Below are 58,387 nucleotides of genomic sequence, written 5' to 3' on the forward strand. Positions count from 1 at the left end.
CCATATTTTTAACTCGATTTATTTTATTATTTTATTGTTCCTATAGCCTAAGCTCCCTCAGGACCATCAGCAATAATAATACATTGATTTACATTTTTACGTATTATAGTAAAACTAAGTGCAAATTAATTATTAATTAATGAAACGTTCACATACAGCTTTTTAGTGATAGACAGAAAGATCTTATAATTATAAAATATAATTGAATTTAATATCAATTTAAATCAATAATTCAGAGTGATAATTAAAATAATTACAAATAAATCTAAGACGCATAGGTATTCAAAAATTCCAATTGAAATTGAAAGTGAAAATCGAATTTAAATATAATTTAATTTAATTCAAATTTAAGTATCACATTGAAAGAAATGATTGAAGCAAGCATTTTTAAATTCAACCAAATTATCCACAGCCACAGTCTCAGCTGGCAGAGCATTCCAAATTCGTATGCCATGAACTAAAAATGAATTGTCATACATGACACAATTCGCCTGTGGTAGGCGGAGATAGTCCTCTCTGATATCACCTCTACGTAATGCCACCGGTAAAAAATTTAATTTTGAATTTTCCTTATACTGAAAGTTTAGTCCTGGATTACGATGTTACTATTGTAATTTTTCATAGGATTTTTTTTTCGTGTACTTTTGAACACACACTGATCGAACCGAAAATCTTAGAGAAATTTGAAAAATTCACTTTTTCCGAATTTTTTCGACAACGATAACTCACGAACCAATCAACCAATTTTCACGTTCTTGGTGGCGATCGACGTGATTTTTTGGGCTCTAATAATTATTCTATTTCGTCAAAAATGATACAAAGAGAAATCTCGAAGTTCTGTGGAAAAAACACTTTTTTCGAAATTTTTCGTTTTCGATAACTCTCGAACGAATCAACCGATTTTGATGGGACTGGTGGCAATAGACGTAATTTTTGAAGCTTAAGGGCTGATTAGTTTTTAGAATTGATCGGTGAAGCCGTTTAGAAGTTATTCCAAAAAAACGATTTTTTGAAAATTCTATTTTTGAGATTTCTCAAAATCTAGCGAACCGAATCGATTCAAATTTTCACGAAATTTAATGGCAATGACACTCTTTAGATCGCCACCTATTTCGATCTGATCGGCCGAGCTTATCAAAAGTTATGAGGTTTACACACACACTCACAAACACACACACACACACACACACACACACACACACAAGCTTGGCCCAGTTTCCCAGTCTTGGCCAACCCCTGGGTAATCATTGAGTCGACCAAGGCTAGATTGCCCAGTCCTGGCTCAAGTCTGGGCCGCTATTGAATGGCCGTGGCTGGGGGACCTAGTTCTGGCCTAGGCTCGGGTAATCATTGGGCCGGCCAAGGCTTGGTTGCCCAGTCTTGGCCCACGCTTGGGTCACTAATGAATGGCCAAGGCTAGGTTAGCCAGTCTTGGCCCAAGGTTGAGTGATTATTGACACGTCCGAGGCTGGGTTAAACAGCCTGGCCCAGGCATGGACCAATACAGGTACGCCGAAGCTAGGTTTCCCAGTATTGGTCCAAGCCTGGCCCCTTTGTCAACTCTGGGGGTTTCTTGCATGGGAGGGCTCACAATGTGAAAAACGGTGCTTTGAACTTGAAAAGCTTTAATATTAACCAAAATAGATATTTATGTCATAAGGCCGTGAAGTGGCGGTTTTCTGACAGCGACGATATTTCGATATGAGCTTAAGGTTTGTGGCGGGAAGGTTCGAAACGGGCGTAATTTTAACGTCCGAGGCGTAGCCGAGTTACCAAAAAATTTCCACTGAGTAAGGTTCCCCTTTTCCCTCTTTATCCTTTCTTTCCCCAGTTCCCGAATTTGTCTTTAACCCTTTCCCGGCTGAGAGTATAGGTGAGTCTAGGTGTGAGTCGTGTGGGGATAGAGGGAATCAAAGTCCGTTGTAAAGCTGTATAAGAGAAAGTTTAATGTGGTAGTGTAAGCAAGTGCCCCCCTTCTACCATTTTTCCGGCCCCCTCTCTAGAAAACAGACTATAGCTCTCTTACTTCAAGAAGAAGACGTATGACTCAAATTAAGAGTAGGGATTCAAGATCGACTGGGAAAGGTTTAATGACAAATTTAGCTATGAACTGAACATACGACTGAATTACGTTAAAAAATAGATAATAGGTTACAACAATTTTTATGAATTTTTTTTCGAAAACTGAATTCAACAACAAAGAAAATGAGAAAAAAGTTTTTTTGATTTCGTCCATTTTTGACTATGCTATAGTTTTTAAAAAGACATTTAACCTATTTCGTACCGAATTAGCCGTTTTTTAATTTTTAAAACCCTCTGTAGGAAAGGATATAAAAATTGCAGCCAAATCGAAAGGGGCCGGGTACAAAATTGGTCGATTTGGCGTGAAATGCCCCATATATGGATAGATAGATAAAAAATGTTATTTGATCCTGGAGTTCTAAGCTCCTTCAGGACCATCAACATTACATAAAGTTAATAATCTACAAGTACACATTAGATACAGTGTTTGCAATACAATTTGAAAGATTGATGTTAATTAATAGTACTAACATATTAACATATTAATCCATAGGATTAATGGTAATTACATTGATTGCAAGAGAAAAAGTTATAGCAAGCTTGTTGAAAATGTTTGAAGTTGTCAATTACTGTTATGTCAGCCGGTAAGAAATTCCAAATGAAGATAAATTTTAGTGCGAAATATATCTTTGAACAAAAAAAAATTATTGATCAACAAAAATTTTATGTAAGGTAAAGGCCCCAATAGATGCTCATGTACCAGTACATGATCACTCCATGTATTTGTATATCTATATTTGTGAATATAGATATACAAATACATAAAGTGATCATGTACTGGTACTTGAGCAGTTACTAGGGCTCTTACCTTATTGAAATAAATTTTCGATAATATTTGTATATTTTATAAAAAAAATCGTTAATTGGGCGTAAAATTTTGTACCCTGATAGCCACCTTAACCATAAGTTTACTCAAAGTTAATCGCCAACTTAAGTATTAATACAGTCGGTCCCTACGATTGCAGCTTCCCAGTTATTTATAATTTTTTGTAAGATAAAAAAGAATTTTGAAGAAAACGCTCTGCTACATATTCGATTCCTTAATTATCTTTTTCGTAGCAGAACATTTTTTTTTCGAAATTCTCATTTGTTTAAAAGAAAAACATAAAACTGCAATAGCTTTATAATCATTAGTGCAACAAGGATAGTACCACTTTTCGCAGCTAATGCGACGCTACCCAGTTAGCACAGGTTGACCATCAACTAGGTTGATGTTCAATAGTTTACGTCAACTTTATGTTAACTTCGCGTCAACCGCTGCATTTGCAACAGTTTCCCAGAACTTGACTTTAACTTACACATCAAGTTAGCGTAAATCTATTGCCGGAATTTTCCGAAAGGTTCGCTCAAAGTTAACGCAAAGTTGCAGAAAGTTAACGTTAACTTCACGTCAACTGTTATAAGTATAACTGTTGCTCTACTGTTAGCGTAAACTTTACGTCAAATTCCGGCCGCAGGTTTACGTGAACTTCGTTTCGCTTGTGCTAATAGGGTAGAAAAAGAGGAGACCGGCTGTTAATAACAATGTACGGCCGCATTCTGACGACAACTTGGCAGTAAGAGTTGGAGAACAAGGATTACCGCTAACTTTCTTTCATAAGTATAACTTTTTACCAATACAGCATTTTGCAGAAATTTGTGAAACATGTATATTCACCAGTAAATCATTTACCGGTAGTTCTCGGTAACTTATCGACAAAATATCTCCAAATGCATGCATGCTTTATTAATAATAAGTTATATCGGCACACATATAAACTAGTATTATAAAGTGTCAGATACTCCCGAGTCGAAATTTAGAGCCCATTTAAAACCTTCTAAAGTCGGATCTATTTCGGACTTGGGGGCTCAAACTAGAGCCTGTTTCCATGTTTAAGTAGGTCCGGTTTTGGTCCCACAAGCGCTACAAATTTCCGTTTTCGGCGCTTTAGGGTTCAAACTCGGACCTGATGAAAATAAAAATTAGATCTGATTTTGAACCCCTGAGTCCTCTTTTATTGTTATTTTTTTATTAATTAATTTTAATTCCCTTAGTTGCCACGACTGGCCCATGCCTGGTTACCAGGACCGTGCCCTAGTCAATTTTCAAGTCTGCCTCATGCTTTTTGATAAGAAATAATAAAAAAATTAATTTTTTAAGCGTCATTTTTTTTAATTTGATTTTAGATGTAGAGCTAATGCAATTTCAGACTGTTTGACTCTTATTTAAACCTAACTTTCGCTAATCATAGAAATAAAGTGAAAATCACATCCGTCCTATCCGAGATTCGAACCCGAGCCGCGCGCCTTCTAGACCGATACCTAACCCCTACACTATACGACCGATGAGCTACTATACATCTCATCATTCTCATAAGCTAAATATATATAATGATGAAGTGTGACGGTTTATTATTTATATAATTTATGTTATTTAATATCGTATTTTGATGAAAATTAACTATTTTTTACACATGGTTATTAATTTAAAAAAATGCAAAAGTCAAGTCCTTATATTACCTTAGACTTTGTACATTATTCTATGGATTTTCAATATTTTATTATAAATTTTAATATTTAAAATTATCAATATTAAAAATTTAACTGTAAATTAATTAATTTTAATTTTTTTAAAGACCATATCAATTTTGACGATATGTAATTGTTTTGGTTGAATAATAAATTTTTAATTTTAGCATTTGCTAACAAATATTCGTTAAACAATAAATTTTTACAACTTTAAAGAAATTCATTGTATTGAATCAAGACGAAAAATTCTTGAATCAAATAAAATTCACTTAAACCAATATAAATTTCTTAGTTTAAGAATTTTTCTCTTCAGATCAAGAAGAAAAATTTTTTCAGTTAATAAATTTAATTTTTTAATTATTGATGGAAATTTTAATTAAATAATTGATAGAAAAATCAATTTTTAATAAATATAATTTTCGTGTCATTTTGAATTCTCCGAGCTCAAAAATCTGATAGAAGTTTGATAAAACACTATTTTTTGAATTTTTAAACTGTAATAACTTTTGAATTAATGAACCGATTTCTACACGGTTGGCGGCATTCGACGCAGTTTCTGAAGAATCACAAAGAATCTTTCAGTTTAAATTGATCGAAATAGGAATTCCGAAGTAATTCCGAAAAAATACTTTTTTTGGTTTTCTTTTGACAACGATAACTAACTAACGAATCAACTGACTTTGAGCGGGCTGGCTGCGATCAACATGGTTTTTTGATGTTAAGGGGGGAAATACGTGTAGAGGCTTGAAAAAATTCAAAATTTTTTTTTTTCATAAATCGCTTGTAAAACTATTGAAAAATATACAGTTAAAATTTCAGGTCAAAATTATTATTCGTTCAAAAGTTACAAGCGATTTAGTAAGTGCGCTCGGTACAGCGCCCGAGAACATAATTACCTGAACGGAGCGGTCGGTTAAGGTCGAGTAGGTAGTCATTCATATACTTCCAAGTTGACAGAAGTTTTAATAAAAAAATTAAGCACTTACTATGGACTAGCAATTAGGAGAAATGTAAATAGCGTTGAAGACATGAAAAATGAGATATTGGCAACTTATTTCCATATGATATCAACAGATGATAATCCACAACATGACAAATGTCCAAAGGGTGTAGATAGCTGGTGTAAGTGGAACGAAGCTAAAGCTCTGGGGACAGAACCTCCAAAACATGCGACACCTTTGCATCCTGACGTTCAAAAAGCGATTTTTCCAATTTATCAGGATTTATCCCGGGTAGATTTATTGGAGAGATGTTTAGGAGGCCATACTCAAAATGCTAATGAAAGTTTTAATTCAACTATTTGGCGTATGGCCCCTAAACATTTGCATAGTGGTTTAAAAACTATTGAAATTGCTGCATACTTGGCTGCTTGCTTATTCAATGAAGGCAGTTCAAGTATTTTATTAGTCATGAACGAGTTAGGTCTCATCGTTGGGAACAATAGCTTCAATCACGCACAACAATCCGACAGTCAGCGCGTAACCCGTCAGAATCGACGCAGCTCCTTGGACAGTAAAGAAGCCCGAAAAGCACGAAAAGAAAAGCTACAAGCTCAAAATGAAGCATATGAAGCTGAAGAAGGCTTACAATATGGTGCTGGAATAGCTGATTAATTGGTAAGTTGTTTCAATTCGTTTAATACAACTTTATATTAACCTTTTGGCACCGTGGCTTTATTTACCAGTAACAATTTATCGAAACAAAAATTTTTCATAAAAAATTTATCATACAAAAATTTCTCACATGCAAAAAATTCTCACTCAAAAATTTCTTGATTAAAAAAATTCTCACAGAGCAAAAAATTATCATTTAAAAGTTTCTCAAATATTTTATTTTCACTTTATCATTAAAAATTCATAATTAAATAAATATTAATTTTAATAATAATTAATAATACCAAATAAATTTTGACAATGAGAAATATTGCCTTTGTGAAAATATCGAACAAGAAATTATTGCTGATAATTTATGTCGCGAGAAATTATTGCATGAGAAAAAAGAGACGGTCACCTTAACTTTTTCATCACTTATTTTTTAAACGCGTTCTTCTCGAAACTAGTTTTTTCGAACTAGTGTACACTCTAGCTTAAAAAGTTTTTAACCAATCATCTTCAAATTTAGTATATTATTTCTTTACATAATTGTGCTGAATATGAACCTCAATCAGAAGCAATTTTTTCATTTTAATTAATTTTTATACTAAACAATAAACAAAAAAGGTAAAAAAACATGACTTACTTTCACAGCCGTCAAAAAAATGAAAATTTTTTTTTTTTTTTCTTTAAAATGAGGTTCATATAGAAGATACATGTCTAAAAAAAGTTATAATTTTGATGCATTGATTTCAGATAAAAATTATGGCCTCCATGATGTACACCAGTTGCGAAGTCGGACGACAACCTACGAGATGTATCAGCTGATATCTTTACTACTTTTTAAGTTTTATTCTTGTAAATGTAAATTTTTACTCTTCAATATATGTATAAAATAACCCAAAAGTTTGAATAAATAATATTAATTTTTTATACCTTTAAATAATTGATTAAAATCTGCTCGAAAACGGCCATCTACACGTATTTCCCCCCTTAAGGATTTCAACACTTTTGTCTTAATAGATCCATTTTGCCCCCTCCCCCTTCTCTTACTTAATGATTAATTAACTTTAGATTTTCCATTGAATGGCCAAGGCTAAGTTATCCAGTCTTGACCCAAGCCTAGCACACCATTAAATATCCAGAGCTAGATGAGCCATGATGAGTCTTGGTTCAAGTCTGATTCACCAAAGGAACGGCCGAGACTCTTACTCCAAAAAATTAAATATCTCGATAGAAGTAAATTTTCATTAACATTTTTATTGATTAATATGTCAAATGGGAAGATCAAATAATATTGAATCATTTTTTTTCATTCAATATGTATAATTGCACGCTAAAATAATATAAAATGGGTATCTCTCAGCTGAAATAAGTGGCGCTGCTTTCCTAAAGTATCTAAAAATCTTGATCAAATACAAAAATTTATTGTAACAAGTATTTATGATAATTTGAATTAAGAAAAAATGACTTCCACCAAAAATAGAATTTTAAGAATAATTTTTACTTTGGCCAATACAACTTCGGCTTTCCTTCAGGCACCCGAAAATTTTCTTGAGCCAAGAATTTTGTTCTCCAGTCAAGAAATTTTTTATTTTTAATTTTTTATTTTTAGTTTTTAATTTTTAATTTTTCATTTTTAATTTTTAATTTTTTATATCATGAATAATTTAATTGTAGTTAATAAAAATTTATGAAGAGGCTAATATTGACGGACTTGAGGGTTCAAAATCGGACCTCTCGGTGAATGTTTGGACCTGTGGGTTCAAAATCGGAGCTATGGGACTACAGGGCTCTCAGTCGGATCTATTTCGGACTAAAGGGTTCTATATAGGCTCTAAATTTCGACTCGGGCTTTTCATGGACCAGAGCTTTTGTCAGACGCTTTAAAGCTCGATAAAAAATTAATGAAGTTTACTTATTTTTACAAGTCTGATTTTTAAATATGTTATTAAAGTAACTATTACACGGAGAAAAAAGTATTGCTGTTTTCACGATACAGTATAGTGATGATCACGATCCTCCTATGACTATACTTTAGATGTGCATATGCTCGATCTAGTGGATCGTGATTATCACGATCCACATGGATTCGGATATCGAGTGTCTATATTGCTATGGTTTATAGATGATTAAGTTGTCTTTAATTAAATGTTAATTATATTTTATTGCAGATTATTATTTTTTTAGTTTTTTGGTATATTATTGTTATTAACATAAATAAAAATTCCTATTGTAGCTTGATTAGTTTAAAATTTTTGTGTAGATTATGACAGTCAAGAATTGGGTTAGGTTTAAAAATTTTTAAATAATGACTTACAGCAGTTGGACTTTATCTTATATAACTTTTTTTTTTATTGTTACAAATATTATTAGCCTAGAAATTTGTATTATCGAAATATTCATTTAAAAGAGGCAAGTATTTTTGTCATAAGAAAAAAATTTTTTAATGGAATTTTTACTCCTTTATTACTGAACGTACTCCATACAATTATATTTTTTTGTATAAAATAGTATGGGATCAAATCATTTAGGCTAAAGAAGACTTTTATGAAAACAAGAATTTTATTTATTTAATACAATATACCCAGTCAGCATCCAAGTCAGAAAGATTTCAGTATGAAGTCTTTTAAAAAACTTCTTATAGAAGTCCTAATGTGACGTCTTAAGGAGCTCTTTTTTACGAGGTCAGAACTAAGAGCTCTTAATGAACTCATAAGTTTGGAGTCAATTTTCTGACATCTAACTGAGTCCCTTTTTAGTAGATTTTATAGAAATCTAACTATTGCAATGGTCCTCATGACAAAACTTTTGAAAAATTTTGCTATATTCCGACTTAACTCGACGAGCTGAGTCAGAAAATACATATGGTTCAAAAGTTTATATATGTATTATTAGGTATGTATATATATACGATATAACGCGGCTTGTCACTACGATAGCGTCGTCAATTTACAATGGATCTTTACCAAACTCAACATACTTATTCTACAGATAGATACTGAAGTCAAGTTCGAAGATGAGCTTAATCGGTCAAGTAATTTAGAAATGCCATGATTTCAAAATTTTCAAAATCATAAAAATTCATATTTCTTCACTTTCTTACTCGAATAACTTTTGAATGGGATAACTTATTGAAATTCTGTAAAATACATCTGAAAGCTCTTTACGAATTATCTAAGGATAATTTTCTTGAACAAAGTTTATTTTTATTTTCATATGAACAAACTATTTTCAATAAAGTTGATAATATTTAATAATGAATTGTATAATTTTTATTTTTTACAATGAATATCTCTGTAATTTTTAATTAAAAGAAAGAAAATTTTTGGAACAAGTCATCGAAAAAGGTAATGTTTCCTCATTAAAAAAATATTGTAATTATTCAGTAAATTATGACAGAATACTTTGTCTGTAAATGTCACATTCTTTCTTAATTACATCTCAGTGAAACAAATATTTTATTAAAAAATTGTTATCAATGAAATATCATAATTGTCAATGAAGTATGTTAAGTTTGAAAAATCATGGCATTTCTAAATTACTTGACCGATTAAGCTCATCTTCGAACTTGACCTCGGTATCTATCTGTAGAATAAGTATGTTGAGTTTGATAAAGATCCATTGTAAATTGGCGACGCTATCGTGGTGACAAGCCGCGGTCGTTTCCGATCGCAGTAATTTTTGGATTTTTACACTTATTATGAAATCTACTTCCATTTCGACTACCGAATGGTCTTTTTTTTTTGGACTTCTTTTTGAGTTGCGTATAATGAGCTTATAGACATTATAAACAAAAACACAAATTTCTTTTTAATATAAAGCTGTCAAAATCTTATTCATTTTTCATTTATTACTTTCCTGATTGAGAAATTAAATTGAAAATGATTAAAAATAATTCGAATTAAATGATTTAAAACAATTTGAATAGATTAATTTATAGATATACACTTGGCATAGGTTAACTCATTTCTCTTAATCCAGGATAATTAAATTTTTCAAAAATTTTAAATTATATCATGAAGTAATAGGCAATAATGTTAAAATCTGGTTCGTAATCAAACTAATTTAGATAAAATAATAAAATTGGATTCTAATCTGAAAAAATTATGTCAACTTTCTACATTTAAGGAGTACTTTGCATGTATCAATTTTAAACATTTTATTCGAATTTAACGATATCTTATAACTATATACTTATTAATTATTGTTGAATTTTTAATATTCATTAATTTATCTATTAGATTTTATATTGTGAAAAGTAAACAAAATTTATATAGACTATTTAAAAAAATATTACAGGTAGACTTTTGAATATTTTTTAGTATATAAATATTCGTAAAAGTTACTTTTTCTCTATCGATACACAGTATCAAATAGAATAAATAATATAAACAATGATCGCAACATTTCATCACTATATAAACTTAGCTTATAACAATAATGAGATGTGTAACGACATGTCGTTTGAACAGCGTAGGGGGTTAGGTATCGATCTAGCACGCGCGCGACTCGGGTTCGAATCTTAGTTACGGCAATTGCGATTTTCACTTTCTCTCTTTAAACCGACAATATTAGGTCTAACTAAAATAATAAACATTCGAAATCAGCATCGGTGCTTCATGAAACTCTGAATTGTTTTTCATAATTTACTTTTATTATTATTATTATTATTATTATTAATATTATTTTTGTTGTGTTCTTATTATTGTTATCATTATAATAGCGTATAGAGATAAAAAATCATTGATTTGTGCGAGTTCAGAAAAAAGAGCTCTTTAAGAGCTCGTTTTGATGAGTTCTTAAAGTCTACAATAAGCGGCGCATTCGACCTCTTCAGAAGGTCTTAAAGACGTCTTTTAGACGTAGACTCTGACGTCCAAATCAGAAATCTGAGCTCATTCGGAATAACTTAATACGTCATTTTGCTATCTGGGTATAATGTACATTGTTTCTTCTTATCAACGCAGTAGAATTATATACAATAACCACGGACACGACATTAACATAGTTAACATAGGAAGATTTATTTCTTTACTATACCCTTCAAAAATCGACACAAGTTTTTCAAGATTCCACTCCAGTAATTTATCAACAACCCAATCATCCATATCGCTGTTGATATTAATTAACTAATTTATGTAATTATCACTATTTCATCACCAAAATTGTAAACAAATCTACTCGTAAGAGTTTCAAACTTGGTTATGCGTGGCGGCGCTGAAGGCGTCGTGGATCGTGATAATCACGATCCGTTTCGCCGTAGTAAGGAAACGTTTCTTTATGATCGCAATACGTTTTGACATATTCACTATACCATGGAAAGTTCATATAAGAATCCGAAGTATAGAGTATATCAGGTTATAATATTCCGGGAAAAAATGATCAGACATGAACAGGCATGAGTCTTCAGGCCTGATCAGACATGAAAAATGACCATGCCTGATCAGGCTTGAATTGGCCTGATCAGGCATGGTCAGGTCTGAAAGCCCATTGTTACTTTTAATTAATTATTTCGCTTAATTTTATGGATATAGTATTTGATACAGACATACGCAACTCTCTAAAATAAATTAAAATAAAAAAAAAAATGATTACATATAATTATACGACTGTAACACCAGCAGTCACCCATCCAACTACTAACCACGCTCAATGCTGTTTAACTTTGGTGATATCCGTGCGCCTTGAAGTTCCCGCCTGCTGTGCTGCTATTTTTTGTGACAATTCTATGAAGTACATAACGTATCGAATAAGTTTATCATAAATATAATATAAAAATTGATTTTATAATATATTTTGATAGTCCTAATTTATTTATTTAACCGAATCTCATTATAACATCAAATTTATTTAAATAATAAAATAAGTAATGATTTTAATATTAGGCAGGAGCAGAGCAGACTAAAACATTCCATAGGAAATGTAACAAATTTTTTATTTCAAAATTATTTAAACGTAATGAGAAATATAATTTTTCACATTTTGTGATGACCAAAAAAATTTTTTTCGTCAAAAAAAAAATTTTTATCACATCTCTGACTATGCAAGTCTGATCAGATCTACCCCGAAAAAAATGATCAGACCTAACCATGCCTGTTCATGTATGATCACGCCTGATCAGACCTGAGCGTATTTAACCCTTCAGATATGAACAGGTCTGATCAGACATGAACAGGCCTGAGCGTATTTGACGCTTCAGACATGAGCAGGCATGGATAGGCATGATCATGTCTAATTTCAGGCCTGATCATACATGAACAGGCATGGTCAGGTCTGATCATTTTTTCCCGGGACCGTGAAAATGACGATGCTGTTTTGAGCTAATCACAATACTACGTTCACGATCCACTGGATCACTATAATTTTCTATAATTAATGAAAAAAAACGGATTTCCTATTTTTTAGAGCTCTTTCGATTGCCGTTGGTCCCGTTAAAAAATAATAAGTAAAATAATAAGTAATAATAAGTAAAATAATAAGTAATAAGTAATAAATAATCATTTTTCATGTAAATTATGATCCACTTGGTCGTTTGCAAAAATATTGACTGCAAGTATTTGAAACCTGCAATTAACCCCTTAAGAGGGTCAACTTTGAGAGTTGATTTTACCCCTTAAAAATGTTTTTTCGCCGATAAAAAAAAAAATACGTGTCTCTTAGATTTTGACGTAGAATAACATATTTCAGCGGAATCGAAATCGGAGGTGGACACCTGGGAACCTTTCCTTGTTAGCGGGAAGTTAAAAATTTCTTGATTCAAGGGAAAAAAATCTTGAACCAAGACAAATTTACTTGATCCAAAAATAATTTTGTGGCACATTCGATGTCTACACATATGGAAGCTATATCGTATAAACATTTGCTGTATTCTTTGTTGAAAACTGGAAAAAAATGTGAAGGATATTGCAAGTATCCAGGATACGGATCAATGCTACTAATATCATAACAAATAATCCTACTCTTGACTTCAAACTGATGTGGATATTTCCTATTGATGTACAGTCAACGCTCTCTGTATTTGACTCGCCCGTACAGGACCATTCTCTGTATTTGACTCGTCCTTGTCCATAAGAGCTGTGTAAAATCGTCAAGTACAGAGGAAGAATGTGGTCGAATACAGAGAGCGGTCAAATACAGAGAGGTCCAATACAGAGAGCGTCGACTGTAGACAAGTACAACTAGTTGTACACAATCAATATAAAAAATATTAACGCTCAGTTGAATTGAAGAAATTACTGCACAAATTGATTCTACTTGTAAATAGTTTTATTGCTAAGATATTATTTAGAAAATTAGCTCTTATGAGAATAATCCACTTTTAGATATTCAAAAATCATGCAAAACAATCGTAAACTGATGTACATTTATACTTGTACATGTTGTAACGGGTACTTTTTGACGTATTTTTACCCCCGGCTCGATTTAAGCTCGCCGGTGTCCAGGATTCTAACGAGGGTAAATCTAAATTAATTAAACTCGAAAATTTAATTATATTTATCAAAAACAGAACCTCTTTATTCTAATAAACAAAACATTAAATTTATACATTTTACAATAACGGCGATTAATTAAACAAAACCCATACATACACGGCGTTTACTAATATCATTACCGACTTCGGTAATATCATACTCCCGTTGTTTACAAAAACGCGTCGCTAATTCCCTTCCGTCGGCCCTCTGGTGCCCGATTCCTGACGGGTGACTAGTGCCGCCCCGCAGGTCCTACTTCGCGATTCCCAAGGGGAGAGTGAATAAAATCCACCTCGCTCCACCTAATCGGCTGTGGTTGCCACCTTTTGGCTGAAGGCCTCCAGGTGGAGAGTCGCCTTTTCTCGTAGGAGATCAAGTTCACTTACCTGTGGTAGTCCGCACCAGGTAGAGTGGATCCTCTTCTAATTTCTCGGCCAGAAGTCTCTAGACGAGAAATTAGCCCCAGAGAAAGGTTGCTCAACGGCGGATAATTTTCGGGCTTTATCAACCCGAAAATTATTACTAACAGAGAAAATTATTGGCGAATTATCGCCACCTGTCGCTCGCCGTCGAACTTCGGGAAATCCCCGAAAGTTTCTAAGTTTTTATTTAAATTTCCGAAATTAAATATTAAATTCATTCAATACAATTCAACAGATTACATTAATTTCATTCAAATTACATTTTCATACTAATTCATCCACGACACTTAGAAAATAATTTTTATACGAAATAAATAATTTTCGTAAAATTATTTTCCCATACTAAATAGTCGCTGGGACCTAGAAATTGATTATTAATTGGATATTTCGAATTTATTCGAAATATTTCAATCAATTATTAATTTCAGATAAAGTCAATTTTTGTTCTTTGAAAGAACAAAAATTATCACGACGCGGTTTCGCTTATATTAGCTCGGCGATTTTTACCGCGAGCGAACAAGCGACGCCATCTATCGCGACGATGGCGAGCTAACAAAATCCTTTTTTACTTTTCAACGTCGTTTCCAATGATTATTAATAATTAATTAATAAAAAATAAAAATAATAATAACCAATCATAATTAATAATTAACAAAATAATTCAACTCATAAACAAAACTAAAACTAAATACATAAATGCCGTAGCACGGGCAGTCGACGCAGTCGCGGTAGCGGTAGCTTGCTCGGTCCGTCGATGAGGCCCGCGGTGCCGTCGCTCGTCACACCCCTCCGCCTCTCCGCTTATAATACCTTCTTCACAATGTTATCAATGTGTGCGATAGTCATACAATCTTAACTATGTGTGTGTTGCAATTTTCTCTCTGGGGAATTAGAAAATAGGTTAAAAAACACTCGGTACCTAGGAAACATTTAAACGTAAGCTTTACAACAAACGAAGTAATAATAAACATAATAAGGCCATTCGGCATTCGAAATGGAATAATTTAAAACCATCTGACTTAAATACTATATAGATATACAATTTACATAAAGGTAATCATTTTAAATCATCTTTCTGAATCAGGGATATAAACTTTTGAACCATATGTATTTTTTGCTTTAGCTCGTCCAGTTAAGTTGAAATATAGCAGAATTTTTGAAAAATTACGTGATGGGACAAATATAATAGTTAGATTTTTATGAAATCTACTATAAATGACGCGATTATCAGTGCAGCCAGATCGTGGGTAAAGAGTACCCTCACTCAACATTACGCACCATGTTATTCCGCCTAGGGAAGAGGAACTTTTTACCTAGGATCTGGCTGCACTGGTGGTTATTCGTGGAAGTGGATCTTGTAAAATCGGTAGTAGCTGTTGACACGCAAAAATGAAACGACGCGTTTTATACCACCAGCGTCCGAAGGGTTGTTATTAATCTATTGATTCTTGAGTTCCTGGACAAAATAGAATATTTTAAAATATCTCTTGCAGTTTTGAAGTCACTGTGAATTAGACGTAGATAAGCTGAAACTTGACAAATACGGCAGCTTAACGGTTTATAATCGAAAATTGGATAAAACGTTAATAATTATGTGCAATAATATGAGCGTTGAACAATGATGTTGATGAATAAGATTGTGTGGTGGTTAATAACCATGAGTTTACGCGGCGATGGAAAAATATTGGATAAAATTGTATTGCAGAACTCTCAATCTGCTTGGAATAAGATGGTAAGTTCTTCAGAAATAACATATATTAAGAAGGTTAATAATTTCGATATTTTAATACTCGATTCTTTCTGTTTCAATCTCTAATAGAGTGAATTGATAAAATTGTGTTTTTCTGAACGCACGAATCCGGTTGTTATTACTGATGATTTAGTTGACGCAATCTATGGACTTTCACGAGACATTGATCATCCAAATGTCAACGTCATTGATCGCAACTATCAAGCAAGACAAATCACGATATTCAACCGCACCTATCCGACGTATATTCTTTCCGCTAATTCAGCTAGTCAATTGAAAAATCTGTTGCATGTATTGAAGTCGTCGCCGACATGGAGCATTAATTCTGTATTTTTTATTATTGGAACCAACGCAGGATCTTGTGGCGACGCTTCGAAAATGCTCCAAGTTCTCTGGAAATTGAATTTGATTTCAGCATTCTACGTCTGCTACGAGCTGAATGAGTCATCGGCTCTAGGGCCGAGAATTTAGTTTTTTTAAAAGAGAGAGACAGAAGATAGGCATAGCCAAGCTTTCTGATTGGTCATGATAAACAAATTGTTTTTTGTTTTTCGCAATCAAGTGAAGACAGCAGCTTGAAAAAAAAATAAAAATTAGATTGCTAATCCAATATGAAAATATGAAAAATAGTTAAAAAAAAAAAAAAAAACAGGTTGGTTTACAGATGTCAAGCTGCTTGTAAACAAATACAAGTCTGTACTGCTCAGACAAATAAAGAAGGGAATTTGATGCACAGTGTTGTGACTAAAATGTTAAATGAAATTAATTTAAAATGAACAGTGAACAAGCTGGCAATTTCACTGGAGATCGCGTAAAAGAATTACTCCGATCACACTAGTAATTTTTCTGGAGATCGCACTGACGGTCTTTCTGGAGGTCTCGCTAGAATTCTCGCTGACGGTCTCGCTGGAGATCACACTGACGGTCTTTCTGGAGGTCTCGTTGACAGTCTCGCTGGTAATTTTGCTGGTGATCGCGCTGATGGTCTCGCTGGAGATCACGCTAACGGTCTTTCTGAAGGTCTCGCTGGAGATCACGCTGACGGTCTTTCTGGAGGTCTCGCTGGAGATCACGCTGACGGTCTTTCTGAAGGTCTCTTTCCAGATCACGCTGACGGTCTTGCTGGAGATCACACTATGGCGGTCTTTCTGGAGATCACGCTGACGGTCTCGCTGGAGATACCGCTGACGGTCTCGCTGGAGATCACACTGACGGTCTCGCTGAAGATCACACTGACGGTCTTTCTGGAGGTCTCGCTGACGGTCTCGCTGATAATTTTGCTGGTGATCGCGCTGATGGACAAACAAACTTACCCACCAATTCCCGTCTTCAATCCATCCACTCAAGAACTGGCATCTACGTCTTCGCAACAGCACACGCCTTGTGCTCCATGTACAACTCTCTCCTTAACCTATGACAAACAACCTCTCAGCCCATACGCACCAGATTTTACATTTGAATTTAATGCTTTACCAGCCCATTCAATACCACGAACCTTAAATACCCCAGCCTATCAGCCACCCACAAGGAATCGCGCGCATGTGTCCAAGACAGCGACTCAACCTAAAGCACAGTCTGTTCGCTCTCCTTCGATAAAAAGTTTCTTACAATTTGACGTTGCAAAGAGTAACAAACAATCACCTACATCACCTCCGGAATCCTCTCCACCAAACAAGCTCCCTCGCTCGTCACAATTCACTAGTGATTCCTCCGCCTACAAAAGGGACACTTCAACAGTTATGAAGCCGAACCAGGAGGAATTTGCTAGAGATTCAGAAATCTTGAAGACATTGGAAAGGTGGAGAAAGGAGGACAACCAAGCCAAAGAGACAATGAAGTCAGAGAATCTTAGAGAAATCTCTGAAGCCCGTATTGAGCACTCCAACCAGCTAACTTCTCTTCGTGAAGAAAATGCTGTCCTGAAAAATCAAATAAATGATCTAAAAGCACGCGTTACGATACTAGGAACGGTAAACGGTGGATCTGCCTCTGCGGCATACGACGTGTCAACCCAAGCAAGAGCTGACAACTTAGCCCAGCTTAAAAACAATCTGATCAGTGCCAGCATCTCCGCCGTTGACAAATATATGCGTAAGAATAATGTCATTGTTCGTGGTCTTCCTGTGGAGGCGGACAATGCAACTGCTAAATTGAATGATTTTATTAGGGCAAATTTTAAGATAAACAACGCAGTCAAAGACGCTCGGTTGTTAAATTCAAAGAACCCAACCATTATAGCCACTCTTAGCGACGCTAGTGTCAAGAAAACCATAATGGCCAAGAAGAAGCTCCTCAAACCCGGTGTTTACATCGATCACGACCTAACGTACGAGGACGGGGCAATCGCGGCCAAGCTGAGAGCTGAAGCGAGGAAATTGAGAGCTGAAGGCAATTCAGTGAAGATTGGTCACCAGAGAATCTACATAAATGGCACAGGTTTCAAATTTGATTCGTCTCTAAATTCCATCGTACCTTGCACTTCGCAATCAACCAGCATATCCACTTCACCCTCAGCTCCTGCGCAAACATCAACGCACCAGCATTCACCTCAAAAACAGAATTAATGATAACTCCAGCGATAAATACAGTTCACAAGCCCTAGCAGAAGCCATTACCATCACATTTTGGAACATCAACGGTACCAGGAACCTGAATGATCTCAACTTAATGTCATGCAATGCCCTCTGCCTCTCCGAGACGTGGTTAACCTCAAACTGCCTTGTCCCCCCTGCAACTTTTAACAACTGGTCCAACTTCAATTCACCGGCTTTAAAAGAGAATAGATTTGGAAGAGCGAGTGGCGGCCTTTACATGTACGTTGATGATGCTTATGCCAAGATTCTGGACATATCTCCAAATTGGTTGTTTACTCAATTCATGCTGAAAGGTTTAAGTATAATAATTGGTTCATTTTACTTTAAACCTGATCTTAAAAACTTAGATTATACGTTAGACTCTTTACAATTAATTCTCAATAACTTAACTGAAAATTTAGTTTATGACGCCATAATTCTAGGCAGCGATTTCAACTCGAGAATTGGGACTTTCCTATCAGACGAACCTTCTTTATTTGAAGGCTCTGTCCTGAAAGCTACAAGATCACCAGCAGATACCGTATCCAATCACCAAGGCAACCTTCTGATGGACTTCATGTGCAGTAACGACTTTATCCTGATGAATGGCCGATCCTCAAATGACTGTCCAGGTGGCTTTACTTTCAGCAACGCTAACGGTAAAAGTACGGTCGATCTCATTTGGGTCAACTCTGCTAATATTAACCTAGTTACAGACATGCAAATTATTTACATTCTGTCAAACTCTGATCATTTCCCAGTATCTATTTCATTACGCACACCGATCCACATCCAACATCAGCGTGATCATTCAGCTCGTATCAGGTCTACGCTCAAATGGGCCCCACATCAAGCCAACACCTTTCTCGAAAGTTTAAGATGGTCGTCGCTCATAGGTCAAAATTTCACTAGAGCATCTGTCGACGCCCTGTATGGGGCTTTCTGTTCAGCGATCACTGCATCGGCCTCAAGCTCTAATATGGTCATTCAGCGCAAAAAAATTAATGCCTCATCTAGCCCAACGTACTCAAAACAGTGGTTTGACAACGAATGTAAATTTAAAAAAAGGTCTGTCCAACGGCTGCTGAATTGCTGTAAACAAAACATCTTAAATCCTACACTCTGGTCGGTTTACTATTACGCAAAGAAAGATTACCGTGCTACGTTGTCAACCAAGGCCCTACAATATCAGAAGAATATTACAAACCAGTTTGACTCGGCGAGATTTTCTTCAGAATTTTGGAAGGCAGTTAGAGCAGTCAGGGGCCGCAAAGTGCTGGTCAATCCAATCTCGCTTGACACTTGGTACGAATTCTTCCTGAAGAAACTATCCTGAACAAATCTCACCCCCTCCAGCAATCCTCGATAATTACTCGGATAACTTAGACAGGGATTTCACCATGGAGGAGCTCTTATCAAGTATTAACAAATCCAAGAATGGCAAGTCACCTGAGCTAGACGCAATCAGCAATGAATTTTTTAAAGCACTGCCAGATAACTGGATCCTATATCTTTTATCGTTATTCAACAAAATTTTTAAGTCTGAAGAAGTGCCGGATGACTGGACAAAAGTAGCCATGATTATGCTGCATAAAAAAGGTGACTCCAACGACCGAGCTAATTACCGAAGCATCGCATTAGTCAACAGTATAGTGAAAATTTTCACGCAGATGATCCATGCGAGACTGTACAAATGGGCTGCTGATGCCAAGATTATCCCAGACGAACAGGCGGATTTCACTGTCGGCAAAGGTTGTGCAGACAATGTCTTTCTTCTTCAAGCACTCCTCCAGATGCAGTTGCGCTTCCCAAAAGTCTCTGCTTACGCCCTTTTTATTGACTTTAAGCGCGCATTTGACTCAGTCCCACACACCAAACTGTGGGAGAAACTCAGCAATTTCGGCATAAGCTCCAAATTTATCAGACTTTTGATGAACTTCTACAAAAAATCCTCGCTACAAGTTAGAGTAAATGGTCAAACAACAGAGCCGATTCCTATTACCATCGGTGTACTTCAAGGTGAAATTTTAAGCCCTCTGCTATTCAATCTATATTTATCTGACATTATTCAATTCTTTACTCATCGCGGGATGGAAGGACTAAGTCTGAATGGATCTCTTGACATCTTAATGCTGTTATACGCTGACGATATTGTACTCCTGTCTCGCTCAGCAGTTAGTCTCAGATATAAACTAAGGATATTAGAGGATTACTGTACTCTAAATGACCCAACCGTGAACACCGACAAGACTAAGGTAATGCCATGCAGATCATCAGATAGAGTCAAGAAAGGTGACAAAGACTTCATATATAAAGGCTCCAGCCTTGAAATTGTCAAATCTTACACTTATTTAGGAGTACCTTTTAATATCTCAGCTCACGGTGGGTCTGCCATTACTTCGGCTATCAGAAAAGGTAAACAAGCTTCAGGAATGGTCATTTCTATTCTGTCTCGTCTTAGAGCAAACTCCTGGCAAAGCAAATCTAAGACGTAGTATAATAGTATTGCTCGCGCGACGCTCCTATACCTCGCACATATATGGCGACAAATTTTTCATTGATTAAAGATTAAAAATTACTTTATGATTAACTTTTTTTTTTGACACTTATGTCAATGCATAGCCATTAATGAATTTTCACTTATAATTACACGGTATTTTTAATTTCAATAATTCACAGAAGAACAAAGATTCTAAAATTTTTTTCCTTAAAATCTAATTAGTTTAGAAAATGTATTAATAATTATTATTATTGTATGACATACGTAGATTTTATCGAAAAGAGGATAAAATATTCAACATATTAGAGTTTTAATATAGCTTCGGCTCTTCTTAGAGACCTAGTTGTACCTAATCCCCTCCTCTCTCTTGTTTCTACGAAAAATTGGCAAATAAAAAACAATGTTATAAATTTATTTAAAGATTTGATAAGATTTATTTATCTTACAGATATACAAACTTTCCTTATTTACTCGGTATTATTATAATATTCTCAACAATAAAACAAAGAGATTATTATTGTAAGCCATTGTCTCTTTGAGTATAAATATCGAGAGCAACAGCACAAGTATCAGTTAAAGCTTGTGTTTTGACGCATTAATTATAATAACAATTCTCAAGGAAAAGAAAAACACATAGTTTCTTTTTAAAATGGCTAAAAATTACCAAACAGTTTTGCTATTAATCTGCTTGTCATTCATGGTGATAGTTTCTTCGCCGCAAAATGCAGTCCAAGCAGATAAGCTCATTGGAAGCTGTGTTTGGGGGGCAGTTAATTACACTTCCAACTGCAACGCAGAGTGCAAACGACGTGGGTACAAAGGAGGCCACTGCGGAAGCTTTGCTAATGTCAACTGTTGGTGCGAACAGTAATTAATAGATCCGATCAACTAAAAGCTACATTTTGGATTGTTGCTGACATTACTCATTCTACTGACTGTTGAGTAAATCTGACAGTATATTATCAATTATTCTGAAGATAACCCAAGAAAATTTAATAGTAATTTAATTATGATTAGATTAGTGAATATTTAACTACTAATCATTCAATCTTAAAAATTAGCAGAATGTATTTCTCAATTCAGAAACGTAGAAAAAAAGATAAAAATTATTCCAAGATTTCGTTGAATTAATTATTTTATTTACTCACAAAAAATTGTGAGTAAAACTAACTAAAAATGTAACTTTTTTCAATTAATAAATAAATATATATAATTAATTAAATAAATATCAATTATCAACAATTTTTAGAGTTTAATCGATTATTATTTATTTTATTGCATATGTTTGTTGTTTCAGTTTTAGCAGATGTTAAGTGTTGTTATTCAGTTAAAATAGTTGAAATAGTTTATGAGCGAAAAATTCATCAACTATATTTTAATTATTTTTATTTTATGTTGTCTATTCATGTTCTATTTTTAACTTCCCTCTATAAAAATCAATGATTTTCGAAAAATTAAGATATTATTAGTTTCAATCCGGCTTTTGAAAATAAAGTGTTCATCAGATCTCTATGTTTTGAACTCCTAAGACGCAGTTCTGACTATCCCTACGAAGATGTCGCTATGTTTATATATATGTGTGTGTGCAAATGTTTGTAACCCTCTTACTTCTTATAACTTTTAAATAGTTTGACCGATTTGAACAATCTCGGTAGCGTCCGAAATCCCATACAAAGTTACCGTTGATGGCGACAAAGCCATACATCGGCCGATGTTAGGCGACGAACATTCGGCCAAGCGTTGGCAATTTTTAATGGTCCATATCTGGCAAACTGTCATTAGCCATTCAATCGTAAATAAAAATAGCATGCGATCAACAGCCGTTCATCGGCCGATAATCAAATCCATACGTCCTTGCGCATGCGCCAAAAATCTGTTTCTCAGTTCTCAGAGCACATTTATTTCATTTACACGTCTTATGTTGTAGGTTATATTGACCAATTAACTTTGTTTTCACAATGTCACAAGCATATCAGCGATTAAAAAAATTTAGAGAATTAAAAAAAAATGTAAATAACGATGAACAATGCGATGCAAATATTTCTGTACATAACTCAAGTAACCTAAGTGTCAATAATAGTGTAAATGATAACAGTGTAAATAGTGATGACATTTGCATTCATTCTGATATTAGTTGTGACAATGATATTTATTTATTTATTTATTAAATTTTTATGTCAAGGCAAACTAGCCGAATGACAATAATATACATAATTTTTATAATAAAGTACACGTATAACAATATTAAATATATAAGACTAACATCATCATATTTTAAGGAAGTTAATAATTTTGAATGATTTAATAACATAGTTGCAAAATTCAATAGTACTGTACTATTTATAAGAATGAGAACGACAATAGAATCAATGAGCAATATTTGAAAGCTAATTTTTTCAATGGTAACATATTAGATACTTAAATTTGTAAATTTTTTATTTTAAATTTTTAAATGGCCTGTTTGACATTTATAGTACATTTTCTCGTTCTAGTTTCACAAAAAATTCAAAAGCTTTATTTTTGAAGGAGTCTAGGCTGAGTGATTCTATGACTTCAGTGGGTATACTACTATAGCTCTTTCCAGATTCGAATTGCAGAGGTTACAAATGAATGCTCGTGGATTGTAGTCGAGAAATTTAGCATTTTGAAAAGAATGTTATTAAATTTCGCTGCAATTCTGTCAGATCTTCTGATATTAGAGGAAGATCACAGTTGTCTAAGAGCTTGAGTCTTCTGTTACTTCCAAGAATCATAACCTTAGTTTTTGAAAAATTTATTTCAAGGCCAACTTCTTTAGCCCAATCAGCTACTGCTTCCCCATCAGTCGTAAGTTTAATTGCTGGTAAGTTTAATTATTGATAATGATGAGAATGATACAAGTAATAAATTAAGCGACAAAAATAATGAAAGTGATGACAACAGTGATAACATTGAAGATAAAACTGGTTCAAATAAAAGTTTTCAAGAAAAACTTCGACAGAGGGCCTTAAAAAATTTAAACAGTCTTCAATTAAATGTAATTGCTGAACTTTTATTACTACTTAGAGAAGAAGGACATCCTGAGTTACCAAAAACGACACAAGCTTTGTTAAAGACCAAATCCGCGTGCACCAAGTTTTTCTTAGTGAACGTATGTGTTTGAGTCGCTGTATTAGACCGATGGTCGGGTACTATGCTTAGCTACAGAAAACAATAAATAATAGTTTAAAAAAACTAAAAACACGCTTTTTATAGAAAACCAAACTAAAAAATAGAAAATAAATTTAAATTAAGAATAGTGTTAAAAATTTCAATAAATATAAATTAATAATAGTGTAAATAAAAAAAATGTATTTTATTTTAAAAAAAGCGTGAGGTGCATGGTGTCAATAGTTATAAATATTTTATTGACAGATATGAGTAGAGTGATTATCATTTTGATAATATCTTAAAAAGCACCCCACGCTTTTTTTAAAATAAAATACATTTTTTTTATTTACACTATTATTAATTTATATTTATTGAAATTTTTAACACTATTCTTAATTTAAATTTATTTTCTATTTTTTAGTTTGGTTTTCTATAAAAAGCGTGTTTTTAGATTTTTAAACTATTATTTATTTTTTACTTTTTAGTTTGGTTTATTTATAAAAGCGTGATTTTTTAGTTTTTTTAAACTATTATTTGTTGATTATCAAAAATATTCAGGCGCGCAAATTACCCACGGAGAGTTACATACTGACATACTGACATACTGACATTCAAGTGAAGCTAATAAAAAAAAAATAATTATTTATAAATATTATAAATACGGGGAATCAGAGTTCGATTTCGGAGAGCGAGCCTGAGAAACGGCTACCAGAACCAAGGAAGGCCGCAGGCGCGCAGATTACCCACGGAGAGTTACATACTGACATACTGACATACTGACAAACTGACAAACTGACAAACAAACTGACATACAAGTGAAGCTAATATAAAGCGTGTAATAATAAAGCAGCGCCACGCGTATCATGTATGTCTAAGTGTGTGTGTGTGTGTGTGTGTGTGTGTGTGTGTGTGTGTGTGTGTGTGTGTGTGTGTGTGTGTATTTCTTATTTCAGTTTATTTGTGACATCGTGACTGACCGGTTCGTACGTATTTAAATTCGTTTGTTTAAATATTGACTATTATAATAAATGTAATAAATCATTTTTATTATAATAATTATTATCTTTATTATATCCATTATTATTAAGTGTGAAAGTAAAACTTGGTTTATTGAATGAACTAATAAAGTAATAAAAAAGTAAGTAAATTAAAAAAAATAATTTTAATACTGATAGTTATATTAAAAATAACAGGTACCTAACAATTGCAAATATTTTACAAAATAAAACATACAATCATTTAAAAAATGTACAAAGACAAAAGGTTTATAAAATTGATTCAAGCTTTTGTTCTAGTGAAAATGATTTAAATATTGGGAGAAAATTATTATAAACTATTATAATTATTTCCAGCTTGCATTTTTCCGGATCAAACTTTTTGGCGAAAAAACAGCGAAAGGATGCATTTGTAAAATGGCATCTGCACTGATGACCAAAAATGTTGAAAAAAATTACTCTGGTACTGGGAAAAGAATAAAAGGCGTGGGAAAACTTAATTTTAGCGCAACAGAAACATTTAAGTGTATGGAAGGTATGAAAATGATTTTTATATAATTGTGTTTTTTAATGTATCGAATTATTTATTTATTTTTTTATTGCAGATGTAGTAAAAGAGAAACTTGGTAACTGTGAAGATTGCAAAAAATTTGCTGGAAAAGTTGGCCGGTGGTTGTGAGGGCAAGGAGATCGAGAACAGGGTCGAAAACAAAGATCCTTATCTTTATAATCTATTTAATATAATAATCCTTATCTTTATAATCTATTTAATATAATAATATTACAATAACATTATTATTAAAATAATTAATATTAATAAAATTATAATTAATATAAAATTAATATTTTTAGCTTTTTCGAGATTAGCTGCGGCGTTGGCTTGGGTACCCGAGTGAATGAATAAACTGATTTTCAAGCGGTTGGCGGCATTCGACGCAGTTTTTTAACCCTTATGAAAAATCTTCAAGTTTGAATTGATCGAATTGATCAAACTAGAAATTTCGGAGTTATTCCGAAAAAACACTTTTTTGGGTTTTCTTTCCTGCACGATATCTCTCTAACGAATCAACCGATTTTAAACGGATTAGCGGCGATCGACGTGGTTTTTCAAGGTTAAGAGCTGATTAGTTTTTGGAGTTGATCGATAAAGCCGTTCGAAAGTTATTCCAAAAAAACCACTTTTGAAAAAAATTTTTAACTTCCCGCTAAGAAAATTGAAAATTTTAAAAAATCGGGAAGTTATTGCTTTTATCCCGTTTTGCGAAAATCGAGTTTTCATCAGATCTCGACCTTTTAAGGTCACAGGAAGCTTCCCTGACTATTCCCACGATGGTATCCGTGCGGCTGGTTGTTTGTTTGTTTGTTTGTTTGTTTGTTTGTTTGTTTTTTTTTTTGTTTTTTTTTTAGAGGGGGGAATCCTTCTTACGGATTCCAGGCATAGTTGTTTGGCCTGGATATGTGGCGACTCGACGCAGTGTCATACTAAAACTCGACCCTAACGCCCCTACCCACTAAACCCTAAACCCCTTTTCTTCTTTCCTCTAATCCCTCATGGAAACCGCCGTCAGGCATTACTTCGTGAGGGGAGGATCCAGCTACCGCTATTCCTTCTGGTGGCTAAGGTGTTATTTTTCCTTCCTTCTAGTTTCTGTCATTTGCTCTTTTTCTTTCAATGGAACGCAGCTCTGTAAGCACTTCTGTGGCAAAAGTGCTTGTAGCGTTCCAAGCAGTTTGATTCGACAACATTGCATCTACTATTGTCTCTGGTTGGATTCTCCAGTTCAGGATCCTCTCTAACTCCTCACGCTGAGGATCGAAACGTGGACACACAAAGAAAACGTGCCTTGCGTCCTCAATAACCCCTGGACAAGACGGGCACTCCGGAGAATCGTCGTGCTTAAAGCGGTGCAGATACTCTCGAAAGCACCCATGTCCTGACAACATCTGCGTTAGGTAATAGTTGACTTCACCATGGTTTCGGCTCAGCCAAACGTCGATCTTTGGTATGAGGCGGTGTGTCCATCTTCCTTTTGCTGCGGCGTCCCACTCAAGTTGCCATCGCGAGATGCTGTGCTGCCGTTCTTCTGTTCTTAGTTCTTCAGCGCTCAGTGTAGTTGACCTCTTTCGATGGTAAAGGGCCCGTCTTTCTTTAGCTAAGACTCTAAGCGGCAGAGTTCCAGAAATGACGCACACTGCTTCCTCTGATATTGTTCGGAAGGCGCTGGCTACTCTTAGCGCGCTCAGTCGGTAAACCGGACATGCTTTCCTCCATGATTCTTGGGTCTCAAGTGCGTCGGACCAAATGGATATCCCATACGTGAGGACCGATGTAACTACTGATGATAGCAATAACCTCCTTGTCTGCTTCGGGCCACCGATGTTGGGCATCAATCGTACTAGGTTAGCCACTACTGCTGATGCTTTGGCGGTCACGTGTTCAACTTGTTGTTTGAAGTTAAGTCGGGAATCGAGCATCACTCCCAGATATCGAATGAATGGTTGGGATGTGATTTCTTGGTCTCCGACGTTTAAATTGATCGTTTCCACCACTTTTCTGCTAGTGATAAGTACAGCCTCGGTCTTCTGTTTAGCCAGTTGTAGGTTTACTGTGTCCATCCACTGGTTAATTCGCTCAAAGGTGATCGTGAACATATGATTTATCTCATCAATATGCTTGGCGACGATTACTACGGCTACGTCGTCCGCGTACGCTACCAGTTTGACATTTCTTGGTAGTTTCAGTCTCAGCAATCCGTTGTACATGATATTCCAGAGAAGTGGACCGAGAACAGAACCCCTGCGGGACGCCTCCAGTAACATCATACTCCTTTGGACCATTCTTCGTGTCATATCTAAGGACTCTATTCGTGAAGTAGCTAGCGACTATCCTTCGTAGATATCCTGGTACGTTCATCTCTTGAAGAGCTTGCATGATGCGATCCCAGTTGGCGGAGTTGAAGGCATTTTTGATGTCTAGGGTTGCCACCAGACAATATTTCTTCGTTCCACCCTTCCATCTGGTACCGGCGATTGCGTCTTTGGCTATACCGACAACCAGGTTGATTGCGTCCAGGGTTGATCGTCCTTTTCGAAATCCGTACTGATTGTCTGCTAATAGTGGATCGACAACTGCTTCTATCCTTTGGTGGATTATACGTTCGAGTATCTTACCGGCTGTATCCAACATGCAGAGTGGACGATAAGATGACGGTTCTTCCGGTGGCTTTTTTCCTTTAGGAAGTAGTACCAGCCGTTGTTGTTTCCACTTCCGAGGAAAAATCCCTTCCTTCAAGCAGATGTTGTAGACATCGAGGAATAACGCTGGCGCTGCTTTAATAGATGTTTTCAAGGCAATATTAGGGATTCCGTCCAATCCCGGCGCTTTATTATTCCCGACGCGGTTACAAGCTTCCATCAGTTCTTCTTTCGTCACAGGTGGGATATCATTCAGTTCGTCTTGTGTCAACAGGTAGTTGAAAACGCGCTGTCGTGGAAACAGTGCAGTCACGATCTTCTGTAGGAGTTGAGGACACGTAGGAGACGGCATTGGCTGGTATTTCAAGTTTGCCATGACTACCTTGTAAGGTCTGCCCCACAAGTCTTTGTCCACCTCGTTGATTAGCTCTTTCCAGCAGTTCTTCTTGCTATCCTTGATGGCTTTGTTTAAGTCTCGACGAGCTTTCTTGTATTCTGCGACTAGTTCCGCTGAGTCAGGCCGCCGATAACCACGCTGAGATATTCTTCTTTTCTTGAGACACTCTTTCCGTAGGAAGCTGATGTGTTCGTTCCACCAGTGCACCGAAGGTCTTTGGTTCATGCCCCGTTTACGAGGCATGCAGGTGTCGCAAGCCTGGGTCACTCTCTTCATCAAGTCCTTGGTCATTTCTTCTGCAGATCCAGTAGTAAGCGGTTCACTATTTAGGGCAGCTACTAGAGCACCTGGGTCAAAGGATTTCACCTTCCACCCAACGATGTCAAGTTTCTTAGCCGGTCTTCTAGGATTCTGGTCCTTGATACTTCCCAGAGAATCGCATTGTGATCGCTGGCCGTGTAGATCTCCATCACCTTCCAGTCGTAGTTTCCTCTGATGAGGCTGCTGCTGACAAAAGTAAGATCCACAATAGAACTTGCGTCGCCTTTAGTGTACGTCGGCGCATCGCCGCTGTTTAACAATACTACATCTAACGTAGAAAAAGCTTCCAGTAGTTCTTTACCTCGAGCGTTGGTGTGTTTGCTGCCCCATTCCACTGCCCAGGCGTTGAAGTCTCCAGCTATTGCCACTGGGTAGTACTGCTTCGCGTCCTCCGTCAGTCGATCCAGAAAGTCCATGAATTCAACAATAGTGAGGCTAGGTGGTGTGTAGCAGCTGTAAAAGCGGATGCCATCTACCGATGCTGCTACAAAGCCGGCGCTGCCATTGTTAACGACACTCTGGAAGGGGAGCTTGCGACAGGACCATATGACAGCTTTTTTGGTGCAGTCAGTTTCCCATGGTTGGCCGCCGAGGTGTTTATACGGTTCCGATATAAGCACAAGGTCAAGCTTCTGTTCACGTACTGTCTGCATGAGCAAATCATGTGCCGCTTCACAGTGATTGATGTTTAGCTGCAGTATTCTCATTTTCGTTTATCAGTTATCTTCTTGAGTGCCTCTTGGTATACTGGGCATCTGCTTGTGCCGGCATGATGGGCGTTATTCTCTGTACCGGATTGATCCGCACACAGTGCGCATTTAGCAGGCTTATTACATTCGGCGATTTTGTGTCCCTCTTCTCCACATTTAATGCAAAGTTTGGAGCGGTCGACTTTACTTGTGCACTGAACCGCACGGTGTCCAAAATGCCAGCATTTATAACATCGGACTGGTCTTAGTACTGTTCTAATACGACAATTGGTCCAGCCGATCCTAATCTTACCGTGTTCTCCTACCACTTTCTGCGCTACCGTTGCTGCCAGAGTCACCGACGCAATTTGTGTTCTGCTACGTAAGACCTTACGAATTTTAATGGCCTCTACTGTTATACCACAATCGTTTCCAGCTGCCTCTTGTAAAGCTGTTAGAATGTCATCTTTAGTTGTAGTATCATATATATCGCGAATTTCCAGGTCTTCTTCAGGTCCTGTACTAATGACATTTGCGTCCTCCTTAAGTATTCCCGCGATAGTCTTCTGCAGGTCTTTACCTCTATCACTACTGCCTTTCGACAGCGTGATGAGAATGTTCCCTGTCGCGGTCCTGCGTATCTTCTCGACTGTGTTGCGGACCTGATCTGGGCGAACGTCCGCCTTGATCCGTGTAAGTATTTCAGAATACTTATCTTTGTTCGCTGGACGGATAATAAGTGCCTCCGGTCTCGTTGCTGTTCTTCTTGGCTTCTGGTTCGGCTTCGGTGGAGGCACCAGAGGTTTTTCTGGAAGCAGTTTCTTGCGCTCCTTCTTCTTGTCCTTTCTGGACTGCACCTTTTCCCAGCCTGGCTTCTTGTTCTGTTCACAAGAGTTTTGTGGAAGATCCTTAACCACTTCCTGCTTCTTGATGGGATGACCAGGTCCAACGTCTTTCAGCTTCTTGGGAGTATGAAAAGCTCCGCCTTCGGGAGAACGAATTTTTCTTTTCAACTTCCTCAGGATGCGGCCGTCTTGGTCAATGTGTGTGTGTGTGTGTGTGTGTGTGTGTGTGTGTGTGTGTGTGTGTGTGTGTGTGTGTGTGTGTGTGTATGTATGTATGTATGTATGTAAACCTCTTATAACTTTTGAACGGCTCGGCTGATCGGATCGAAATGGGTGGCGATCCAAAGAGTATCCTTGCCATTAAATTTCGTGAAAATTTGAATCGATTTGGTTCGCTAGATTTTGAGAAATTTCAAAAATAAAATTTTCAAAGAATCGTTTTTTTGGAATAACTTCTAAACGGCTTCACCGATCAATTTCAAAAACTTATCAGCTCTGGAGCTTGAAAAACCACGTCGATTGCCACCAGTCCCATCGGTTGATTTGTTCGAGAGTTATCGAAAACGAAAAATTTCGAAAAAAGTGTTTTTTTCAGATAACTTCAAGATTTCTTTTCGGATCTTTGGTTGATTGGTTCGTGAGTTATCGTTGTCGAAAAAATTCGGAAAAAGTCAATTTTTCAAATTTCTCTAAGATTTTCAGTTCGATCAACTTGTGTTCAAAAGTATATCATAGATTCTAAAAAACTGCGTGGAATTCTGCCAACCGTATGAAAATCGATTCATTCATTTAGAAATTATTGCAGTTTGAAAATTAAAAAAATACTGTTTTATTAAACTTCTATCAGACTTTTGAGCTCAAAAGCATACAAAAGCTATTTATTTGAGCTTGGAGAGCTCAAAATAACACACAAATAGTAGTCTTAAGCTCGAAGAGCTCAGAAACGTCATAAGTGCAATTTCAAGCGTTTAGGTGTGGAATTGGCGAGAAGTTGCACGGATGGCCTTTAGGGTCAACCGTTTTCCAGATTTTTTTCACAGTTTTTTTTAGATTTTTCGAAATCTATCGGTCCGAATCGATCCAAATTGTATCCAAAATCTAAGTTTGGTCAAGCCCTTTCAAATGGCACCAACCGCGATAAAATCGGTCAAGCCGTTCAAAAGTTATGAGAGGTTTACATACTTACATACACACACACACACACACACACACACACACACACACACACACACACACGCACACACGCACACACACACACAGGCATAGTGACCCTCGCGGGGATAGTCAGGGAAACTTCCTGTGACCCTCAAACGTCGAGATCTGATGAAAACTCGATTTTTGTAAAACGGGGTAAAATCAATAATTTCCCGATTTTTGAAAATCTGAGATTTTCTTAGCGGGAAGTTAAAAAGTAAAGTTATTTATTTATTTTATTTATTTTCATTATAAAATAATGAATATCTGCTTTTTTTTGAGGGCCGGAACCAGAATGTTGCTTTGAGCAATTTTATTTTCAATGTAATAAATCTACACATTAGACCAAAAAATCTTTAAATAAGATACTCCCAACTTTTCTTAAAGTTCCGAATCACAATCTAAGAACAATTAATCTGGTCGATTGAATTCATAGCCAAAGTAATACCGATTTTATCAATTATACTTTTCACTTTTTCTTCAAAATTGCCGCAGGATGTACGGTTTCTTGCAAGCATCCAAAACCCGGGAGTTCTAGAAACACAAAATTTATGTATATGTACATCAATTATAATTCTTGTTTAACTATTTACTTTAACTTACTGTTGTGGTTGGTCATCATTGCAACTCCAAAGAAGCAAGTAATTTTCATAATCCGTGTCTAGAATAGTGACACCAATTGTAATCGGACCTGGGGGCAATGAGTTGTAATGCACAGAAGTTATGGCATGCTGTTGTTCATCAACTGTTACCGTGGCAGTCATTGAGGTTGTGATGCCAGTTCTACACAAAGACATAATTTATAAATGTAAGTTTTTGATTAAGGAATGGATTGCTGTTGAAAGTATGAAGACTAAAACCAAAATTTTTGGGTTTGAAATATTGTTTTTTCCTCGTATGATAGTAATGTAAGAAACTCATACGTACTTGTTGGAAATTCCAGAAGATATTGCGGACCAACCTGAGGGTCCATTAGGTTCCATTATCAGTAAAATGCACTTGTTCAATTCGGGGAAACTAGTGACACTTTCTTGACATCCATACCAATTTCCAAAAAGCTGAAGAATATTTTTATAGTATTAAAACAGTAGATAATGCTTGAGTACCTTGATGTGTTGGGAGTAAAGCACTACCTCAATCGCTTCGCGCTATGAGGCTTGCAATTTTCATCGTGAAAAACCGTAAATTATATAATTATTATATTACAAGAAAAGTTCCTGAAAAATGAAGTTAGAGAATAGATTGCTTTTACCTTTTTAGAGATTTCTAAATTTTCCATAGGTCGAACTTTAGGACATGTAGCAATTTGTTTTGACTGTGATGCTTGAACATAAGCTGCAATAATAATACAGCAAACAATAATGAAACTGTTCATGATTTGATAATTGGATTATTCTTGAGTTGCCAATTCTTGAAAACTGTAACGTCATTTGAATTTCGATTCTTATATTTAGTTGTCCGTGTAACTGTGGCAGGAAAATCATGAATTCTATTGGTTAAAGATGAATTGTTACTCTTTGAACTGTCAAATTAGTTTAAAAAAATTAAACATTTCGTATATTTTTCTATACGACTTTTGCTAAAAATAAAATTTTACAATTAGAGACAAAATATAATGCGAAAAAAAAAATATAAATTGCTCTCAGACTCAATTTATAATTTATAATTAATAAAATAAAATTTTTAATTTGAAATATTATAAATAAATGATATAGTAATAACAATATTTGAGATAAAATAATTAACTGCTTGAAAAGATTTCTAGATGTAAAAAAATGATTTTGGGTCCTTCCGAAGAAATTCGTTTATAAGTATTAAAAAAAAAATCTTTTAAAGTTCATAAAAAAAAAAATATTTTTCCTGAATTGCGACACCAAATTGTTTTTTTTTTTTCATCAATTTATTTACCAATTATATTCACCAATTCACCAAATTATTTTCTGTGTAGTCTGTAGTATTTTTCATTTGAATTTCGTAATAATAGCGTGTTGCATGCTCAAAAATATATTATTTTTTTTATTAGTTTTATAGTCGTTGCACTATAAACCTTAACTTGTTATGCATGCATGTGCGTGTGCAAAAGAATGAAATTAAACATTTCTAACAATGTTAACATTTGTTTGTGTTTTTTATTTTTATTTCTTCCTCATAGTACAGCACAAGATACTTAAATTAAAATTTACGAGTATCAACTCTTATATTATACTAAACTAACTTTATCGTGCCAACTTCAGTGGGCATATTTTACAATTCAACTCTTAAACCTAATAACCTTATAAGCAATTTTAATTAAAATTTAACTCGAATACTTTTTTGATTAACTTGCACAAATTCAAAATTCAATTAAATTCACCTGTTATTTATGTAAATATTTTTAGTAATATTATTTACATTTTTTAATGTGTTCTAAAATAAATAATAATTAATTAAAAAAAAATTTTTATTTTATTTTTTAAATGGAGTATCGAACGTTTCAGTTAAATTAATAGCTTAAGCTATTATAGGCTTAACAATTGTAGGTCATAAGTGTAGCTTTAAGGGGGTATTCTAGTCTAGAAGCATGAATTTCCGGTAATTTTTTGAAGTGCCGTAAAAAAAAAGGCAATCAATATTTTTAGTATACATTTTTTTATAAGTTACTTATTATTATTATGAGTTTTACTTGTATACCGATTTATGGTTTTTACAAGGCTAATTGTCTCAGCATCTCCGCATGTAGTCTCTTTTTCAACTCTTTATTATCAATATATGCTCCGCTCTATATTATCAACACAATCTTTCAACTCTTTTATTATCAACATATTCTCCACTCTTTTTATAATCAACAACATGTTCTCCACTTTTTATAATCAACATATAATTTCGCACATAACTTTATTCTCAATGCGGCTGTGGACCGACTTGTGCTTTCTGTACTGTATTTACCCTATTCCTCACCCCTTTCTATCGGTGTTGGAATAGTGGCGATGGGGAAACCACAGAGAAAACCCATGCCAGTACAGTTTGGCTACCGGAGTGACCCCCGACGGTTGGTGTTGGAACTATTCGAATAACCGTCGGGGCTCGAACCCTCCCCTCACGACATGATACACGAACGAACTATGAGGATAATGACTTAGTCCGCTCGGCCATCATGCCGCTTCTTTATAAGTTACTTATTAACATTACAAGAATACAGAAAAAAATAAAAAAAGTTGAAAATTCAAAAAATTATCAGCTGATGAAGTGGGGGGGGGGGGTCTCAAAAAATTGGCACGTGACCATGCCCACGATTCCAACCCTCCTAGCAATCCGAAATAAAAAAATTAGAAAAATGGTTGACCCTGAAGGCCATCCCTGCAACTTCCCGCTAATTCCATACCTAGGCGCTTAAAATTGCACTCACGTTTTCGAGCTCAAAAATACAATTTATGTGTTATTTTGAGCTCTCCGAGCTCAAAGAGATAGCTTTGCTATGCTTTTGAGCTCTTCAACCTCAAAAGTCTTATCAAAATTCGATGAAACACGATTTTTCTAATTTTCAAACTGCTGTAACTTTTTAATAAATCAACCGATTTTCACGCGGTAGGCGACGATCGATGTGGTTTTTTGAGCTCTATAAATGATTCTGAACAAAAAAATTGATCTGATAAAAAAATTTCGGCGTTATTTGTAACAGTGCATTTTGATATACTCGTGCTCGTGCGGAAGCCTTGCGTACCGGCCTTCGTCAGTTTCATTTTTAGGCACTTGGCGGCGCTGTCGCTTGTCTGAATTCTCAGAGTGGGGAGCTTGGGGCCTAGCTTGAGTCAGTTGAGCGAGTTCGGGAGTCAGTCGATCTTCGAGCGTCCAACTCTTAGGATCTCCAAAGAAGCCAAGGAGCAAATTATTATCTAAACGGAGCGAGTTGTACTAGCAAAGAGGGGGTCGGCTCAGTTAGTGATAGTTTAGTTTAATTAGTTTTGGTCTTCGAGCTAACTGGTTAGCATCCTAGAATTTGTTCAGTTGTGTGTTAATCAGGCTATGGCGAAGACCAGGCCATTAATTAATTTATTCTACTTCTGGGGATTGTTCATGGAGAGCCTACCTACTGCGGATGAGTTAATTTCACGGAATCGCGACGTAAGCTGGTTAATCATCGTTGTTACTATTTGGGTTTTGATTGTTATTAAATTGGTTAAATCATTCTATTAATTAAAATAAAGTCGTCACGTAGATTCAAAGGAGGAGTAGATCCGAGGGGTTTCTTGCGAGCCTTCTCCTTTATTCAATTTGATTAAATAGTTAATTGTCAAGTCATTGGAAATAAATTTGTTTATTGTTATATCTGTGCCAATAATTTCAACAACCGAGCCTCTTTCCTCACACTTAGTAGTAATTAGTTAATTAAATTATATTCTGTGACCGGATACAAGTTTTGGATACCCACTCCCTGAGTGTAAGCTGGCATAAGTAACTCGGTTCCAGAAGGCCGAGTGAATTCAGCCAGTCACTTCGGGCCTTGATCAGGAAGTACGCAGTGAGTGTTAGAGATCGGAATCTTCACCGCCCCGAGCGAGTCTAGTCCGTCCGTGTATTCCGGAACTGGCTAAGTGTCGACTAGGCCTCAGGGAACTGGGGTAGGAGTACTATCTCCGAGGGTACACCCGTTTCTAGTTATGACAACCCGCTCCACTCCGTACGATGCGCTGGTAAATCAAAAAGTATGAGTAATTTACAAGAAATGAACAAAAGTGGAAACGGGCTTCATGCCCAAAAAGCAGCGATTGAAGCAAGTACTGAAATAAAGAGAACGCAAGCGCTGGAGCGCCTCGAAAAGCTGACCATTGAGCTGCAAGAGTTTGTCCAAACAAAGGTCAATATCCACAAGGAGATAAAGACCAAGACAACCGGTGTAGTCAATGCTCTTGGAAGATTCAAGAAACTGGACGAGGAATGGCAGTCATCACGACGACGCATTCAAAGTGAAGTTGAGACTGAAGAAGCAATGGACACTGGAGCCGATGGTGACGGCGAATCTGCTGCTTAGGACAAAGGTGAAACTGACACAAGGCCTGGAAAGAGAAAGGACCGAAATTCGCCAGAGCCAACCGATAAAGTCACAAAGAAGAAGGACTTGAAAAAAAGCCTTCCGCAACGAGTAGCAGAGCAGAGTGACGAATCTAAGAAGGCGTCCGATTGGGAAAAAGTACAGTCTAAGAAGGAGAAGAGGAAGCTAGCTAGAGAGCAAGTCTCAAAGCAGCCGCCGAAGGAGCCCAGGCCAGAGCCTAAGCGAAAAAAACCACGCAAATGGATCAGATCCGACGCACTGATCATCCGCCCGGCCGAGAAAACAAAGTATGCCGAGATTCTGCGTCGCATAAAACAGGACGTCCCAGATGAGCAGGTTCGTTCAACTGTGGATAAGAACAGCAAGACTAGAAGGGGCGACTTGTTGATTACGATTTCGAGGAAGAGCACTGACAAAGGGCAAGCCCTGCAATAGACGATCGTGGACATCTTTAAGGAGGAGGCCAAAGTGATCTGCAAAGGGCTACAGGAGACCATCGAGATCCGAGATGTCGATGACGACAAGACGAAAGAGCATATTCAGACCGCTCTAAAGAGGGAAGCTGGAGAAAGTTGTGAAATCCCACTAGAGGCAATCAAAATCCGTAAAGCCTTTAGGGATACGCAGACAGCCACAGTGTCACTACCAGCAGCTGCAGCACAAAAGTTACTGGAAGGAAACTGCAAAATAAGGATCGGCTGGGTCAATTGCCGAATGAGAGCAACGAAGAGACCTATATAATGCTTCAAATGCTGGCACTTTGGGCACTTCGGATCTCAGTGCAAAAGCGAAGTCGACCGGTCTAAGCACTGCATAAGGTGCGGAAAAGAAGGACACAAAATTGCTGATTGTAAAAATCCAGCTAAATGTGCACTGTGCGTTGAACGGCACGTCGTAGAAAAGGCGGCTCACCATGCAGGCACGAACAAATGCCCCGTCTTCCAAGAAGCGCTCCAGAAGATGACAAAGCCAAGAACATGAAGATATTGCAGCTCAACCTCAATCATTGTGAGGCTGCGCATGACCTGCTCATGCAAACTGTGCGCGAATTAGAGGCAGACGTAGCACTTATAAGTAAGCCTTATAGACACCTGAGTAACCAACCCTGGGAATCCGACAGCACTAACAAATGTCCTTTTCAGAAAACAGTCAACAATAAAGAAGCCGGCTTCATAGCAGCATGGGTAGATGGCCTCCGCTTCTACAGTTGCTATGCACCACCTAGTCTCTCTAATGAACAGTTTGAAGACTTCCTTGATCGGCTAACTGAGGACGCAAGAAAACACTTTCCCATAGCAATAGCTGGTGACTTCAATTCCTGGGCAACAGACTGGGGCAGCAAGTTCACTTATACACGTGGAAAAGCACTTCTCGAGGCAATGACCACACTGGACGTGATCCTTCTTAATACCGGTGACACGCCAACGTATACTAAGGGAGAGGCAAAGTCAATTGTCGACCTTACATTTGCCAGCAGTTGCTTAACTCGAAGAGATTTTTCTTGGAAAGTATTGAACATCTACACAGCCAGTGACCATAGTGCGATACTATGGGAAATATCAACTGGCTAGAATCTAACAAGAGTCAACAGGAACGCCAGCGCGATTGGGTGGAAAGTTAAATCTCTCGACCTCACTGCTTTAGTAGTAGCCCTAGAGTGTGATCCGATCATCGTAGAAACTGCTGAAGAGAAGACCAAGGACCTAATGAGAAGAGTCACCCAGGCTTGCGACGCCAGTATGTCTCGGAAACGTGGCATGAATACAAGACCTTCGGTGCTCGGGTGGAACGATCACATTAGCATTCTACGTTCAGAGTGTCTTAAAAAAAGAAGAAAGTCTCAGCGTGGCTACAGACGACCTAACTCCGCAGAGCTGTTGGCAGAGTATAAAAAGGCCCATCGAGAACTAAACAGAGCCATTAAAGAAAGCAAAAGACGCTGCTGGAAGGAACTGGTCGCAGAAGTAGAGAAAGATCGATCGGGAAGACCGTATAAGGTGGTTATGACCCATCTGAAATGCCAGCCAATGCCATCACCTACGTGTCCACAGCTCCTAGAGAAGATTGTTACTGCGCTGTTTCCCCAACAGCCGGTATTCACCTACAAGTTGGAGCAGCTCAACCCTGAAGACATCCCAACTATCACGTTGGACGAGTTGATAGAGGCAGGCAATCAAGTAGGGAATAATAAGGCGCCGGGATTGGACGGAATCCCTAATATTGCCCTGAAATCAATCCTTAGAGCAGCACCGGCATTATTCCTGGATGTTTATGATACATGCCTGAAGAAAGGGACTTTTCCCCAGAAGTGGAAACAGCAACGGCTAGTGCTACTTCCGAAGGGGAAAAAGCCGCCGGAAGAACCGTCATCCTACCGACCACTCTGCATGTGAGACACGGCCGGCAAGATATTCGAACGCATAATTCATCAGAGAATAGAGACTGTAGTCGATCTACTCCTGGCAGAGAACCAGTTTGGTTTCCGAAAAGGACGGTCAACTCTGGATGCGATCAAATTGGTTGTTGATACAGCCAAGGATGCAATCGCCGAAACGAGATGGAAGGGTGGAAAGAAGAAATACTGCTTGGTGGCTGCTTTGGACATCAAGAATGCCTTCAACTCCACTAACTGGGACTGCGTTATGCGGGCTCTAGAAGAAAAAAACGTACCAGGATACCTTCGCAAAATGGTAGCGAGCTACTTCACGAATAGGGTTCTGAAATATGACACGAAGAACGGTACGGAAGAATACGAAATCACCAGAGGAGTGCCACAGGGATCAGTTTTAGGTCCTCTGCTATGGAACATCATGTATGATGGCCTCCTGAGAATAGCACTGCCTACGGGAGTCAAACTTGTAGCATATGCGGATGACGTAGCTGTCGCGATCGTCGCAAAGCACATCGAAGAGATAGAAATGGCATTTGATATAACATTCAGACAAGTCAATTTGTGGATGAACATCGTGAACTTGCAACTAGCCAAGCATAAAACCGAGGCAGTGCTCATCACCAGTAGAAAAACGGTAGAAACTATCAAGTTGAAAGTCGGAGAACAAGAAATCACATCACAACCATTTATCCATTATCTGGAAGTGATACTGGATGTCCGACTCAACTTCAAGCAGCAGGTGGAACACGTCAGTGCCAAAGCGTCAGTAGTGAGGGCTAGTCTCGCACGGCTGATGCCTAACATCGGAGGCCCAATGCAGAGCAGGAGGCTACTATTGTCATCAGTAGTCACATCAGTGCTCACTTACGGAATATCCATTTGGGCTGATGCACTGGAAACCCAAAAATCATGGAGAAAAGCTGGACTAATATATCGACTGAGTGCCCTACGAGTAGCTAGTGCCTTCCGCACTATATCAGAAGAAGCAGTGTGCGTCATTGCCGGAACCCTACCTCAGAGTTCTAGCAGAGGAAAGACGAGCCCTTTACCAACGAAAAAGGTCAACTGCACTGAGCCCCTACAATGGGATGCTGCAGAGAAGGGTAGGTGGACGCACCGCCTCATACCTCGGATCGACATTTGGCTTAACCGCAATCACAGCGAGGTCAATTACTACCTTACGCAGATGTTGTCGAGACACGGGTGTTTTCGAGAGTATCTACACCGCTTTAATTGCTGAAGATGCGAAGCACGTCTTCTTTGTATGTCCTCGTTTCGATCCACAGCGTGAAGAGTTAGAAAGAATCCTGAACCAGAGAATGCAACCAGATTTACTAGTGGAAGCAATGTTGTCATCAGAAGCTGCTTGGAATGCTACCAACACGTTTGCAATAGAAGTCCTCAAAGACTTGCGTTCCACCGAAAGAAGAAGAGCAAATATCAGAAGATAGAAGAAAGGTAATTAACACCTTAGCCACCAGAAGGAAGAGTAGTAGCTAGTTCCTCCCCTCACGAAGTAATGCCTGACAGCGGTTCCCATGAGGGATTAGAGGAAAGAAGAAAAGGGGTTTAGGGTTTAGTGAGTAGGGGCGTAAGCGTCGAGTTTTAGTATGACGCTGCGTCGAGTCTTCACATATCCAGGCAAAACAGCTATGCCTGGAATCCGCAAAAAGGATTTCCCCCTCTAAAAAAAAAAAAAAAAAAAAAAGAAACAAACAACCAGCTTCGTGCAAGTGAAGCTCGCAATGCCTCTGGATCAAGCCTTCTGGCATTCCACTTCCGCTTAGAAAGGTCGCGTTGTGAAACCGGAGTAGATGACAATCCAACATTGAATGTCACATACTGGTGGTCACTGCCACTGTATTCTTCGGATACAGTCCAGTCTTCAATCATGTTGGCAGTCCTTGGAGTCGCCAACGAAATCTCGAGGATGGACTCTTGGTACCCTGGTCTTCTAAAGGTCGTGATGCTCCCGGTGTTCAGCACCATGAGGTCGAGTCTAGCCGTGACGTTAGCAACCTCGTTACCTCTAGTGTCGGAGAAAGCAGCGCCCCACTCAGCCGATTTAGCGTTGAAGTCTCCGGCTACAATGACTTCGTCGTCGAATTTAGTGACCGCATTTTCTATATTTGCCAGTTTCTGTCGGAACACACTAATCCCTTCGTTAGGTGAGAGATAGACGCTCATGAAGTAGGTTGTGGGGGTTTGAATCCAGACAAAACCTGCTCCACTTCCGCTGTTGTTGACGGTAACGTTCTTTGTGTTCACAATCCAAATTGCTGCCGTGCCAGTTTCGTCTGCGATTCATGTTTTACCTTCGATGTTTAGATATTGCTCGCAGATAAAGCAGACGTCGATTTTATCTTCAAAGACACGCTGGCGCAGCAGGTTTTGCGCCAAGGCGCACCTATTCAGGTTGCCTTGTAGTATGCGTGTCATTTTTGCCCTCTCTTGGCTTCTGCAAGTGCTGTGCGGAATGCCCTGCAAGCTCCAGTGCCAGAAATATGGCATAGACCATCCTGGGCATCTTTGTCCGGAGCACAAAGGAAGAATTTTGGCTTCTCCATGCAGTTTACGGCCTTGTAGTTCTCTCCGCCACAATTGTAGCAGCATGTGCTTCTGTTTGGTCCCGCACACTGGCGTGTTTGGTGTCCAAAACTAAGAGATTTAAAACAGCGGGTTACTTTTGCAACTGGGCGTATACGACAGTTCACCCAACCGATCATTATATGGGCCTTGTCAAGGGCCTTAATCGCACTGGCCTCGTCTATTTCGCAGAAGGCTGCCCGATTTCCTCGTGATGTGGGTTTTGTCAAATTTACCCATTTGACCTCCAGGCTGTCAGTGAATTAACGTTTGAGTGTTTCACGGACTTCGCTCTCGGTAGAGATTTCGTCCAAGTCGAGGATCTCGATCGTTGTTGTTGGTGTTAGCGTCTTGACCGTGCCGATGTTTGCAGTGGCTGACCTTACTGCATCGGTGAAAGCCTTGCTGTCTTCGGTCTTTCGAGCCATTTCAAGGAGAACGCCTCCGTGTTTCGTCTTTTTAATAGACTTTATGTCTACGCCCGTCTCGACAGGGCTTACCTTGGCCTTGATTTCCTTTAGGATATCGGCATAAGTTTGGCCGTCTACTGGTTGGACAAGAACAGCCTTAGTTCTTGTCTTCTTTCTCCTCGGTTTCTTAGAGGCACCCTTACTTGGCTGGTTTTGAGCTTTATTAGGGGGAGCCGCTGTTTCATGCTCTTTTTCCTTCTTCTTCCTATTTCGGTCCACTGTAGTCCAGACGTCCTTCCGGGCTGTCTTTTTCTGTAGTGGCTTCTCAATTATTGAAGGGCTGGGCGTGGACAGCTGCCTCTTCTTGTTATTGTCCTTTCCTTGCTGTGGTGATTTTTTAGGAGTGACCAAAGATGGCTGTGGTTTTTTGGTCAGACTCGGAGTTGTTTGAGTCGTTGAGGCCGACATGCCTGGTGATTTGTTGGCTAACCTATATGCTGTAGTGATAGATGTAACCAATTTTCTAATCTCATGATGGAGATTCTTCTTGTCTTCTATAAACTCGGCTAACTCTTCGATCTTGATGCCGAGCCTCTCCATTGGTGACTGTTGGCCTGTAACGGTCGGTACAGAGTTGATTTTTCCTCGGTAGGTTTGATTAGTGACAGGAGCAAAAGGTCCTCCACTTTTCGGAGGAATGTTGCTCAGCTGTCCGTTCTCTGCCATCTGGGCTGATTTCGTACTCCCTGTAACCTTGCTAGCATTGCTAGACAGCAGAGCCATGGGGTCTACTCCGTTGTTCAAACGGTCGCTTGATAACGACGAGTTCAGGCCCGTTTGCACACCTTCCCTCGCCGGCACTGAGGTATCCCCCCTCTGCACCGTAGACGATGTTTGAAATTGATCTGGCATTTTCATATCATCTTTTGCTAGGTTTTGGTCCACCCCGAGTATTCTATTTCTTCGGTACCCAATGCATCTGACGTGCAGATATGCCGGGCATTCCCCTATCCGCCACTTGGGGAGGCGCCCGATGTGGGACCCAGCAAGCCCGACACGAGGTGTGTGTGTGTGTGTGTGTGTGTGTGTGTGTGTGGATGTAAACCTCTCATAACTTTTGAACGGCTTGACCGATTTGATCGCGGTTAGTGCCATTCGTAAGGGCTTGACCAAACTTAGATCTTGAATATACTTCGGAACGATTCGGACTTGTAGATTTTGAGAAATCGCAAAAAAACTACAAAAAAAAAATTTTTTCAAAAGTGGTTTTTTTGGAATAACTTTTAAACGGCTTTACCAATAAATTCCAAAAACTAATCAGCTCTTAACATCAAAAAACCACGTCGATCGCCACCAGTCCGGTCAAAATCGGTTGATTCTTTTGTGAGTTATCGTTGACGAAAGAAAACGGAAAAAAGTGTTTTTTCGGAATTACTCCGAAATTTTTCGCTCTATCGATTAAAACTTGAAGATTCTATATGAAACTTGAAAAACTGCGTCGAATGCTACCAACCGCGTGAAAATCGGTTCATTCATTCAAAAGTTATCGCGATTTGAAAATTCAAAAAATAGTTTTTAATCAAATTTCTATCAAACTTTTGAGCTCAAAGAGCTCAAAATAATACAAAAATTGTATTTATGAGCTCGAAGAGCTTAAAAACGTCATAAGTGCAATTTCAAGCGTTTAGGTATAGAATTGGCGAGAAGTTGCGGGAATAGCCTTCAGGGTCAACCGTTTTCCTAATTTTTTTTTCATATTTTCAAGGTTTAGACCATTAAGAACATGTTCTTAAATGGATTTTTCAAAATTCGAATTATTTTCGGCGATACACTGGATTTTGAGACGCAGCATCTAAGCCGGCCGTTCGGAGCGAGTCACACAACTGTGAGCTTCTGTTTCTTCAAAAGAAGGCAGAACAGCTCGAATAGCAGAAAAAACTGTGCAAAACATTGAGTATGAAGTAGAAGAAGGCCCAACGTATGGATCTGAGATCGTTGATTAATCCAAAGTAAGTAATAAATATTATTATCCGAGTTATTCTACTGGAATTGTTTCTCAAACTTTAAACACGTTTTTCTCGAAACTACTTTTTTTGAAGTGGTTGACATGATATCTCAAGTTCTACCCAACCGATTCCTTCGAAATTTGGAGGGAATCTTCTTTATATATCTCTCTATCGCGTCTGTTTTAGATTTCAAAAAATTTCGATTTGAAGTATTTTGTTACGTCTTGGTCTTAAATAACATTTTTTTTTTCTTTGTCGTAAACTAATACGAAAATTACTATCTCAAAGTATTTTTTTTTTTTTGAAAACAAATCTACAACAGACCATAGTAATGAGGAAATGCATTAAGTGTCTCGTCCGGTCTCTCAGAAAAATTTCCCGTCATTAAACAAACCGAAGTTCTTGAAAAGATTACAAAATCCTAAATACACAAGTAAATGGGAGTTTTTTTGCCCTCTACATAGACTAGCATTACCGACAAGAACTTTGGAATTGTTTAATGTTGAATAAGATAAAATTTTTGAGAGACAAATAACGTACAACTTTTAAATAAAATAAATTTTAAAAAGAAACAAAAAAAAATAACAATTTTAGGTACGAATAATAAAAAAATCTAATAGAAAGAAAATACTTAAATAATTATTTAAGGAAGTTCATAATAATAAATTTATTAATAATAGAAATTAATAACCAAATAAATAACTGTTAATAAATAAATAAATAAATTACTTAATAATATTTGAACGATAGGGAATAACTAAATGTTAAATAGAAATAACTAAAGATAACCAATTACTTGAATAATTAGGAAAATAATAACTAACTATTAATAATAATAATTAATTAATAAATTAGTATAGTAAAATAAAAGACTTAATTGAATAAGGACACTGTGTATTTCTGTACATGTAAATGTGCTTGCGTGTACACCAATACGTAGTTACACACATAGTGTAAGAGTAAGAGAGAGAGGCACATCGTGCCCTCTGGGCCCAAAGAGGGGAGTTCAAGCGAACATCTTCGGGAAACCCGGAAGAGTGGGTAGAAGCCTCGGGAAATAGACAGTTGATTGGATACTGTTTTCCCCCAAAATAATAATTTTGGAAACGGTGGAAATTCGAGACCTAAAAGAAGCTTGGCTTGAACTCCCTCTCGTCATCCTGACCTCGAAGTGTGCGGATCGCCCAAATAGCTAGTGACCGGGTTTCTCTCACGCAGCTACATAGTTTATTTTAAATTAAACTCAGTGTTTTAATAAAAGTTTCATTAATAAGTCAAGTAGAATCGTAATAATATTCAAAATAATTTCTTATTAAAATTCCAATAAAGTTAAAATTAAATATCAATTACAATTAAATAAATACTGATCATTCTAATAAAAACCCACGTGTGTCGACGTAACAATCAAGGTAGGTGTAAACCGATTGTAGTTCTCACATATTGATATAAAAAAAAAAAAAATACATAATAGAATTTTTGTAAGTTTTTACCATTTACTTTTGTAATCAATTTATTACTCCTTGTGAGAATTTATTATTTGTAACCAATTAACGTGTAATTCGAGTTTTATAATTTTAATATATTTTATAAAATTTAAACTGATTTAAATTACTTATTTAAAAATACCAATATCCTTTCGCAATACTTTTGGGTTCCCGGTCTAGTGGTTGGAAAATACCAGGACCAAAATAAATTATAATTGTGTCTAAATAAAGTGTGGGCCGGAAGTGTTTCCTCGCTTATAATTTAGAAAAGTCCCTACGTTAAAGCGTAAACTCTGGTATATTATAGTCAGGGCACGAATTCTGCTCCACTTTGGACATAACAATTTTTAAAAAATTCGAAATGGTCAAAAAAAAGGAGTAAAAAAAAATTGATATTTTATGTCGACGCCATTTTGTGTATTTTTTTTTTCTTCTGGCTAACGTCAACGCGATAGCGTAATCTTCACTAATTGAGAATTTTTCAAATTTTTTTGTTTCAGATCACTACAAGGGCTGGAATTATGTCAACCAGGGTGCACCGTTTTTTTTTGTAGCCCCCACTTCACCAGCCTGTAATTTTTCAAATTTTTAATTTTTTTTTTTTAATTTTTTTTACATTCTTTAAATGTCATTAAACATCATATAAAAAAACGGATGGTAAAAATCTTTTTCATTTTTTTTTATGTTATTTCGAAAAATGCCTAAAATTTAGGCTTCTAGACCAGAATACCCCCTTAAAAAAACGAAATTAATAGTCTCACAGACAATATTTATATCATAATAATTTGATTGATATTTAAAGTTATAGCGGATAAGGTCATAACTATTGTCACCAAGCTGTAATTAGCCATTCTACGTGCTATGCCAAATTAATTACTTTATGATGCCTTGTGCTGATAATCAACACAACTGAACATTACGTAAAATTCTTTTGTTGAAATAGCCTGTCAAAACTCGTTGCTTGCTTACTACCGTTTCATAACGACTTTACGACTTCGTGAGGACGCTTAACTATGAAACCGGTTCTCAAACTAAAGTATTGCGTGATAAGTGGAATCATGTTAACATTTACATCATTCGCTGCAGAAAACGAACCTATTATAAAAGTGCTATCGGGACAGCTACAAGGTGTTAAGGAAAATAATTTTTTCGCGTTTCGCGGAATTCCATATGCTGCACCCCCAATCGGCGAATTAAGATTTAGAGATCCAGAACCGGTTGAACCGTGGTCTGGTGTCAGAGATGCTACAGAATTTGGTGATTCATGTGTTCAGTTTGTTAGATCTTCGAAGAAGGTTTTGGGGAGTGAAAACTGCTTATTTTTGAATGTCTATACCATGGATTTGACTCCTCATGAACCGCGGGCAGTCTTGTTTTGGATCCACGGTGGTGCTTATGTCGATGGGTCTGGCAATGATGATAAATTCGGACCCGACTATTTGGTGCAGAAAGATGTCATCCTTGTGACGATTAACTACCGTCTTGCTATTTTTGGTAAGTTGCCTGATTTTGAGCATTATGGTGATAACCACAATGATTGATACAGGGTTCCTGAATTTGGACGATGAATCAATACCAGGGAACCAAGGTTTAAAGGACACAGTGATGGCTCTGAAATGGGTCCAGCAGAACATTGGCCAATTTGGAGGAAACCCTAATAGTGTAACTATTTTTGGACAGTCTGCTGGAAGCGCTATGGTTCATTATTTGACTCTTTCACCTTTAACCCAAGGTTTCATTTTACCAACATCAAATTTAGTGATTTAGTTTCAGTGGCTTACGATTAATTAAAACTTTGGTTCTTAGGACTGTTCAACAAAGCTATTTTGCAAAGCAGTGTCGCTTCAAACCCAAGATCATATGTATCCTACCCAATGAAAGACGCTGCAGAGCAAGTATCTAAGAAAATGGGACAGTCAAACGAAGATTTGATTGTCTTTCTTCAAAATGTAGATCCTTCTGACCTACTAAAAGCTGTCCATTCATTAGAGTTCCGAGAGGAAGGATTCTTGATCGAAAATCCGTTTGTTCCTTCAGTAGATTCAAAATCAAAGCTTCCCTTTCTCAGCATTCCGATCATTGAAGCTGTTAAAGCTGGAATCAAAGTACCTCATCTTATTGGCTATACAAGCAAAGAAGCAATTCGCTTTAAAGCGGGTAGTTATTCGTTGCTTTTAGATTTTGTCGAATTTGAGCAGTCAGCACTATTGTGTTATCATTTCAGATCTTACAGATGAAGACTACAAGAAAATAGCCACTCATCAAGAGGCACTGCATCATCCAAACGACAAGAAGTTTTTGGAAGCCAGAAATATTTCTGTGAACGATGTGAAAAAATTCTTCTTTGGTGACAAGGAAATAAGTAGAGCAACCGCTCAACAGTACATAGATTTGGTCAGTGCTGATTACTACTTGATTAATATCCATCATGTTTTGGAAATCCAGTTATCAGCATCTGACATTCCGTCGTATCTGTACAAATTTGACTATTATTCCAAGGCGTCTGCAGTGGTTCAAAAGATAATTGGCACAGACTTGGAAGGTATTAAAATTCTTAACTTATGTTCTTTTAAATGATAAAATTTGATTTAGGTACGGCACATGGTGAAGAAAATTACTATCTCTTCAATGCAACTAAACTGAAGAAACTAGGAATTGATCAACCGAATAATTTTCCAGTAGAAAGAGTTATTCAAAAACGATTTTTGGATCTGTGGACTACTTTTGCTCAAACAGGGTAAGTATACACTGAAAAAAAAGTTTTCTGCTCTGCACTATACAGTATCGCTACTTTCAGTATCCACACGTTGCTGTCCAGAGAAGAGTGAGGTTGAAAAACTGTATACTAACAGTAGCAATAGATCGTGACTGTCAATATCCAGACTGCTACTCGTAGCTGTACGGATTATACCCGGAACGATCCACTCGTTACTATCTAGTCACTATACAGTAGAAGCTGCCGAGTAGAAAACTTTTTTTTCAGTGTATTTAGGAATCTATAGATTCTTTATCGATATATGAATATAAATGGTTGCAGAAATCCGAATTTGGCGGTGGAGTTGGGTACTGTTGTTTGGGAGCCTGTTGATGATCCAATAGAGTATAACTGCTTGGAAATATCTAAAGATCTTAAGCTTATTGAAGAGAAGAATCTTTTGTACCAATTTAAAACTCAAAAAAATGTTAAGACTTGATCCTCCTAAGATCATATAAGTCACATGTATGTAAAATATTAGCACAATTGAAAAAGTTTGGCAAATCCAAAAATGCACGACTCATAATGCTCATTCGTTCGATAAATAAAAAAAAAAATAGTTAATGTTCTGAAAGAATATTTTTTTTAACTTCCCGCTAAAAAAATCAATGATTTTCGAAAAATCGGGAAGTTATTGGTTCTACTCCGTTTTGCAAAAATCGAGGTTTCAACAGATCTCGACGTTTTGAAGCCCTAAAAAGCTTTCCTGACTATTTTTACGATGATATCCGTACGTCTGTACGTACGTATGTATGTGTGTGTGTGTGTTTTTTTTTTTTTTTTTTTTTTTTTTATAGAGGAGGTAAAATACGTTTACGTATGCCAGGACTTGGTGTTGTTGCCAGGACTAGGTGTTGGTGCCTGGGTATGTCGGACTCAGAAGACAATATTATTTTGCAACAATACCGACTAAACATCCTCCTTTCTCGTTTTCCTATAGATGTTACAGGGAAGACTGGATGAGGACCGCGTTAGCATTACTTCAATCCAGTCCATGTTGTGCCTCACGACACCTACTTCTTGTTATTACTGGTTTCTAATCCCTTTCTGCGATTTTTTCTTTCAAGAGACGCTGCGCGTAGGCTACTACAGCTGTCCAGTTTTCTTCTTTTTTGATCATGCAGGTTACCAAGCTCTCAGGGTAGAGCGGGGTGCCCATTGTTTCTTCGGTGCAGATTCTATCGTCCTTCCATCGATCACACTCGAAAAACGTGTGCTCGGCGTTGTCAATTTTGTCTGGACAGTATTTGCACGTTGGTGTGCTGTGCAAACCCATCTTGAATAGATAGGCATTGAATTGCCCATGTCCCGTCAGTAGCTGGGTCAGAAAGAAGTCCGTGTCCCCGTGCTTCCGAGAAAGCCAGACGTTGATGTTTGGGATCAGTCGCGCTGTCCATCTGCCTGTCTCTCCCGACGTCCATCGGTCCTGCCACTCTTGCTGCGTTTCCGTTTTTATCCTCGTTCTTGCCTCCTTCATGTTTTCACCACCGATTTTAGCGTCGTAGAGTCTTGCTCTCTCTAACGCTAATAGGTCGATGGGCGCAGCTCCCGCAATGACCAATATAGCCGCTTCGGAAACCGTGCGGTAGGCGCAGGCAACTCTGAGAGCGCCTCGCCGCTGCACTGCTGCCATTTTCCGCCGATAGGTTTTCTGCTTTAATATATCTGCCCATATTTCCGCTCCATAAAGCAGTACCGAATGGACTGCTTCCAGAAGGACTCTCCTCTTTTTGGTTCTTGGTCCCATAGTATTCGTCATAATTCTTGCTAGGCTAGACACCGTCTTGCTGGCTTTCTGGCATGCACTATCGAGGTGTTCGCGGAAAGATAGTTTCTCGTCTATCATTACCCCCAGATAGCGCAGGGCCCTTGTTGACGTTAGCGTTATTCTTTCCATGTCCACAGCGAATGGTTTTGGGAACCATTTTTGGCGAGTCAGAACGACCATCTCGGTTTTGTGTTTTGCGAGTTTCAGGTGGTGTTTATCGAGCCAAGTCTCGACAGCATCAATGGTTTCCCGAACGAGTAGTTCGGCCTCCTCTACGCTGTCTACTATTATCGTGGCCGCGACGTCGTCTGCAAAGCCCGTTAGCTCCACTTGCTTTGGCAACGGGATTTCCAGAAGCTCGTCGTAGTCCGCGTTCCATAGATCGGGCCCCATTATTGAGCCTTGCGGCACGCCAGCCGTTATGGCGTATTCTTATGGACCTTCCGTGGTTTCTGCTATCAGCTTTCTCTCGTCAAGGTATTTGTCGACTAGTGCCAGATTCTCCGGCTCCACGTCAAATCTGTGCTCCAGGGCGTCCAAAATATCTCTCAAATTTGCGCTGTTAAAAGCATTTCTAATGTCTAGCGTGAGGACAAGACACACCTTGCGGGCTTTGAGGCTACCAGTCCATGCTTCTCTCGCTGTCGCGACGACTTTCTGGATCGCGCCGACTGTTGAACGTCCTTTCCGGAAGCCGTGTTGGTTTGCGGCAAAACCTCCAGCACGGTCTATGTCGTTGCGAAGTCTTCCTTGTATGAGCTTCTCGAGCAATTTTCCAGCAATGTCCAGCATACAGAGTGGTCTAAACGACGAAGGTGTTATGGGGGTTCCCTTACCTTTGTCTAAGAGAACCAATCTCTGCCGTTTCCAGACCACGGGAAACGTGCCAGTTGCCAAGCATGCGTTGTAGGTATTCAGGAGTATGTTTGGGTATTCCAGGGCTACAGTTTTGATCACCGATGCCGGGATGCCATCAAGTCCAGGTGCCTTTCCTGTTTTGAGTGACTTGGCCGCGTCTTGTAATTCCTTAGTTGTGAAGGGTGTTGCTTCGCTGTTCTTAGTGTAGTGTTTCTTCTCCCGCGGTGGGTGTTTGGGGAAAAGCTCCGTTACAATGCTCTCCATCAAGGCAGGAGACTTCGGCGCCTCTGGTAAAGCCTTTCCAAGTCGTTTGGCGACAATTTGGTAGGCTTTACCCCAGAGGTCATTGTCGAGATCGTTGCAGATCTCTTTCCACAGTTTCGCTTTACTTGCTTTAATGGCTCGGTTTAGCGTCTTTTTGGCCTGCTTGTACTCTTTTGAATATAAGTCCTGGCTTGGGGAGCGTTTCGTAGCTCTCGTTGCTCGGCGACGTAGCTGATGGCATATTTTGCGAAGTTCTGCTATGTCTGCTGACCACCAGTACGCCGGCCTGTGGAAGCTCTGGTTTTTCAGCCGCGGCATAGAGGCATCACATGCGGCAGTAATTTCCTTCATCGTGTTTAGCACTGCCTTTTCCGTCTCGCTGCAGGTATCCGGTGTCGGGTTGTTCTGGAGGATAGACCAGCTTCGTGCGAGTGAAGCTTGCAATGCCTCTGGATCAAGCCTTTTGGCATTCCACTTCCGCTTAGAAACGTCGCGTTGTGAAACCGGAGCAAATGCCAATCCAACGCTGAATGTCACAAACTGGTGATCACTGCCACTGTATTCTTCGGATACTGTCCAGTCCTCAATCATGTTGGCAGTCCTTGGAGTCACCAATGAGATGTCGAGGATGGATTCTTGGTACCCTGGTCTTCTAAAGGTCGTGGTGCTCCCGGTGTTCAGCACTATGAGGTCGAGTCTAGCCACGACGTCAGACCTCGTTTCCTCTGGTGTCGGAGAAAGCAGCGCCCCACTCAGCCGATTTAGCGTTGAAGTCTCCGGCTACGATAACTTCGCCGTTGAACTTAGTGACCGCATCTTCTATATTTGCGAGTTTCTGTCGGAACACACTAATCCCTTCGTTAGGTGTGTGTGTGTGTGTGTGTGTGTGTGGTTTGGTGCCATTCAAAAGAGCTTGGCCAAACTTTCCTGTCAATTTGAACTGATTCGGACCGATAGATTTAGACAAATTTCGATAAATCTCAAAAGAAATAAGAAAAAAAATTTTTTCAAAAGTGGTTTTTTCGGAATAACTTTTAAACGGCTCTACTGATCAATTCCAAAAACTCATCAGCTCTTAACCTTAAGAAACCACGTTGATCGCCGCCATCCCGGTCAAAATCGGTTGATTCGTTCGAGTTCGTTCGAGAGATATCGTGAACGGAAGAAAACCGAAAAAACTGTTTTTTCGAATTTACTCCGAAATTTCTAGTTTGACCAATTAAAACTTAGAAATTCTTTATGAGGCTTAAAAACTGCGTAGAATGCCACCAACCGCGTAAAAATCGGTTCATTCATTTAAAAGTTATTGCGATTTGAAAATTCAAAAAATAGTTTTCTATGAAACTTTTATCAGACTTTTGAGCTCTTTGAGCTCAAAAGCACAGAAAAGGTATCTTTTTGAGCTCGGAAAGCTCAAACAATACACAGATTGTATTTTTGAGCCTGAAGAGCTCAAAAACTTTGTAGGTGCAATTTTAAACGCTCATGTATTAACAGAATTAGCGGGAAGTTGCGAAGATGGCCTTCAGGGTCAAACGTTTTCGTAATTTTTAACTTCTCGCTAAGAAAATAAAAAATTTTCAAAAATCAGGAAGTTATTGGTTTCACCCCGTTTTTCGAAAATCGAGTTTTCAACGGATGTTGACGTTTTGAGGTCCTAGGAAGCCTCCCCGAATGTTTCTGCGATGATGTCCGTACGTCTGTGTGTGTGTGTGTGTGTGTGTGTGTGTGTACGGCCGTATGTAAACCTCTCATAACTTTTGAACGGCTTAGCCGATTTCATCACGGTTGACACCATTCGAAAGGGCTTGACTAAACTTAGATTTTGACCATAATTTGGATCGATTCGAACCAGTAGATTTTGAGAAATCTCAAAAAAACTGCAAAAAAAAATTTTTTCAAATGTGGTTTTTTTGGAATAACTTTCAAACGGCTTGACCGATCAATTCCAAAAACCAATCCGCTCTTAATATAAAAAAAATACGTCGATTGCCGCCAATCCGTTCGAAATCAGTTAATCCGTTCGTGAGTTATCGTTAACGAAAAAAATCGAAAAAATCGTTTTTTAGGAATTACTTTGAAATTCCTTGTTTGATCAATTTAAACTAGAAAAGCTGAAATCTCTTTTATTTAAAGTGAAATTTTTCTTATTACTACTAGTACTTACCAAGTGATGGGAATATATAACTATTAATTAATTATGTAACACTTACTTACATTTATGGTTTATATATTTTTTACACGCTTTTTATTAGCTTCACTTGTATGTCAGTTTGTCAGTTTGTCAGTTTGTCAGTTTGTCAGTTTGTCAGTTTGTCAGTTTGTCAGTATGTAACTCTCCTTCGCATAAAGAGACTACCATAATGATATTATTTAAATTTTGATTATTATCAACCTAGAACCCAGGTGATGACCTTCCTAGTCATCCTCTGATGACCATCCCGAAGTTATATCTCGAAACCAGGTGTTTTCCTCCGTAGGTTTTCATCGGGAATGGCACAGATAAACCCGTACATCAACCCGGAATCCTCTGATGACCATCCCGAAGTTATATCTCGAAACCAGGTGTTTTCCTCCGTAGGTTTTCATCGGGAATGGCACAGATAAACCCGTACATCAACCCGGAATCCTCTGATGACCATCCCGAAGTTATATCTCGAAACCAGGTGTTTTCCTCTGTAGGTTTTCATCGGGAATGGCACAGATAAACCCGTACATCAACCCGGAATCCTCTGATGACCATCCCGAAGTTATATCTCGAAACCAGGTGTTTTCCTCCGTAGGTTTTCATCGGGAATGGCACAGATAAACCCGTACATCAACCCGGAATCCTCTGATGACCATCCCGAAGTTATATCTCGAAACCAGGTGTTTTCTTCCGTAGGTTTTCATCGGGAATGGCACAGATAAACCCGTACATCAACCCGGAATCCTCTGATGACCATCCCGAAGTTATATCTCGAAACTAGGTGTTTTCCTCCGTAGGTTTTCATCGGGAATGGCACAGATAAACCCGTACATCAACCCGGAATCCTCTGATGACCATCCCGAAGTTATATTTCGAAACCAGGTGTTTTCCTCCGTAGGTTTTCATCGGGAATGGCACAGATAAACCCGTACATCAACCCGGAATCCTCTGATGACCATCCCGAAGTTATATTTCGAAACCAGGTGTTTTCCTCCGTAGGTTTTTTACACGCTTTATATTAGCTTCACTTGTATGTCAGTTTGTCAGTATGTAACTCTCCGTGGGTAATTTGCGCGCCTGAATATTTTTGATAATCAACAAATAATAGTTTAAAAAAACTAAAAACACGCTTTTTATAGAAAACCAAACTAAATAATAGTTTAAAAAAACTAAAAACACGCTTTTTATAGAAAACCAAACTAAAAAATAGAAAATAAATTTTAATAAATTTAAATTAAGAATAGTGTTAAAAATTTCAATAAATATAAATTAATAATAGTGTAAATAAAAAAATGTATTTTATTTTAAAAAAAGCGTGGGGTGCTTTTTAAGATATCAAAATGATAATCACTCTACTCATATCTGTCAATAAAATATTTATAACTATTGACACCATGCACCCCACGCTTTTTTTAAAATAAAATACATTTTTTTATTTACACTATTATTAATTTATATTTATTGAAATTTTTAACACTATTCTTAATTTAAATTTATTAAAATTTATTTTCTATTTTTTAGTTTGGTTTTCTATAAAAAGCGTGTTTTTAGTTTTTTTAAACTATTATTTATCTAAACTCAATACATAAAATACAGATTATTATTTTATAGTAATAACAGGTGATTTAAACTAGACTTAGTGATTTGAAGTGTTACATACCCTTGAACTAAATGCATGTAAGTCGCGGTAAATAAATGATAAAAAACGTGTTGAGTAGTCACTTTACATAATAGCTATAACAATCTTAATAAAGAATATAAGATTATGGTAAGTAGTCACATCATGTGATGGGAGCGATTTTATCAACATAGAAATATAAATGTAGAAAAATAGGTACGTGAGGCCCGAATTTTCGCAAATTGCTTGAAGTGAGCAAAACTGAATTGTTTGCATTGTATTAAATGCTGAGAGAAAATTAAAAAGCTGCAGAGAAAATTCAATGCCTGCATCAGGTTCATCTGCAGACTGGCGAGATATGACCACGTTACTCCAAGTAGAAGGCTACTTGGTTGGCTAACTTTATCTAGTCGGCGTGAGTTCCTGATGGCTTGCACTGTTTTTAAAATGCTGAGATTCCATCATAACAGAATACTGCTGCAAGACTTCAGTCTGTTGACTTCGGTTCGAATACGCTTTGTCTGGCAAATTGATGTGTTGAGCTTGCCATTTGCTCAAACCGCAACATTCGACAACTCATTTATTATCACGGCAGTCAGGGTGTGGAACCATCAGTTACCGGAGGAGATTGTGATGATTACTGATTACAATGAATTTCGATCAAAGTGTTACAAGTTTTTTGTCGATAAAGATGTTATATAATCGTCATTACATAACTGTTCAAATCACTAATTATTTATATATAAATTTATATTTTTTTCATCTCTTTTGTTTTATGATCTAGAGGCATTAAATGTTAAATTAATTACTTTGATGGACTTTGCTTTGAGACAACGTTATTTATTTATTTTTACTTTATTATTATCATTTCCATTACTGTTAATAACTTTTATTATTACTATGTATTAATTTATATGTAAGGTCCTTAGAGAGCTAAGGCTTCAGGGTCTAAAATTTTGATAAATAAATAAATAAATAAATGCAATACCTACAATCAAAACTTCTATTCAGTAGAGTCTGCCCAACTTCAATTGAGAGGCATCCCGAATTCCAAGAATTTAATTTGGAAAATACACAGTAGTAGATAAGCCCCTCCGCTCGTTTTAGTAAAAAATGGTGGGTAGTTGAAGTTGGAGAATAAAGAAGTTAGGGAAACTTTACTGTAATTTTAAACAACTAAGTACATTATCCCATACAAAGTTTGGAAATCGGCCCTAGACTGGGCCATTGCTGGGCCAAGAATGTCGATTAATGGCACAGTAATGGCAATTTTCTATGGCCAATAAACGGCTTACAGTTGGCATGATAACCACGGCCCATTAATGGCATTAAACTATTGGGCCATTGATGACAACCAGCGATGGGCCAGACATAATTTGAATTATCGGCCCATTGATGGCAACCAGCAATGGGCCAGACATCATTTGAACTATCGGCCCATTAACGGCAAACAGTGATGCGCCAAATATTTTTTCTACTATCGGTCTACTAATTTCAAGCTGTTCTGCGCCAATTATGATTTTAATCGTTTGTCCTTCAATCGCTGATTTCTGTAATAACAGTTATTATTATAATTAATCACTTACACTTTATATTTCACTTTGAAATTATTATTATTATTGCTTCATTATTTTTATAATGATTATTATGTATTAATAATTTTAATGTTAATATTAATATTAATTTTATATTAATTATAATTATATTAATAATAATGTTATTGTAATATTACTATATTAAATAGATTATAAAGATAAGGATCTTTGTTTTCGACCCTGTTCTCGATCTCCTTGCCCTCACAACCATCGGCCAACTTTTCCAGCAAAATTTTTGCAATCTTCACAGTTACCAAGTTTCTCTTTTACTACATCTGCAATAAAAAAATAAATAAATAATTCGATACATTAAAAAACACAATTATATAAAAATCATTTTCATACCTTCCATACACTTAAATGTTTCTGTTGCGCTAAAATTAAGTTTTCCCACGCCTTTTATTCTTTTCCCAGTACCAGAGTAATTTTTTTCAACATTTTTGGTCATCAGTGCAGATGCCATTTTACAAATGCATCCTTTCGCTGTTTTTTCGCCAAAAAGTTTGATCCAGAAAAATGCAAGCTGGAAATAATTATAATAATTTATAATAAATTTCTCCCAATATTTAAATCATTTTCACTAGAACAAAAGCTTGAATCAATTTTATAAACCTTTTGTCTTTGTACATTTTTTAAATGATTGTATGTTTTATTTTGTAAAATATTTGCAATTGTTAGGTACCTGTTATTTTTAATATAACTATCAGTATTAAAATTATTTTTTTTAATTTACTTACTTTTTTTACTTTATTAGTTCATTCAATAAACCAAGTTTTACTTTCACACTTAATAATAATGGATATAATAAAGATAATAATTATTATAATAAAAATGATTTATTACATTTATTATAATAGTCAATATTTAAACAAACGAATTTAAATACGTACGAACCGGTCAGTCACGATGTCACAAATAAACTGAAATAAGAAATACACACACACACACACTTACACATACATGAAACGCGTGGCGCTGCTTTATTGTTTTCTGTAGCTAGGCATAGTACCCGACTATCGGTCTAATACAGCGACTCAAACACATACGTTGACTAAGAAAAAATTGGTGCACGCGGATTTGGTCTTTGACAAAGCTTGTGTCGTTTTTGGTAACTCAGGATGTCCTTCTTCTCTAAGTAGTAATAAAAGTTCAGCAATTACATTTAATTGAAGACTGTTTAAATTTTTTAAGGCCCACTGTCGAAGTTTTTCTTGAAAACTTTTATTTGAACCAGTTTTATCTTCAATGTCATCACTGTTGTCATCACTTTCATTATTTTTGTCGCTTAATTTATTACTTGTATCATTCTCATCATTATCAATATCATTGTCACAACTAATATCAGAATGAATGCAAATGTCATCACTATTTACACTGTTATCATTTACACTATTATTGACACTTAGGTTACTTGAGTTGTGTAGAGAAATATTTGCATCGCATTGTTCATCGTTATTTACATTTTTTTTTAATTCTCTAAATTTTTTTAATCGCTGATATGCTTGTGACATTGTGAAAACAAAATTAATTGGTCAATATAACCTACAACATAAGACGTGTAAATGAAATAAATGTGCTCTGAGAACTGAGAAACAGATTTTTGGCGCATGCGCAAGGACGTATGGATTTGATTATTGGCCGATGAACGGCTGTTGATCGCATGCTATTTTTATTTACGATTGAATGGCTAATGACAGTTTGCCAGATATGGGCCATTAAAAATTGCCAACGCTTGGCCGAATGTTCGTCGCCTAACATCGGCCGATG

At 37.2% G+C, this 58,387-nt stretch overlaps 5 protein-coding genes and 2 long non-coding RNA genes across 9 annotated transcripts; 5 read left to right on the top strand and 2 right to left on the bottom strand.

Moving 5' to 3' along the window:
* The first annotated feature begins 5,365 nt into the window (after nucleotides 1–5,365).
* LOC123262493 lies at nucleotides 5,366–7,077 on the top strand. The gene is made up of 2 exons (XM_044724736.1): nucleotides 5,366–6,206; nucleotides 6,939–7,077. Exon 1 carries the CDS (start codon nucleotides 5,619–5,621, stop codon nucleotides 6,201–6,203), a length of 585 nt encoding a protein of 194 aa, XP_044580671.1. The 5' UTR covers nucleotides 5,366–5,618; the 3' UTR covers nucleotides 6,204–6,206; nucleotides 6,939–7,077.
* An 8,365-nt stretch (nucleotides 7,078–15,442) lies between these two features.
* Nucleotides 15,443–16,300, top strand: LOC123264020. Its single transcript, XM_044727065.1, has 2 exons — nucleotides 15,443–15,811; nucleotides 15,899–16,300. The coding sequence occupies exons 1-2, from the start codon at nucleotides 15,698–15,700 to the stop codon at nucleotides 16,298–16,300; spliced, it is 516 nt and encodes a 171-aa protein (XP_044583000.1). The 5' UTR covers nucleotides 15,443–15,697.
* Nucleotides 16,301–17,124: 824 nt separating this feature from the next.
* Nucleotides 17,125–18,406, top strand: LOC123264022. The gene has a single exon (XM_044727066.1). It carries the CDS (start codon nucleotides 17,125–17,127, stop codon nucleotides 18,391–18,393), a length of 1,269 nt encoding a protein of 422 aa, XP_044583001.1. The 3' UTR covers nucleotides 18,394–18,406.
* A 5,140-nt stretch (nucleotides 18,407–23,546) lies between these two features.
* LOC123262534 lies at nucleotides 23,547–25,748 on the top strand. Its single transcript, XR_006508969.1, has 3 exons — nucleotides 23,547–23,744; nucleotides 25,384–25,561; nucleotides 25,632–25,748. It is a non-coding gene; the product is annotated as an uncharacterized LOC123262534 (long non-coding RNA).
* A 6,142-nt stretch (nucleotides 25,749–31,890) lies between these two features.
* Nucleotides 31,891–33,097, bottom strand: LOC123262494 (apolipoprotein D-like). 2 transcript variants are annotated; one of them, XM_044724738.1, is made up of 4 exons: nucleotides 32,920–33,097; nucleotides 32,595–32,725; nucleotides 32,274–32,450; nucleotides 31,891–32,201 (listed from the first exon to the last, which is right to left on the bottom strand). In XM_044724738.1, the coding sequence occupies exons 1-4, from the start codon at nucleotides 33,040–33,042 to the stop codon at nucleotides 32,069–32,071; spliced, it is 564 nt and encodes a 187-aa protein (XP_044580673.1). In that variant the 5' UTR covers nucleotides 33,043–33,097; the 3' UTR covers nucleotides 31,891–32,068. The 2 variants fall into 2 exon arrangements, with proteins under 2 accessions (XP_044580673.1, XP_044580672.1); XM_044724737.1 differs by having other exon boundaries at nucleotides 32,271–32,450.
* Nucleotides 33,098–46,217: 13,120 nt separating this feature from the next.
* On the top strand, nucleotides 46,218–48,898 carry LOC123262440 (esterase FE4-like). Of its 2 annotated transcripts, none has more exons than XM_044724649.1 (6): nucleotides 46,218–47,068; nucleotides 47,121–47,306; nucleotides 47,381–47,731; nucleotides 47,799–48,116; nucleotides 48,167–48,311; nucleotides 48,612–48,898. In XM_044724649.1, exons 1-6 carry the CDS (start codon nucleotides 46,588–46,590, stop codon nucleotides 48,766–48,768), a joined length of 1,638 nt encoding a protein of 545 aa, XP_044580584.1. In that variant the 5' UTR covers nucleotides 46,218–46,587; the 3' UTR covers nucleotides 48,769–48,898. The 2 variants fall into 2 exon arrangements, with proteins under 2 accessions (XP_044580584.1, XP_044580585.1); XM_044724650.1 differs by lacking the exon at nucleotides 48,612–48,898 and adding an exon at nucleotides 48,372–48,602 and having other exon boundaries at nucleotides 46,377–47,068.
* A 6,129-nt stretch (nucleotides 48,899–55,027) lies between these two features.
* On the bottom strand, nucleotides 55,028–58,187 carry LOC123262531. Its single transcript, XR_006508967.1, has 4 exons — nucleotides 57,358–58,187; nucleotides 56,966–57,143; nucleotides 56,758–56,895; nucleotides 55,028–56,575 (listed from the first exon to the last, which is right to left on the bottom strand). It is a non-coding gene; the product is annotated as an uncharacterized LOC123262531 (long non-coding RNA).
* Between the last annotated feature and the right edge of the window lie 200 nt (nucleotides 58,188–58,387).

The sequence above is a fragment of the Cotesia glomerata genome, linkage group LG4 (assembly GCF_020080835.1).
Source record: "Cotesia glomerata isolate CgM1 linkage group LG4, MPM_Cglom_v2.3, whole genome shotgun sequence".
Taxonomy (NCBI): Eukaryota; Metazoa; Arthropoda; class Insecta; order Hymenoptera; family Braconidae; genus Cotesia; species Cotesia glomerata.

What these genes read in the sequence shown, in the direction of transcription:
- LOC123264022 (XM_044727066.1), top strand. Translation starts at nt 17,125, where the DNA reads ATGGACAAACAAACTTACCCACCAATTCCCGTCTTCAATCCATCCACT.
- LOC123264020 (XM_044727065.1), top strand. Translation starts at nt 15,698, where the DNA reads ATGATGTTGATGAATAAGATTGTGTGGTGGTTAATAACCATGAGTTTA. An exon ending in AATCTGCTTGGAATAAGATG is followed by an intron (nt 15,812 to 15,898) that starts GTAAGTTCTTCA and finishes AATCTCTAATAG; the next exon opens with AGTGAATTGATAAAATTGTG.
- LOC123262493 (XM_044724736.1), top strand. Translation starts at nt 5,619, where the DNA reads ATGAAAAATGAGATATTGGCAACTTATTTCCATATGATATCAACAGAT.
- LOC123262440 (XM_044724649.1), top strand. Translation starts at nt 46,588, where the DNA reads ATGAAACCGGTTCTCAAACTAAAGTATTGCGTGATAAGTGGAATCATG. An exon ending in AATTGGCACAGACTTGGAAG is followed by an intron (nt 48,117 to 48,166) that starts GTATTAAAATTC and finishes AATTTGATTTAG; the next exon opens with GTACGGCACATGGTGAAGAA. An exon ending in ACTACTTTTGCTCAAACAGG is followed by an intron (nt 48,312 to 48,611) that starts GTAAGTATACAC and finishes AAATGGTTGCAG; the next exon opens with AAATCCGAATTTGGCGGTGG.
- LOC123262494 (XM_044724737.1), bottom strand. Translation starts at nt 33,042, where the DNA reads ATGAACAGTTTCATTATTGTTTGCTGTATTATTATTGCAGCTTATGTT. An exon ending in ATTTAGAAATCTCTAAAAAG is followed by an intron (nt 32,726 to 32,919) that starts GTAAAAGCAATC and finishes AATATTCTTCAG; the next exon opens with CTTTTTGGAAATTGGTATGG. An exon ending in TCTTCTGGAATTTCCAACAA is followed by an intron (nt 32,451 to 32,594) that starts GTACGTATGAGT and finishes GTCTTTGTGTAG; the next exon opens with AACTGGCATCACAACCTCAA.